The sequence below is a fragment of the Leptidea sinapis genome, chromosome 35 (genome assembly GCF_905404315.1).
Source record: "Leptidea sinapis chromosome 35, ilLepSina1.1, whole genome shotgun sequence".
Lineage (NCBI taxonomy): Eukaryota > Metazoa > Arthropoda > Insecta > Lepidoptera > Pieridae > Leptidea > Leptidea sinapis.
Window position 1 is genome coordinate 9,847,648 of NC_066299.1, and position 72,089 is coordinate 9,919,736.

Consider the following 72,089-nt stretch of genomic DNA (forward strand, 5'->3'; position numbering starts at 1 on the left):
CCCCGGATGTAACAAAAGTCCACATAAAGCGTGGAGCGGGGTGCCGTCGTGTTGCTGCCCTGTTTGTCCTGTGACATACGCGGTACTGTGCCCTCCCCAGAATACGAGGGGCAGCCCGAGCGCGAATGCTCGGGGAGGGATTCTCCGGCTCTACAAGAGCCGGTACCCTCCTGGGGTAATTTCTCTTTAAATACCGCTCTCATATTTTGTTGGGGGGGAGGGGAAGGACGGGGGGGAATGGCCCCCGGTCCTCGACACTAACCTATGCGAAACATAGCGGCACTAGGCCGCTACTTCACGCCGGTATTCTGTGCGAGTGTGGTAATTAACCCGGACGAGTCTGGCCCGATTGTGCTGACGTCAAAAGACGGCTGCGTGACTCTCCCGCTTCTAAATAAAACATCGAAACTATTTACAAAAAAATTGTGTACTTTATAACGTTGATTCTTAACGTTAACGGAGAATGACAGTGATAGCATTGTCCGTCTTTCCGTTCAAATGCCGTATTGTTCAGTAAAATGGTATGGAAAGTGTAGTACTACTTCTAGTCTCGAACGATGGCACCACGTTTCACAGTTAAACCATTATTCCATCATTAATCATTGATATATTTTATTTTCCAAAAACAAAATATAAGAGAGAACAGGTTGATTTCCCTTTTTACACCTTTCTTTTCCATTGCATTGTGTCACATTATGGAATTTTGGTATGGAGAAAGCAGCTTATATAAAAACAATATTTGTTTAGCAAAAAAGGACGATTAGGGCCATCCATAATCTGAATTCTGGAGAATCCCTTAGAAATCACTTTAAACACAGAGGAATTCTAACAATAGCTTCCCAATTCATTTATATTATATGTACCTTGGTAACACAGAAAATGTTTAGAAAATGAAAAACGGCTTAATATAGGAAGTTACCAATACTTTTTTTGTATTCCGAAGTAATCTCCATTCCTCTTGGATTGCATTGTTGTTGCATTCGATGGAACCACTGAAAAAAGCAGTGGGCCCATTCTTCCTTCTTCTATGGCATTTTCGTACGCTTTACCGCATCTTCAGGGCTCGTAAAGCGAATACCTTGAATTTTACCTTAGTTCATGGGAATAAATAAAAGTCGCAGGGCGCCAGGTCAGGATTGTATGGCGGATGACTCATTATCTCGACACCTGCCATAGTCAAATATTCAACAGTCCGTTTTGCGGAGTGCGCTGAAGCATTGTCATGGTGAAGGAGGATCCTGCTTCGAGGGCGCTGCTGTTGAATTTTTTCCAAGACAACAGGCAAACAGCGTTCGACATACCAGTCTGCAGTAAATGTCCTTCCATCTCCTAGCACAACTGTCGCGAAATGACCTTTCCGATCAAAGAATGAGGCAATCATCTTTTTTCCTTGACTTCTTCCTTTCTTCACCTTAGTTGGCCAATCCTCGGAAGAAAACACCCACTGAGCTGATTGTATTTTGGTTTCGGGTTCGAAGAAATATATCCAGATTTCATCACCTGTGACGATGTCAAATACAGCATTTGAGTCACCGCAGTTGAACTTATCTAACATTTGGCGACACAAGTCCATGCAAAGGTGTTTCTGGTCGTCGGTTAAAGTATGGGGGTCAATCTGGTACAAAGCTTCCTGACGCCTAAATGTTCGTGTAATATTTTTTGAATTTGACTCATACCAGTACCTAGGCTTGCCATATCTGCTGATAGGTCACTCTCTTATCTTCCTCTTTCATGCGTCGCACAGCACTGATGTTATCTTCAGTAGTGGCTGTTAAAGGACGTCCCTGACGCAGATCATCATTGAGATTGCTACGTCCACGTTTAAACTCGTTAGACAAATTGTAAATAGTGGCACGAGATGGGGCTTCATAAAGAAATGCTAATCGCAGCCTATCATAGTTTTGTTGTTGAGTTAGCCCACAACGAAAGTAATAAATCATTGACTGAAAATTTTCAGGTTTTTACCGCTTTAGGTTCATTTTCAGGTGTAACAAGAGTTTTAGATTTGCCGCCAATTCACAAAAACAAGTGACAAATGAATCCAATATACTACATTAGGTTACCAAAGAGTTCTAAAATTGAAATTCAAAAAAAGTTTTCATCAGTAATGTTTCTAACTGGCCAGTTCTAAATATTTTCAGTGTTACCCACGTATAGTACATAATAGAAAAAATTAATATATTCAAAATATAGATAAACATATCATCAATACAAGAAAATAAAATAAAATCGCTATTCCAAAGGCGGGACTCAGTAAAATTTTAAAATTCATTTGTTTGGCTCAGTGTGCAGTTCTTTAATAAAATTCCAAATAGTATCACATGTCCAACACTGTCTTAATTCAAAAACTAATAACGAAGCGCCATATTCAAAAAACCTATACTATACGATTAAAGATTAAATAGAGGATAAAGAAGTATGGAAAATAGATGCTCCTGGTCCACCTAATAGTAATTCTTCATAATATTAAGATTGTAATCTGACAAATGTAACATGAATATTATTTCGTCATTGGAAAGGCAAAATTACTAAGGCGCCGAAAGTGCTTGGTTTTTTTTTAAATATGAATAAACGTATGAGCATCGGTGTCAACTCAGAAGCACACGTTCTAAGCATGATGAGAGAAATGCCATCCGGCCCGTTCCACTCCTGTCATTCAACGAAAACAGAGCTCACCGAACAGTTTTCTCTCTGATCTTTATTTCAGGCCTCTCTGAATGTAAAAATATAGCAATCTAATGCGGTTCAAAAATAATCAGGCTTGTTATGATTTTCAATTTACATTTTTGTGGTTCTTAGTGCTTAAAATGAAGGAAAAAAAAACATGACTGTGCTACAAACTTCAAAAATCCGAAGTGAGCGACTTGACCGAGCTAGTGACGTAATACCGTTCAGTTTTAAAGATTAAAAAACTGACGCCGTGACCGTGACATTTAATTTTATTCTCAACCTTTCCGCATCGGCGCTCTCCGCCGCAAAATGTACGCCTTAGTTCGGCAAGCGTTCGGCGCTCGCGCAGCGTTTTCCCCGTGCGTATTATTTTACGTGTAGTAATAAAATGCTTATAACTAGGGTGATTTGAGTGACTGTCACTGAAGGCTATTGAAACAAGCTATAAGACCATGTATTATTTATATTGTGTATTTATTTTATTTCACACAGACTATTCATTCGACAATAAGTATATTTTAAAATAAATGTTGATTTTCAATGTTAATTACTTGTTTTATTTATTTCCTTTTATGTTTTTGTAATGAACATTATATGTTCACTATAAAATAAAACCAAAATCTCCACAAAGAACAATCTTTGTGCAAAGTCTTGATGACGACCGCTCGCTGCGCCGCCCGGGAAAAAGTGAACACAAAAATGCTATGTCCGTAAAGCTTTGACGTCAAATCAAATTTGAATCGAAACGGATCGAAATGTGTATCGGACTTCACTCGTTCATAATTGCGTAGGCAAATAAACCATCTTGTACACCTAATAAGGGTGAAAACTGAGTGAGGTAAAAGAGTGCCTCGGGGCACTGCCGAACTCGGTGTGTTTGGAATTTTAAGTGCCTGCGGGCACGTCCGATGCGGAAAGGTGAGACTAAGTAAGCAACAGAACCTTTTTTTAGATGAAATCTCATACAGAACTCATTATCATCCCAGATGATGTCGTGGTGTGGTCTCTCTCTCACAACTGGTTTTTCTGTCCAGAGAATTCACAAAGTTGAGGATCTGGATTTTTTCTTCAATTGCGAGTCGTCAATTGTCTCAAAAATATTCGTTATATTATAATTAATACCATATCCAATAAAAACATAAATAACGTATGTACTCGTAGCAGTTATGAGCTGTGAGTTTGCTACAAATATAGCCTAATAACTTAAACACGTCATAAAGGTCGGAACGCATTACAGCGGCGCTGCGCTGCGCGTCGCTTCGCGTCGCTAGACGGTACATATCTCACTACAACTGCAGTAAGCGGCATCTCGCGTCATTTCTATAGCACTTCGCGTGCGACAAACATTACAAGATGAGCGATAGTGACGAAAATTTGGTCATTATTTCTTTATTGTGTGCAGAAGAAGAATTAATGAAAGACAAAAAAAAATTTCAAAGGTAAATAAACTTTATACAATTAGGCTTCAACTAAGCGCTTTTGATTCGTCACTATAAAATGTCCTTTTAAATAACTAAATCTACCATTATGTTCGAAAAAGTAGAGGTCTTGAAAAAAAACATACAAGAAATACAACGGCCAATTTTTTCAAACAATAGAGTATTTTACAATGACTGTAATATACAGAATAAGATAGTTTGAAAGGGTATGCATCCAATATATATGAATAAATAATAATTAAATTAAAGTAATAAAATTAATAATTAAATTATTTTTATTTGGTTATTAAAACTTATTAAATTATAAGGCAAAATTCTATAGACTTAAGGCCGGAACGCATGAGCGCGGCGCTGCGCAGCGCTGCACTGCGCAGCACTAAGCGTCATAATATTATTTCAACCATTTTTTATGAAACGTGTCGCACCAGAGCGGCGCTGCACTGCGCGTTGCTGCGCGTCGCGTCAGAGTTGCCTCCGAGAGAATATTTTGACGCGCAGCGCCGCGCCGCGCAGTTCAGCGACGCTCAGTGCGACACAGCAAGCGGCGCGTCGCTTCAGTGTACATACTGTGAATTGTTAAATTTATAGAATTTTGTCTTATAATTTAATTAATTTTAATAACTAAATAAAAAATTTCCATAAAAAAATAATTGCTCTGCTGGAGTGATGGTATCTCAATAATGTGTATTCTGCTTAGAAATGTATATTAGTGCAACTTTATGAAGCAAATTCTGGAAATTACTGGTGTCATTCCAACAATGTTTCTGAATTCACTTCTGTCTTCTATTCTTAAAGCACTTAATATGGCACGATCTAAAAGATGACCTGTCTTTTAGATAGGTATTGGTGTAGTCTCCTCAAAAATTATCGCGACCAGTACTTGCGTGTTTTTCTTGCATTTGCTTCATTTTGTATGATGCAGCTTCTTCAGTTTCCACTGTCAGTACCAGTAATCAATTGAGCTATATTCATTAAACTTCAGGACTGACGTGTCTTAATTCTACAAATTTAGTTACAAGCTCACAACAAGTATAAAACACGAGATCATATACATGTAGACAACTAGTAGTTGACAAACAATTTCATCAGACAAGTTTCATACAAATTTTGTGTAGGACAAGTTTTATATTTTGAAAACATTGCAAACAAGTTGTATTTGAAATTTGTATGAAACTTAGTAAATACATTTACCTTGGTGTAAACGAGGGGTTATAATATACTATTATTTGCCGATGGTAAAAATATTTTTTGTTGTTGCATTATTAAAAATACCATCATAAATGAAATCTTAAAACTCCTAATCGATCCGACACTTTTAAAAAACTTGACTTGGGGTCAAAGTTCACAAAAACGGATTTTTTCCGGTTATTCAGCAAAACGGTGACTTTTTTCATAATTTAAGCCCCGACAAATATTGTAGATCAGATAATTATCTATAAAAAATGTCGAAATACTCTTCAGCTGGATGCGAACTTTTGTAAATTTTCTCCTATCTTTGGTCTAATTTGACCGGACTAATTTATTTATTTATTTAGATTCCAGTAGTTATTATATATTACTTTTTATAATTATTTTGCTAAGTTACAAAAGTCTTATTACTAAATCAATTAGCTTTTAAGGTGTATAATGCGAAAATATGTGTGACATAGATAAATAAAATAAATATAAATTATAAAATAACCATTCTAATTGATAATATGGAATTTTTATTCATATAAATTGTATATAATATTATTATCTCGAAACAAATTAATAAGCTTATATCACATTTTTAGGAGTATTAATATCTAATTAATAACTTTATAGAGATGGGACCAAGATCGAGCTGAAATGTTTTTTGATGCGATGTTTTTATTCAGCCGTATATATTTCTCTCTGTTTTACTTTTTATATTTTTGTTTTTGTAAGTGCTACATTAATTCAAACAGTACAGCAGTTTTAACCTGCTGAATCAAATAGGCCGCAAACATAAGCCTAGTAGTATACAAATTCATGACAAAATATTTTCATTCCATACAGTTTTTAAAATTTAAATATGAATGGCTAAGTTTTGGAGGAGAAAATAGCCGAGACCAAAATGTAGATATTTGTTTTCTTTTACTCAGAGCATCAGAGCTGCAATAGCTGTCCTTATCGCACTTATTTTGTCTCACCACTAATTGGAATAAGCTTTTTATATTTCTATTTAAATTATTTTAAATTTATGTATTAAACTCACACACTGTAAAAGTAAAATATGTTATTTGCAACTGAATTTTTTTTTCTTTGTTTCACAATTTATGGCAAGACTTGGTATTTATGTGAAATACATAACAAGCATTATAAAGACTTCCTTAAGGGGTCGCCTGAAGAAGCAGTAGGAGTGGCTGGATAAATACTGTTAACGTAATATTCTATTTTCAGTATTAATACACATTCAGAAGTACAAACGAAACTGAAAGGATTATTGAATGATGATCATGAAAGCTATATTTTCATTTTACAGTCTATAACGCTCTGTGAACAGCTCGATCACTTGGCGTTGCGTAGAGACGTTTCGCTTCATTGTGTGTCTTCTACCGCATTTATCACTGTGAGTGTTCCGAAGAGCTGTTTCACCTGATTCCTGCCGCCGAATTCCACCTGTGCATAACACGCCACAAGTTAGGATATCATCCTCAACATCTGGATGTGTGGCGGTCCTCCACAGTGCGGTTTTCAAGAAGCTTTCTTCCACGTACTACAAAACTGTGGAATAAGCTTCCTTGTACGGTTTTTCCGGGGCGTTTCAAAAAAGCGCGTACACCTTCCATAAAGGCCGACAACGCTCCAGTGATTCCTCTGGTGTTAGAAGGGAATGTGGGCGGCGGTGATCACTTAACACCAGGTACGCTCGTTTGTCCTTTTTTTCCACAAAAAAAATAATAAGTTCTGTTATTGACGTCATAGCACTATATCTAGCACTAGTTTTTAATAGCTGTATTGAACATGGCGTGTTTCCTGACTTTCTGAAGTATAGTAAAATTACACCAATATTTAAATCGGGACTCACTTCTGACCCGAATAACTATCGCCCTGTTTCGGTGTTGCCGACTCTTAGTAAAATTTTTGAAAAAAATATTTTAAGCCAAATGCTTACTCACTTTAACACTTATAAGTTACTTCATATAAAACAATTTATTTTAAAACAATTTTACTAGGGGACGCTCGACTACGGATGCAGGTGTTGAACTCATCAGGAATATTTTTGAGGCCTGGGAGGAATCACAGAATGCACTTGGTATCTTCTGTGATTTATCTAAGGCTTTTCATTGTGTTCAACATTCAGCGCTGGTCAGGAAGCTATGCCACTATGGTATAAGAGGATCTGCACTCGATCTTCTGATCTCATATTTAAATAATAGGATTCAGAGGGTCGAGGTGAATGGCAGGAGATCTCCTGGGACTCCTCTCGGTATGGGGGTACCACAAGGGTCTATTCTTGGACCCATCCTCTTCCTAATTTATATAAATGATCTACCTAACCTTGTGGAAAAAAAAACACAAGGTGGTATTGTTTGCGGATGACACTTCACTTATATTCAAAGTGAAACGGAGCCAAGTTTTGTATGACGAAGTAAACAATGCTCTATCTGACATCGTGTACTGGTTTAGCGCCAATAACTTATTGTTAAATAATCATAAAACCAAATATATTAAATTCACCGCGCCAAATGTCAAAAATGTAGATGCGAATATTTTATTAAATGGAGAGGTGGTAAAACCAGTGAAATCTGCTATATTTCTTGGCATTACTCTTGATTCCAAATTGCAGTGGGCCCCCATATTGAAGGATTGGCGAATAGGCTTAGTTCTGCAGCATATGCGGTTAAGAAAATTAGATGGTTAACTGACATAGATACGGTGAGATTAGTATACTTTAGTTATTTTCATAGTATTATGTCCTATGGTACGAGTATATTGTTATGGGGCAGTGCGGCCGATATTAACACTATATTTGTGCTGCAGAAGAGGACTATTCGCGCGATTTATAACCTAGGTCTTAAAGAATCATCAAGAGAAAAATTTAAAGAAATAAACATTTTGACTGTTGCTTCTCAATAAATTTTTGATAATGTTTTGTATGTTCATAAGCACATTGAGGAATTTTCTAGAAACTGTGACATTCATAATGTTAACACGAGGAATAAACATAAACTTGTTGTGCCTACTACTCGGTTGGGTCGAGTTAGTAAGTCTTTTGTTGGGCGATGTATATGCTTCTACAATATGATCCCAGAAATTGTACAAAACAAATGTGTTACAAAATTGAAAAGAATTGTTAAAAAACGTTTGTGTGGGAAAGATTATTATAGCATAAACGATTTTCTTAATGACACCACGGACTGGGAATAAAGCGAACATCCTCAGGCTCTTTAATTAGCGGGCGTGTCATGGAGCGAAGGCGATTCGCGACCGCGCTTCTTGCGACTGAGGGTGATGAAGCCGTCAATATCCGACGCAATGCTAGGCTCTCTCGACGGCAGAGCGGTATCCGGCTGGGCCGGTGAGGCACTGGAAGCCTGAGGGGCTGGAGTGGCGGGAGTGTCTATGGGGACCTTAGGGGTTAAAATATGCCTGTAGGAGAGGCGGACGAGCTGATCTTAAGATCATTTTCCTCGGTTTAACCGAGGCCGCTGAGCTCGCGTCGGAAAGGTTTCCGACGTCCATTTCAGATTCAGATTCATCCGAAGACTTGTCGGATGCCGAATTGCACCTTTTCGATTTTATGGCGGCCTCTACCGCCCTATCTATCTGGTCCGATTTGAGCAGTGGCAGTTGGGCCATGAAGGCCTTGAGGGAACCCTCGTCAAGAACCATGGTTCATATAATATTAGTTTGTAATAATTAAAAGGGCAACAACCGCCGCTGCCCGAGTCAGGCAGAGGGGGAATATAATAATTAAGTTGACAACTATAGTTTAGTTGTACATTAATAAAATATTATTAATAATAATAAAATATAGAAAAATTAAGAGAAATTAATAATAAAACTTCGGCCTAAGACTTAGATTTACGGGATGTAGACTGGCTGGGCCGGAACCCCGATGCACGCTGTGCAGGCCCCCGCGGAGAAGACACACACGGCACGAACTGCAACACACAAACACACGATTAGCGCGAAACACAAACACTGGTGCTAACTATCACGATCGTAAAACCGGGTAATTAACACTGATAATAACAGCTACGTTCTACGAAGGAACGTAGCTAGCTCTGCTCTAGCGATAACAATAGCTAGCTCAGGTAGCCTGGCAGGTAGCAGGTAATAAAATACTAAAATACTATGTACAAGTAACTATACTTCAAACTTAATACAATAACATTGTTGCACTAATATTACTTATATTTTATATATATTATTCTTTTTTTAAAACTTTTCTTATTGTTTCTTATATATGTATGATAATCCAAATAAAACTAATAACAATTAAGTTTAGTTAGGTAAATAATTCATAAGATTAAAATTTTAGATTAAATTAGAAAACTATCTTACTGGGAGAGTCACGCTGCTGTCTTATGACGTCAGCACAATCGGGCCAGACTCGTCCGGGTTACTTACCACACTCGCACAGAATACCGGCGTGAAGTAGCGGCCTAGTGCCGCTATGTTTCGCATAGGTTAGTGTCGAGGACCGGAGGCCATTCCCCCCCGTCCTTTCCCCCCCCCCCCCAACAAAATATGAGAGCGGTCCTAAAAAAGAAATTACCCCAGGAGGGTACCGGCTCTTGTAGAGCCGGAGAATCCCTCCCCGAGCATTCGCGCTCGGGCTGCCCCTCGTATTCTGGGGAGGGCACAGTACCGCGTATGTCACAGGACAAACAGGGCAGCAACACCACGGCACCCCGCTCCACGCTTAATGTGGACTTTTGTAACATCCGGGGAATTCACTCCAACTTAAACGCCGTCCACCACCACCTTGAGACGGCGCAGCCGGCCTTGTGTTTCCTTACGGAGACGCAGATATCTCGACCTAGCGATACGTCATATTTAACGTACCCCGGGTACAAAATTGAGCATAATTTCATGCCTCATGCCGGGGTATGTGTGTACGTTAGGGAGGATATCTGCTGTCGCCGTCTCGGCAATTTTGAGGGTAGGGGCCTGTCTACTCTCTGGCTCCGCGTAGATTTAGAGGACCGCGTCCGCATCTATGCGTGTGTCTACAGGTCCCATAGTGGTAACGCAGAAACGGATCACCTCATGGGCTGCGTTCAAGCGGCATTTGATGACGTGCTTGCTCAGATCCCCTCCGCTGAAATCGTAGTCTTGGGTGATTTCAACGGGCACAATACCGAATGGCTTGGATCACGTACCACAGACTACGCAGGGCGATCTGTGCATAATTTTGCATTGGCGTATGTTCTGTCCCAATTGGTTGAGTCGCCGACGCGGCTCACGGATGTGGATAGCCACATGCCGTCCTTATTAGATCTTCTGCTGACTACACATCCCGATTGTTACCAGGTCTCTGTCGACGCCCCTCTCGGAACGTCCGACCATTGCCTGGTCAGGAGTGTAGTGCCTATCCGACGCCAACGTCGCAGACCACCAGCGACCCGCCGCGTTTGGCACTACAAGTCAGCAGATTGGGATAGGATGCGTTCCTTTTTTGCATCCTACCCTTGGGGCAGGGTTTGTTTCCCTTCGGATGATCCTAGTGCCTGTGCCGTTGCAGTAGCCGATGTGATACTGCAGGGCATGGATATTTTTATACCAAGCTCTGTAGTACCGATCGGTGGCAGATCACAGCCCTGGTTCGATGCGTCAGTTAAAGCAGCATCTGACTGCAAAAAACAGGCGTATCGAACTTGGGTTTCGGCGCTGGGCTCAAAGGATCCGAACTGCAAAGTTCTGAAGAGGAAATATAACCGTGCCTCCAGATTTTTTAAGCGGCAAATCGCCCGTGCGAAATTAAAGCACGTCGTCAAAATTGGCGAGCAGCTTTCCAGTTACCCGACCGGAACACGCAAGTTCTGGTCGTTGTCGAAAGCTGCTCTTGGTAACTTCAACCAGCCGTCCATGCCGCCGTTGCAGATGAGGAATGACACCCCATACGGCAAAAGAGAAAGCCGATCTCCTGTGCACTCTTTTTGCCTCCAACTCGACTCTTGACGACAACGGAAAAACACCGCCGACCATCCCGCGGTGTCAGAGCTCCATGCCTGAAGTACAGTTCCGACAGAAAACTGTTAGGCGAGCTCTGTTTTCGTTGGACGTCAGGAAGTCGAGCGGGCCGGATGGCATTTCTCCAATCGTGCTTAGAATGTGTGCCCCTGAGTTGACGCCGGTGCTAACGCGTTTATTCCGGCACTCTTATTCAAAAGGCGTAGTCCCTGATTGATGGAAGTCAGCCCTTGTCCATCCGATCCCAAAAAAAGGAGACAGTTCGGATCCGGCAAACTACAGGCCTATTGCTATTACCTCCCTACTCTCCAAAATCATGGAGAGCATAATTAACCGCCAGCTCTTGGTATACCTTGAGGGTCACCAGTTGATCAACGACCGGCAGTACGGCTTTCGCCATGGTCGGTCGACTGGCGATCTTCTGGTATACCTAACACATAGATGGGCGGCGGCTATTGAAAGCAAGGGGGAAGGCCTGGCAGTTGGTCTGGATATAGCGAAGGCCTTTGATCGTGTATAGCACAAGGCGCTCCTCGCAAAACTTCCATCATTTGGGCTTCCCGAGAGCTTATGCAAGTGGACCTCCAGCTTCCTCACTGGGCGCAGCGTACAGGTCTTTATCGACGGTTATTCTCGAATCCCAAGCCCGTGAACGCTGGAGTGCCCCAAGGCTGTGTGCTATCTCCCACGCTGTTTCTTCTGCATATCAATGATATGTTGGACACCGCCAACATGCATTGCTATGCAGACGACAGCACTGGTGATGCCGTATACACGGGCCATGCAGGTCTCACTCGGGAAAACGTCGACCAGTGCCGGGAGAAACTTGTGTCTTCTATCGAGTCCTCTCTCGAGAAGGTCGCGGAATGGGGTAAGTTGAACCTTGTCCAATTTAACCCCCAGAAGACTCAAGTTTGCGCGTTTACCACTAAATAAATCCCATTTGCCGTATCACCGCTCTTCGAGAACACTTCCCTTTAAGCCTCGCCTAGTATCGGAATACTGGGTCTCGAAATCTCGAGCAATTGCCGATTCCGTGGCAATCTGGAGGGCAAAGCCAAACTGGCTTCAAAGAAACTGGGCGTCATAAATAGAGCACGGCAATACTTCAAGCCGGCCCACATTCTAGCGCTCTACAAAGCGCAGGTCCGACCTCACATGGAGTATTGCTGTCATCTCTGGTCTGGCGCACCCCAGTATCAGCTCGATCCATTTGACCGCGTGCAACGCAGAGCAGCTCGAATTAATTGACATTAGTCAGAGGTTTCATGTTGTTCACGGCTTCCACCTTTTGTGAGTCGGGCTCAATGCCACGAGAAGAAACAACATGCCCTTGGTAACTAACCCTATCTCTTCTAATAATTTCTTTCTTGGTTGGCGAAACACGGTATAGAGGGCTAGTAACTGGCGCCGCATCCGTTGTGTCAATACCGTGCATAGCAAAAGAAGTCGGTCCTCCCCCTGGAGCAAAAATATGTTCATAGACATTCAGAGGATCGGAGCGCCACAGTTGCTGCCCTGGGCTAAGGTGAGAACCTTCGTCATCGCGAAGTCTTAAAGCAGAGCAATTAATAGACGGCGAAGACTTACACTCATATTCAATGGGCTCGGGCGTCTGATCGCCTCTCAAAAACCAAATACCGCGTTGAAAATCTAAAACCATGCCAATGTCTTGAATAAAATTTATACCTAATAAACTTTCCATCGCGTTAGGAAGCATAATAAAATCAACACCCAATGTTAACTCTCGCAATGTTACGCGGACGTGAGCCACTTCAACATTTTCTGCACATGCACGACCATCAGCATATCTAAGTTCAGTCAAAACAGTATCTAACTTATGTCTATTCTTAACTAAAAGGGCTCTTAAGGTAACACGTCCTACACAATGTCTTGCACCAGTCTCTACTAAAACTTTACCACTAGCGCCATATATACCGATACTAATCACTGGGCGCATACACGAATCCCTTATGTGACGAATACAAGCAAGCGCATGCCGCGTTGATTCGCAATACCACGAAAGAGAAGTTCTGCCGTATATTATATACTAAGCCTAATTATTTATCTACAGACTTGGAAAGGAAGAAAAATATACAGTCTTACGTTTATATATATATTTATTTACGTTTATATATATATTTATATAACAGAATATCAAGAAGAAATGATTAAATTTGAAGAATTCAATACATTTAATAATTTACTAAGGGTAATAGTATACTGCAAGAGATTTTTGAACATGAAAAGAGACCCAGAGAAACTAGAACAAAACATGACAGCACAAGAATTACATTAGCAATTAGCTTAAAATATATGTATTAAGAGAGTACAGGAAAAAGAATTCTCAGAAGAGATAAAAAACCTGAAAGAATATAAATTAGTTAGAAAATCTAGTATTTTAAAGTCACTTAACCCATTCATGGACGACGATCAAATTCTCAGGGTGGGCGGCAGACTCAGAAATGCAGATGCTGATGACAACCTGAAACACCCAGTGATATTGGGTAAAAGAAACGACCTTGTGCCCCTTGTGTCACTTCGAGCTTCAGCCAAAACAAGGGTCTCTTTTCATGTTCAAAAATCTCTTGAAGTGTACTATTACCCTTAGTAAATTATTAACTGTATTGAATTCTTCAAATTTAATCATTTCTTCTTGATATTCTGTTATATAAATATATATATATAAACGTAAATAAATATATGTATAAACGTGACTAACTAACTTTTGTTAGTATTTTTTTTTATCTAGACATTAATTTCATTATATTCAGATTAATCTTTGTTATAATTTTGTTTATTAAATGTACAATTCTTGCATAAATGCATTAAATAATTATTGTTCTCCTTCATTACAAGTAGATAGTTTATTAATAAATTTAGAAAAAGGCCTTAGCGTCCTTTTGGTGGGCGGTATGTGCGATCCGTTTTCAATAGCTACTTACAAGCGTTGTAACTTGTAATACTTTGTTTTTTAAATTAGTGTCCAATACAGCGTTGAATCAACTACACGTGTTTTCTTTAAAATCAATCACCTCAAACAAGTCTCGACCTTAACTCCACAACAGTATGTCCATATCGTTTACAATAGACACACTTATTTCTATTTATAACAGGAACCTTAGCAAGTTCGTTATACTCTGAGCAAGGAGAGTCAGGTGTAATACCCTGTGTTTGACTGTACGCAACATTTGATTTTCGACTTTGTGACGGATTAGGTCGAGAACTCTGAGAAAGACGTGAAAGAAGTTCGTGGTACTTTCTCTCGGATCCGTTTACTAAGAAGACCATACACCATATCCAATTGAACTTCATCAGTCAAATGCGACTGCGGCAATTGCGCAAATAAGGCTCTAATATTACATATAAATATGTCAGTTGGCTCCAGAGTTTGCTCTTTACTAAAAATCTTCCTATAAATTTTATGTGGTGGTAAATGAGGACCAAACGTTTGTTTAAGTAGCTCTATTGCCTCATACCAACTGTGTGTGTTAGGTTTAACACCTTGCCACCATGTTGCGGCAAGATCCGTTAACAGTATCCTATTGGAAGGCCTCGCAAAGCCATATTATCCTCCATATTAACACACTCTTTATATGTTTCTATTGCATCTATAAAAGCGAGTTCGTCACTGCCTTTTCCGCCATCGAAGCGCGAAGAACAAGAAGCAAAGTTACCTGACATTTCGGGTACCAATGGTGGAGTAGTCGGCGCGCGCAGCAATCCTAAATCTGCGCCAGCTGTTGATCAGACATTACCACTGGGTTACCGGGTACATGTGTGTGTGATGCCGCCCCCGCGGACGGTGACTGCGCATACGGCGAACTGGAGCAGGCCTCGTCCAGGCCAGGAAGCGGAGACGGCGGCGCATCTGACGCCGCTGGCGAGAGAGCTCTGCGCTCTCCAGGGTTAAGCTGTTGTGTCCGCCGAGTCTCATTACTATTTGCTCGCGATCGTGTAAGCACCATCATGCGTTTGTCTTATTGTAATAATATTAATATAATATAAGTAATATTATTACAATAAGACAAACTAATATCTTCAAAGTTAAGCCAAACGGACTTAATTTATTATAGTTTAAATTTTAATATAACAGAACTAAAATCTATTTACCAGCGTACCTATATTATATACACAAATACCTACCAATAAATTTTTAAAGAGATTTGCACTAGAGTAACCAGCACCTCTAAAAGCTGTATTGATAATATTTTTACTAATTATAAACCTATTTCTCAATCAATAATTAATAAACTGAGCTCAGACCACTTTGGTCAATTAGCCTCTTTTAATATTGAAGGGAACAAATGTACTTCAACTAAAAAGTTTATGTTTGTTCCGGTAAACAATAGGCGAATGGAGAAATATAGAGGCAATGTTTCAGAAAAACTCTCAAACTTGTATTTGAATTATAACAGTACTCCAAATGAGATGTATGGTAAGTTATTTAAAATAATTAAAACAGAGTTTGCTTCTATATTTACTTCAAAGACAGTCAACTCAGGTGGTCTCTTGTCATTTAACAACTGGGCAACAGCTGGTATTCATAGGAGCAGACAACGGTTATATGAACTATATAGTGAGAGATCATCATGTAATCATGATGCATCTTTCCTTGTATATGTGAAAAATTATTTAAAATTATTTAAGAAAGTATGTACTATTGCTAAGTCAATGCATATTAGAGAAATAATTAAAAATGCTTCAAATAAAATAAAAATGACTTGGAAAGTTATTAACTGGGAATCTGGGAGAGCGAAAGACTGCAAGTTTGAATATAATCTAATAATAAACAATACAAAAATCCACTCTGAGCAAGAAGTAGCTTCTGCTTTTGAGAATTTTTTTTCTGACATTCCAGTTTCCATCTCAAGCACCCTTGTCTGCTCCACCAGTGTTGCCGAGTCACTTCTTTTGGAAAATGTTAAGGAATGTAAACAAAATTTCAAATTCAGTGTTGTTAGCCCAGCAGAAATAATTAAAACTTTCAGATCCTTAGAAATGAAAAAAACTGCTGATATATGGGGCAAATCTGTAAAAATAATAAGTTCTGTTATTGACGTCATAGCACCATACCAGTATAGTAAAATTACACCAATATTTAAATCGGGACTCACTTCTGACCCGAATAACTATCGCCCTGTTTCGGTGTTGCCGAACCTTAGTAAAATTTTTGAAAAAAATATTTTAAGCCAAATGCTTACTCACTTTAACACTTATAAATTACTTCATATAAAACAATTTGGCTTTACTAGGGGACGCTCGACTACGGATGCAGGTGTTGAACTCATCAGGACTATTTTTGAGGCCTGGGAGGAATCACAGAATGCACTTGGTATCTTCTGTGATTTATCTAAGGCTTTTGATTGTGTTCAACATTCAACGCTGGTCAGGAAGCTATGCCACTATGGTATAAGAGGATCTGCACTCGATCTTCTGATCTCATATTTAAATAATAGGATTCAGAGGGTCGAGGTGAATGGCAGGAGGTCTCCTGGGACTCCTCTCGGTATGGGTGTACCACAAGGGTCTTTTCTTGGACCCTTCCTCTTCCTAATTTATATAAATGATCTACCTAACCTTGTAGAAAAAAAACACAAGGTGGTATTGTTTGCGGATGACACTTCACAATATAAGTATATTCAAAGTGAAACGAAGCCAAGTTTTATATGACGAAGTAAACAATGCTCTATCTGACATCGTGTACTGGTTTAGCGCCAATAACATATTGTTAAATAATCATAAAACCAAATATATTAAATTCACCGCGCCAAATGTCAAAAATGGCGAGGTGGTAAAACCAGTGGAATCTGCGATATTTCTTGGCATTACTCTTGATTCCAAATTGCAGTGGGGCCCCCATATTGAAGGATTGGCGAATAGGCTTAGTTCTGCAGCATATGCGGTTAAGAGAATCAGACGGTTAACTGACATAGATACGGCGAGATTAGTATACTTTAGTTATTTTCATAGTATTATGTCCTATGGTATATTGTTATGGGGCAGTGCGGCCGATATTAATACTATCTTTGTGCTGCAGAAGAGTGCTATTCGCGCGATTTATAACCTAGGTCCTAAAGAATCATTAAGAGAAAAATTTAAAGAAATAAACATTTTGACTGTTGCTTCTCAATAAATTTTTGATAATGTTTTGTATGTTCATAAGCACATTGAGGAATTTTCTAGAAACTGTGACATTCATAATGTTAACACGAGGAACAAACATAAACTTGTTATGCCTACTACTCGGTTGGGTCAAGCTAGTAAGTCTTTTGTTGGGCGATGTATATGCTTCTACAATATGATCCCAGAAAATGTACAAAACAAATATGTTACGAAATTTAAAAGAATTGTTAAAAAACGTTTATGTGGGAAAGGTTATTATAGCATAAACGATTTTCTTAATGACACCACGGACTGGGATTAAAGCGAACACCCTCAGGCTCTTTAATTATTAATGTTTATTGTACGATATTACATTGTAATCCATATTTTATATAAAAAAAAAGCCCGCTGAGTTTCTTGCGCCCATTCTTCTCAGGTCTGAGGCAGTCTCTTTTGAATCCTATTTTGAATAAAAATATTTGAATTTGAATATCACTATGATTTATAAAAATTGGTTAGGTGCCAGAACCAAATAGTAGGCGTTTCCCCCATTAACAAATTAGGGAGAGGGGAGGGTAGACTTTTATTTTGGTTTTTCTTGAAAACTGTGTATTACGTTGTAATAAGAGTGGTAGCACTATAATCGTTGACCAAAGCTCTATCAACTACAATTCATTAAAATTGGTTAGGTAAGGTTATGTTAGAACAGTTAAAACAACGCACGAGCCGAGCGTAGCGTGCCGCGGCAGCGGCCGGCGAGCGTCAGAAACGAATTCTAGGCGTTTCCCTTTCTTTCCTCCCCATAAAAATGTCCAACCATTAAAAATGTCATAAATTGTGGTTAGGTTATAATGCTTTTTTACTTTTTTAAATTACCTTGTAATTAGAGTGGAAGCATTACAACCGTGGACTAAAGCTCTATCAATTAAAATATTTAATACCTCATAATTCGTGGTACGGGATACTAAGTTTTAACCCAAATTTCATTCAATGATGTCTTTTTTCTCTCTAATCCGGTAATCGGACGACTAATTAAATTCATTCGTCTAGTTGCCGGACGAATATCAACATCCTAATAATAAATTGTTTGTCCAGTACCCGTATTAATAATTGTAAATTGTTCGTACGGTAACCGTATTAATAATTATAAATTGTTCGTACAGTACCCGTATTAATAGACTCAGCCAATAAATTAAAGATTACGATTTACCTTAGGTACGCGTACGATTGTAATGTCATGTTTGCTTGACCACTTAATTTAATCAACAGTATTCAGTAACGAATGTTGCGCGACGCACACGAATTTTATTGTATTATTTATTGCAATTTCATAAATACATTCTTTAAATATAACATTTAAAAAACAATATTAAATAAAAGTATTGAATGATGATAGCCATACTCTTATCAACTGTGTTTGCCATTTTATCGTTCATATCCTGGATATATCTCAAGAAGGACTGCAGTACTTATAACATTTCCGGACCTACACCCTTACCTCTGGTCGGCAATGGACATCTATTTTTAACAAGAGCAACAGGTGAGGCTGCCAAGCTATTCCATAAAATATAATAAATAAATAATTCCGTGAGAATAATATAAATACCGATTATCAATAAAATAATAAAAACAATCGCTTATAATTTGAAGCTAAAAACATAAATGCTACTAACTTAAATTACTTAATGTATATTTATTATATAATACTAATTATTTACATCTCTTTATCGTTAACTATAATAATAAAAACGGTATTGCAGTGATATAAGGGTGTGATCAAAGGGGTGGACCTCTGACCCCGAAACTAGTTAAAACTGTAGGGGTAAATCTTCGGGGTCACAAAAATTGAGCATAACAGGTTTGACAATTACACATATTTTCATTTCATTGAAACCGATAATTAAATCAACTTGCATTATTATAGTGAAACTGCAATGCTCAGAATGCTAGTCAATAAGTTCAAAAAAGTATTATTTTTTAAAGCTCCTATTAAAATGAGGTTATTTCTGGTCAGATTCTTAAAAGTTATTATGTATATATATATATATAGGCGATTATAAATAATGTATATATTATTTATAATCGCCTATAAAATACTACCTTTATTTATTCACTGTGTGTGTGGATGATGCGACTACTGTACTCAATAACTTTTGTATTAATTTACATTTCGTTTTTTGGCTTACTCTTGTGAGGCATTGACTATATTTTGACGTTTGAGTAAGTTTACATCACTTTACATATTATATTATATTCGAATTGAAATGATTTGTAAATCGAAGAAAATGTAAATCATGATATAAAAGAGTGGCAATGAGTTTCTTGCTACTTCTTCTCAACCCTTTACGAAGCAGCGGTAGATTCAATAATAAAATAATTTTTTGACATTTATAAGTGTCATATCCGTGACCTACATGAATCAATTGATTTTGATTTGATTTATTCGATTCGGAATGGCGTCTAGGAAAATATATCGTACTACCTGATGCCCGCGACGTCGTCCGCGTGGACTGCTTGAAGCAGCAATATGTTTGTCGACCTTTTGTGAACATTTTTATTATGTACTAGCTGACCCGGCAGACTTCGTACTGCCTCAATGGATAAATAAAAGACCAACATTTTTGTATAAAATGAACTTAAAACAAACAAAAGGAATCTTTTTTACCGTGTTTTAAGGAAGTTTATTTTTTACCTCCCAAGAAAGTTTGAAAGTTATAAAAATTCTATATAGTTATTCATTTTAATTTTATTTAATTTCTGAACGACACGAACACATCAAAAAGAAAAATCAAAATTGATGTTTTTATTTAATTCCGAGTATTTTCATATTTATTCAACCTTTTAAACCTTCTCTGGACTTCCACAAATAATTCAAGACTAAAATTAGCCAAATCGGTCCCGCCGTTCTCGAGTTTAAGCGAGACTAACGAACAGAAATTCATTTTATATATATAGATTATCCACATGTACATATCTTATTCAACAAATAAATAAATGACATATTGATTGAACGCCCCGCTACTAAAGAAATGTAGGAAGGTTGTGTCTTTTGTTACATCGTATGCTCATGTTATTAGCGATCAGCACGGACTAGTAAAAAAATAATGACTCCGTGTCACCTTACATAACAGTTTAGCACCAAAACAAGCCGATTAACGTGTAAATACATAGCCCCACGCAAACACTTTTTTTTTATATGAGAGGGGGCAAACGGGCAAGAGGCTCACGGGATGGGGAGGGGTGAGGCAACCGCCAATGGACATCTGGAACAACAGATGTATCAAGAAATGCGTTGCCGGCCTTTAAGGTGGGAGTATGCTTTTTCTTGAAGGTCCCTAAGTCGTATCTGTTCGGGAAGACCGCCGCATGTAGTTGATTCCACAAAGTGGCTGTGCGAGGCAAGAAATTTTGAACAAAACGCGCGGTTGTGGAATGCCAGACGTCTTCGTGATGCGAATGGTACTTTGCACGTAATGTCCGGTGGTGGAATTCGGCCGCTGGAATCAACCCGATCAGTTCCTCTGAGCACTCCCCGTGATAAATGCGGTAGAAGATGCAGCGAGAACCCACATTTCTACGCAATGCTAAAGAACCAAGCCGATCGGAGATGACTTGATCGTCGATGATTCGAGCTGCTCTTCGTTGTATGCGGTCAAATGGAAGAAGCTGGTACTGGGGAGCACCTGCCCAGAGGTGAGAACCGTACTCCATGTGAGCTTTTAGTGATGTACTGTCTCGCCTTACTGAGTACACCAAACTTTTTAGAGGCCAGTTTGGCCTTCTCTTCCAAGTGACCAAGGAACTGAACGTCGCTCGATATATCGACACCAAGTATGCCAATACAGGCTGTGGCAGTTAGAGGAGTGATCTCGAATACGACAAAGGGAGACTTTTTAGTGGTGAACGCACAAACTTGTGTCTTCTTGGGGTTGAATTGGACTTAATTTTTTCGGCCCCATTCCGAGACTTTGCAAAGCATAGTCTCGATTTCAGACACAAGTTTGTTCCGGTTCTCATCGACGCTATCCCGGACATGTTGGCAGAGCCGGTTTAGGAAGCATACCCTGTGCTGTCGTCTGCATAGCAATGAATATTGCGGATTTGCAGCATATCATTAATATGCAGAAGAAACAGTGTAGGGGATAGCACGCAGCCTTGCGGGACACCAGCGTTTATGGGTTTTAAGTCGCAGCATGCACCGTTGATAACAAACTTGATGCTCCGATCGGCCAAATAGCTAGCGACCCATTTGCACAGCTTCTCGGGAAGCCCATAGGATGGCAGTTTCGATATAAGCGCTTAATGCCACACCTGATCGAAGGCCTTCGCTATGTCCAAACTCACCGCCAACGCCTCTCCCTTCGACTCAACCGCTTGCGCCCATTTATGGGTGAGTTATGCAAGAACTAGCTGAACGACCCTGACGTAAGCCGTACTGGGAGTCGCTGATCAGCTGGTGCCCCTTTAGGTATCCCAAGAGCTGGCGGTTGACGATCGACTCCATTACTTTGGAGAATGCAATGGAATGCATGCAATGGGGCGGTAGTTGGACGGATCTGAGCGTACACCTTTCTTAGGAATCGGGTGCACTAAAGCCGCCTTCCATAATTTCGGGACTACGCCTGATGAGTAGGAAAGCCGGAAAAGACGAGTAAGGACCGGCACCAGTTCCGGAGCACATGTCTGCAGCACTATCGGGGGAATGCCATCGGGCCCGCTCGATTTGTGAATTTCCAAGGTGAGAAGCGTCCTAAGCACTATCTGGAGCCCTACACCCCCCGTTCCAAATACAAATGGCAGCACGGACTAAAAATAGACTACTCCAGGACGGTACCAGGCTATGCAGTCCTGGAGAATCCGTCCCTGGGCGTCCACAATTAGGGCCTGTACCTAATAGTGGTTGCCCAGGCTGCCCCGCGTGTTATGGAGGGGGCAAATCTGCGCTGACTCGGGGCAAACAGAGCAGGAGGCTCAAACCACCTTCCTCCACACTCGCTGTGGACTTTTGCAACATCAGGGGGCTTCCCTCAAATTTAAATGCCACTCTCCACTTTCACCTGGAGACGGCGAAGCCGGCCCTGCTCTATTTAACCGTGACACAGATATCCTCCCTGGCTAATCCATCTTACCTTTCATATCCGCGGTATAATTTGGAACACTCCTTTATACCACGGGCTGGTGTGTGCGTTTACGTCAGGGAGGATGTCTGTTCTCTGAAATGTATAATTTATTCTTTAATAAGTTCTATAATTTAATAAATTCTATTTTCACTCCTAAATCGGTCCTCAAAACTGATGCAATAGTTTTTAGCGAGTAAGCAACAGTTGAATTACACAAAAACAGGCAATAATTGTACGATTGTATGCGGAGCGACAATATAATGTTGTTTACATGCCATCAATGTAGTGATGACTTCAAAAGATATGTTCAACAGTTTTCTAAAAATTTTAAAAAAGATTGTACTATTGCCAAGTCAAGGTATATACGAGATAAAATAATCAATAGTTCTAACGTGATAAAAACGACTTGGAAAATAATAAATGAAGGAGCCGGAAGGGTGACCCATAAAATATCCGACTTCAATTTAAACTTTGATAACAGGTCCGTAAAGTCGAATTGCGAAGTTGCAACAATTTTCGAAACATTCTTTACAGATATTCCTGTTGCCACTACAAATTCGTTGAACTCATCACTAGACTCTGCTCTTTCATTATTGAAAGACAACATTTTTGAATGTGATAAAATCTTTAAATTTGATCATGTTTCTGGCTCTGATGTCATAAAAGCTTTTAAATCTATTAAAAATAAGGCGACAAATGATCTTTGGGGCTTATCAGTTAAACTTGTCCAGTCTTTGATTGATATTATTGCGCCAGATTTAGCTATAATATTTAACAATTGTATAGGATATGGGGAATTTCCTGACCTAATGAAACATAGTAAAGTAGTTCAACTGTTTAAATCAGGTTGTACCAGTGACCCTACCATAGACCAATATCTGGACTACCCACTTTTAGTAAAATTTTTGAAAAGTTAATTTTAAATCAATTGCTTCGTCATTTTTTCCATAATAATTTATTGCACTCCAAACAGTTTGGGTTCACCCAGGGTCGTTCAACTACCAATGCTGGTATTGACTTGATACATAATATATTTGAAGCCTGGGAGGAGTCTCGTGATGCACTTGGCGTCTTTTGTGACTTATCCAAGGCGTTCGATTGTGTTGAACACGGAACATTAGTTAGAAAACTTCACCATTACGGTATAAAAAATAAAGCATTGGACTTAATGACATCCTATTTAAATTGTAGAATACAAAAGGTGGATATCAATGGAAAGAGGTCCTCTGGATCAACAGTTAAAATGGGGGTTCCACAGGGCTCGATTTTAGGACCTTTTCTATTCCTTATTTATATAAATGATCTTCCTTATATTGCAAAGGATAAATATCAAATTGTGTTGTTTGCTGATGATACATCACTCATGTTTAAAATACACCGTTGCATACCTCATTTTGATGTTGTTAACAATGCTTTAACTAAAGTTGTGCATTGGTTTGAAGCTAATAACTTGTTACTTAATACTAATAAAACGAAATGCATTAAATTTACTTTACCTAATGTTAAGCAAGTGTCAATCGATATACAGCTTAAAAACGAGAAATTAGATATAGTTGATACCGCTGTTTTTCTTGGAATAACGCTAGATGCCAAACTCCAATGGGGCCCTCATATAGAAAATTTATCAAGTAGATTAAGTTCTGCTGCATACGCAGTAAAAAAGATTGGTTCCTTTACAGACATTGAAACTGCAAGATTGGTTTATTTTAGTTACTTTCACAGCATTGTGTTATATGGTATATTATTATGGGGTAATGCTGCTGATATTGATTCTATTTTCTATGCTGCAGAAAAGAGCTGTTCGAGCAATTTATGGTATGGAGTAAGAGAGTCGCTTAGATCTAAATTTAAAGATTTTAAAATTATGACTGTTTCTAACCAATATATATATGAAAATTTAGTGTATGTTCATAAAATTGGCAATTAATTTCAAAAGGTATATGAAAAAAATAATATTAATACTAGAAACAAAAATAAACTGTTAATGCCCACTTCTAGGCTTAGTAAACTCGACAAGTCATTCATCGGTAATTGCGTTAGATTTTATAATAAGCTTCCTGAGAATATAATGGAAATGTCCCTCAACAAGCTCAAAGCCTATATTAAACATACACTTATGGAAAAATCATATTACAATTTAAAGGATTATTTAGATTATAAGAAAGCATGGGTATGAATTGCTCTAAAAGATTTGAGCTTTAGTTACCCTTAATTAAATAAAATAGTATTTATAATTATGAATAATTTTTGAAAAATTGATAATTTATACTAAAAGCTTATACTAAACTTTATACTAAATGGTCAAATTATAAGTAGAGGTGTTTAGTGAGTGTTATTGAATATAGTTTAGATGAACATTCTTGTTTTTTGTTATTTGGTTGAGTTCCTGTGACAATTTTAATCGTGCTCGCTTAAATGTCACTGCTTGTGGCGGCGACGTGGGACGGGTCGTTCCCTTCCCTAAAATATGGTCGATGGATGTCTCGGTTTCAGATTCTTTAAAGTTATTGTGTATATACATATATATGTATGGATATATACATGTTTATTTATTTATAATCGTTTATACAATGCTCACAGAATACCATTTATTGATTTATGGTGTTAAGAAAAATATTTTATTTTTTTGACATTCATAAGTGTAATTTTCGTGACCTACTTAAATAAACTGATTTGAGTTTTCTTGAAGGACAGGACCTATCCATCATCTGGCTGCGTGTAGACTGCGATGACCATCCGCGAATCTACGCATGCCTGTATAGGTCCCATAGCGGTAATGCAGAGACTGCCAGGCTCCTCGAACACATCCAAATGGCTACAGATTCCGTTTCAGAGCAGATCCCCACTGCAGAGATCGTGTTTCTTGGCGATTTTTTTTTATTTATTTATTCAGCAACAAAACAGTCTTTTACAATAGTGAGTTACAAATATACATAAACTAGAAGACAAAACAGTTCCATAAATTAAATACTAATTATGTTTACAATGGACAATAATGAAAAACAAAAAACAACAAAGATATTCTAAACCAAAAGTAAAAACTACAAAATTACAATATACAAAACGAAAATTTAAACAGTTATAAGAGTATAGTTAAGAACAGGACACAACACCAATGATTTTATTATTTAGAGTTACTAATTTTTAAATTGAGTATAATATCACCTACTATTTTCTTATATTTTTGTATATTTAATGAAAATATATCAATTTCAGTAAGATGTATATTGTAAAAACTACAAGAGCGCCTCACAAATGTATTTCCTGCATAATTGCTTTTATAAGGTGATACATAAAATGTAATCTTAGAACGAGAGGAAATTCGCGGTGTTATAAATTAAATTAGATTTAACAAGGATGCTGAGTGAAGCTTACTGTTAATAATTTTAAATAGAAAAATTTGATCGACATAGTTTCTTCTATTTATTAGTGGGGATATTCTGTGCCTTTGTAACGTAGTGGCATAATCGATAAAAATATGCCAAGTCCGGTATTCCAATGATCTTAAGAACTTATTTTGCATACCTTCAATACGAGTGATATGAACCTCGAACTGAGGGTTCCAAATAACGCAAGCAAACTCGAGCATACTGCGGATGAAGGCGTAGTAAAGAATTTTGAGTGTATTTGGTTGCCTGAATGATTTTGACAGACGTAATACCATTCCTAATTGCTTATAAGCCTTAGAGGAAATGTCGTCGATATGAAGATTGAAGTTTAATTGAGAATCAAGGGTTACACCTAGGTCCTTAATACTGTTGACTCGTTGTAGTTTCTTACTAGAAATAAAGTAGTCAAAAACAATTAAATTACGTTTCCGTTTTACGCAAATGTTATTGAATAACATTTATCAGGATTTATAAACAGTTGGTCATCTGATTGTAACTGAACGCAATCTTCTCGAGATTTGATTATTTTATATATCTTTGTATCATCTACATAGAGCAAATGGTGAGAGTTCCTAAAACACTTCTCTATATCATAAACGTACAGTATAAACATAAAAGGCCCTAAATGTGAGCCCTGTGGTATACCCGAAGAGATTTCAAGGTACCTAGATGTATAACCCTTTAGTTTAGCTACGATTGGAAATATAAGAAATCAACCAACGAAGTAAGTCCCCGTGTATACCGAATTTCGACAATTTATTAATTAGCGTGGTATGGTTTAATTTATCGAAAGCTTTGGAGAAATCCGTATACACCGCATCAACTTGATATCCTGAATCCATAGCATTAAGTATATAATCTGTATATAATACAAGATTGGTATCAACACTTCTTCCCCGGTAGAAGCCAGGGATATTTGTTGGGAGATCAACGCCGACAACTCGTTCGTTACAATTTTCTCCAATATTTTACCTAATATACATAATTTGGAGATTGGCCTATACTGTCGTATATCGTGCTTATCACCTCCTTTATTGATGGGAGTAATAAGAGCCTTTTTCCAAATTGAAGGAAAACATCCTTCTGATAATGATTTTTTAAAAATTATAAATATAGGTGTAGATAATTCTTTCGAAAGTTTAGATATAAAGAGAGGATGTATTCCGTCAGCACCCGCGCTTTAAGGATTAATGTTAATCGCTTCGTAAATAAATCCACTATTTCTAGTAAAAAGTAAAGGATAAAAAATTGTAATACTAGGATATCCCTAAGAGGTAGACATATATCTTTTTAAGACGTACAATACTGTAGTACATTAGCGGCCGTCTTCAATAACCTATCTATCCTTAGTTTTACTTACTAGAGCTAGACAAATCTATCCTTTTACGCTTACTTTTATTTCAATAACCTATCGACATAAAGCATTGGACTATAACTATATTAGACATAACTATGGATAGATAAGATCTTGTCATTAAACGGTGACAGCAATGTATTCGTAACTAGATATACGTTATTGAAAACGGACAAAACACTTTCTTATTGTATTTATTGTTATATTTAAGTATATAGTAGCATACCGTACGTATACGTAGCTTCCTGCATACCAAATTTTATCTAAATTGGTCAAGCCGCTTGCGCGTGAAGAAGTAACAAACATATATACACACACACAAACTTTTGCTTTTATATCTAACATTGGTGTGATAAACAATTACATTGTTATAATTTTTGTGCCGCACGCATGAATTCCTCGCAGATTGCAGATTTTTTCCTACTTACTGACACTTATCGTATTATTTTAGATAATTCTCACTATATCATTAATAAATGCTTATGTGTTATTCTGATGTATAAGCTATATTTTCTTAATGACACCACGGACTGGGAATAAAGCGAACACCCTCAGGCTCTTTAATTATAAATGTTTATTCATTATTGTACGATATCACATTGTAATCCATATTTTATATTAAAAAAAAAGCCCGCTGAGTTTCTTGCGCCCATTCTTCTCAGGTCTGAGGCAGTCTCTTTTGAATGGGTGGTAGTTTTTGACGTTCAATAAGTGATTTTAAATCCTATTTTGAATAAAATATTTGAATTTGAATTTTTAATTTGAATATAATTGTAAGGTTTCATTAAAATCCATTCAGGAGTTTTTGCGTGCAGGAGTAACAAACATACATCCATACATTACTTACAAACTTTCGCATTTATAATGTTAGTAGGAAGTATGTATTAGCACCTTAGATAAATAATTTTGTTCATCGGTGATTAGCATATAGAAAATTGCAATTGTTACATTTTAACATATTAAGATGAAAAATATAGCTACTAGTTTTTGATTAATAATTCAAAAACTATCAAAATATTATAAGGAATTTATTATACGAAAGATCCTTAAAGAGGAGGAAAATCCAATAAGAATATTCTGACTTCCAGTACTCTAACTATATTATTTATATATATATATATATTTATCGCGCACCCACCACGCTCATCCTGATGAAGGACCTCAGAATGGTCCGAAACAAGTCGGTACCAACACCGACAAAAACGTGAGTAAAGCCATATTAATAAATAAATAATTATATTATTTACAATTTTAATTCAACGTCGAAAACAGGTTATTAGTATAAGTTATAAATATAATAATGTATGTAATTAAGAGCGATCTCGTCCACACGGATAAACCTTACATGGTTTCTTGTGGGTGACTTTATATGTATTTTCTCTGTAATACGTTTTTATTGTGAACAATAAAGTAAATCCTACTACTCCACAGCTATCCAAGTGATCCGACAGCCTGGCAGACTAGATGATGATTATTTTATAGCAATAGCAATGACAATACAATATTGTATATTTGATAAAAAAGAGCGCAAAAAAAATGGTGAGAGAGTTTCTTGCGCCGCTTCTTCTTTCTCAGAGTGCTATTTGTTTCCGAAGCGGTAGTAGTGTCTAGTACATTAGAAATGACATCCAAAAGAAAAGAACGACATAGACACTACAACTACAAAACCTCTTGAAACTGTTCTGTGTACAAAACAGTACCACCATTAAAATATTTTAGTAATAAATGTCAATTTAAAAATTGGAATAAATTATGCTTCGACAATTTATACGTCTAGATATAGTCCCTTGCTGTTAGACTATCGATAAAAACAGGCCAGGAATATTAGTTTAGTGTGCGTGACAAGCTACGTCTTATACTCGCGATGTAGAGGTTAGTTCTAAAGTCAATTTTTTTACGTTTTAGGGTTCCGTAACCAAATGGCAAAAAACGGAACCCTTATAGATTCGTCATGTCTGTCTGTTTGTCCGTGTATGTCACAGCCAGTTTTTTCCGAAACTATAAGAACTATAATGCTTAAACTTAGTAAGTAGATGTATTCTGTGAACCGCATTAAGATTTTCACACAAAAATACCAAAAAACAATAAATTTTGGGGGTTCTCCATACTACGAACTAAAAACACAAAATTAATTTTTCATTAAATCCATACGTGTGGATAAGTCTTCAAAAAAGGATTGTGTGGTTTCATGACACCAAGGTAAAAGTGAAACTTTTTTTCACATTATAGACATTTAACTAAAAATTTTTGGAATAATAATACATTAAGGGTATAAAAATCGCTTTAGCAATCTTAATTTTATGTTTGGTAAATTGGAATGATAATGGGAAATAATAAAAGTAGACTAAGTCTCCAACTAATATTTTTATTGAACTGTGTGCCCTGGTTAAAAATATTGATTGAAAAGGATTAAAAATGATGAAATTTGAATACTTTTGAATACTTTCAATTCTTTTTCATGTATATATAGATATACAGTTTACGTCGGGTGACTGATTTCCAATACTTTTCAATCAATATTTTTAAATGAGGGAGAAAACGACATACATAATACTTAACAATCATTTAGATTAAGCAAATAAAAGTTTCACTTTAATAAATAGCAACATGTACATTAAACACTGACATAAACAAACAAAATAGGCGTGGAGCACTGGCACAAATGAGTAATAGTCTATAGCTATACACTACACGGTCAGCTGCTGCAAACTATAGGCGCCGCCCGACCGTCACGCGACATGCAACACGTTTGAGACGATCAAATAAAAGTTTCACTTTAAAATGATATTGAGGTTTCTAATATAAAATTTTATAAACTGAATAGTTTGCGCGAGAGTCACTTCCAAAGTGATGAAATATGTGTGTGTGTGTGTGTCCTCTGTAATTTCTAAAATAACAGAATGATTAAACTAAAAAAAAATATGATGTACATTACCATTATATCACCAATTAAGTAAGTAATTATCAATAACTTAATTGAAAAAAATACACTAGGTATTATTAAAACATCAATCAAAGTTACAACGAACTACAAGAACTTTTATACTCTGTTACTTGCTGCTACGGAACCCTTCATGGGCGAGTCTGACTCGCACTTGGCCGCTTTTTTTACAACTGTCATAGTCTATCTGGACGTATAAATGATTTTAGAAATTACGGTATCATCCAGGCACTTGAAAAAATAAATCCTTGTTGAAAAAAAAATTAAAGTCAATTTTTTAAAAAGTTATACCACAGTAAGTATATCTTATATCTTTAAACGAGCAATTCTTGTATATATATATATATATAATCTGAATCTCGGAAACGGCTCCAACGATTTTCATAAAATTAAGTATGCAGGGGATTTCGGGGGTGATAAATCGATCTAGCTAGGTTTCAATTAAAAAAAAATGGTTTTATCCATGTTTGAATGAGAAACAGCTACAATAACATACAAATAATACATACAAAGGTAAATTTCGCCACTATATACAAGACTATTATAGCTCAGATGGGACATTGGGTGATCTGGAAAGCAGAAGACCCCGGTTCGAAACCAGATGTCCTATTAGTTTTTTTTTTGTTCAAGTTTTGTACATTCTTAAAAATCCGAGCAAGGCTCGGTCGTCCGGATATTATATATAATACTAGCTGACCCAGCAAACGTTGTATTGCCGATATTAAAATCGCGATACAAAAGTACTGTTGATCGTAGATGGGTGAAAATTTGAAGTTGTATGTATTTTTTAATGTTGACTCATAATCAAACAAATTTTTAAAAAATGTCACAAAAATTAAAAAAAAAAATCGTGTGGACCACCCTTATCATTTAGAAGGATGAAAAATAGATGTTGTCCGATTCTCAGACCTATATGTATATGATATGCAATCAAAATTTCATGAAAATTGGTCAAGCCGTTTCGGAGGAGTTCAATGTTTAACACCATGACACGAGAATTTTATATTTTAGATTATGTACACTGTGGTTATGCTTTTGTTAATTAAGTAACTATTTTTTTTCCAATCTGTGTTAACATAACTACATGTATAAAAGCAGATTATTATCAATAATTTTTGCTCGTGGAGTTTCTTATACATACATAAATTATATATTTTTAATACATAATAAATACCTTTCGAAGGTCGAAGGTTTTATTGTATAAAATATTACTATATAATTGTGTTAAAGTGGAAAATTTAAGCCGGAGGAATAATTATTAAACAAGAAAATTTTAATAATTCATGTTTTTTGCACATTATTATTACCATATTATAATTTAGCAATCTAATTATACGGTTCAAAGATAATCAGGCTTATTAAAATTTTTTTTCGGTATTTGGTTAAATAATTATTATTATACGTCTAGATAGAGCCTCTTGCTGCTTGACAATCGATGATAACAGGCCAGGTTTATTACTTAAGTGTGCGTGACAAGGTACGTCTTACACTCGCGATTTGTAAATCACTTTGTGTTAGTGTTCATGCATTGATCTTAATAAACGTTAACTCAATCAAACTCTTTTCGATGTTTCCACAGCTGTCACAGTCTATCTATAAATAATATATGATCTAAGGGTATTTGATAAGTTTCAGTTATTTTAACTTCAAATAAATTAGACATGTTCTTCTTAATGTAGTAACATTCTCTTCTCTTCACAAAAATAATCCGAAAATCGTTCTCTGCACCCTCGAGAACCTCGGATAGGATACCCATATTGTTGAAATCATAATTTTGTGCGGCGGCCATCTCGGATTTAAAAAAACTTGAAAATGACAGGGTTGTCAGCTGTTGTCAGTACCTACTGTTGCACATAAACAACATGGCGCGTAACCGAAAATCGTGACGATTCGCTATCAAATTTGTCTCATACGTCGATATAGAAGTTTCACTTCAATAATAATAAATAATAAACACTTTCTAAATAAATAATAATAATATATTTATTTGAAAAAAAACATACTGTCACTGGACACTAAACTTTTTACACGTCATTAAAGTAAAAAATACATAAAAATATCACAGCATTTTGTACTCTTGCGTAACTGTAAGTTTTAAAAAATATAACGCAGTCCTTCCGGGGTGGAAGTCGTTGACCCGCATCGCTCGGTTCGTGTCTCAGCCATGGCGCGTCGATGTGTACCTATCTAATGATACGATAAACGTTCGATCGCCTTGCGAGTTGCCTAAAGTGTTGGGAATAGCTCGCCTTATGGCTTTTTAAACAAATTACTAGAATAAAGTAAGAGTGACCTCAGTATCACTGCGGTCAATAGCCGATAATCATCAGCAAACAATACAATCTCATGGCTATCATCTACCACATACGGTAGATCGTTAATATATATAATAAACAAGAAAGGACCGAGAATAGAACCCTGTGGAACACCTATTCCCACAGGTTTACCCGAAGACCGTTTGCCATTTACATCGACTATCTATATATTGTATGTAAATTATTAATAATATAATTGAGAAACATAATTTTAACTTGTAATGCTATTATTTATTGTAATATTTGGGTAATGAAGCTATTATTATTATTAACAATTTCTAAATATTGTGGTTTCCAGCTTACATCCTGATCCATCCAAGTTACCAGTGGGAGGCTCCTTTGCTCAGGATGCCGGCTAGATTATGGGTACCACAACGGCGCTTATTTCTGCCGTGAAGCAGTAATGTGTAAACATTACTGTGTTTCTGTCTAAAGGACGCCGTAGCTAGTGAAATTACTGGGCAAATGAGACTGAACATCTTATGTCTCAAGGTGACGAACGCAATTGTAGTGCCGCTCAGATTTTTTGTGTCAAGAATCCTGAGTGGCACTGCATTGTAATGGGTAGGGCGTATCAATTACCATCAACTAAACGTCCTGCTCAACTCGTCTCTTATTTTCAAAAAAAAAAGTTATTAAGTTGGATCACTAGGTAAATTTTTTGTATCTTGATAGGTGATTACTGCAAGAACTGATTTCCTTATTTACGTTGAATATTTTTATTATTCAAATATTTTATTAATTCCAAATTGTATTAACATTTTTTGCAGTAAATTACATTATCCAATGGCTTTTTTGTTCCAGGATTTCTACCTCTTCTACATCGTCTACTTAAAACTTATGGCGACGCAGTTCGGTTTCACTTCTTTCATCAGCCATATGTACTTCTATGTAATCCTAAACATATAGAGGTCTAGTATTGTTTTAAATTTAGTTTTAATAATTAACCGTTTGCTCGATTGTTTGATAAAGGATGCCCCATAATTTGACTGTCACGTACCTAGTGAAGCATGTGTTTAAACTTGCCATACCAGATATATCCTTAACTTCCCGCTAAGAAATTGGGGAAATTCTTGGTTTTACCCCGTTTTTCGAAAATCGAATATGAATTAAAATTCAACAATTCTTTATATAGCTCAAAAAACTGCGTGGAACCGCGTGAAAATCGGTTCATACATACAAAAATTGTTGCCATTTTAAAATTCAAAAAATAGTGTTTTATTACACTTTTGTTATATATAATTTTGAGAGTGATTTTTTCAAAACTACGTAATTTAATATCTGATCAATTGCATGTTCTAAGTTCTTGTATAAGGAGCTCAAAAACATAGAACACGTAACTCTTAGAGCTCGAAGAGCTGAAAATAAAACAAATTATATTATAAGCTCTTCGAGATCGAAGAGCTGAAAATAAAACAAATTATATTATAAGCTCTTCGAGCTCAAAATCTTCATAAATACAATTTGAATCGTTTAGGAATTAGCGAAAACTTGCAGGGAGGGTCAACCGTTTTCCTAATTTTTTTGATAAAAGTTATGAATTGTACAAGTAAGATAAGACACAAGAAAGAAAAAGACTGCAAATAATTATAATCAGTAAGACTTAGTGAAGACGCATAGGTGAAGGTTATTGACAGTTTTTTATGCAATATTAGTTAAATAAAATCGTTTATGTTAAATGTATATAGCTTCGATTAAGAAGGCATTTAAAGAATTTGCAACAAAGATAATAGCTACAGTAATAAGATTTGCAATTTTAAGGGAGAAAATAACGATCTATTGATGGATCAAACTATTTCGAATATAGGATATTGCCCAAATACGTACCAATTGTTCAATCTTTCAATATTCAAGCGTATGAGCCATTTGTTCTAACGTAGTTGTCCCTATAACCAACAACGATTTTAGTATATCGTTATGAAAAAGTAATAAGAACTGATGATTTATGGCAAACTGACATTACACCTATATCTATTATTGCAAGCATTGTATTTATTAAATTTAAAAAATTCAGAATCGTATGGCAGGACACCGTATTTTTTATGAATTTTTTTAAAACTCATTTTGAGATTAAATTTTAGAATATTATTTTTGGTTAAAATTTAGTATCGTGTCGCATGCGGTTGAAAGGGGAAGGGGGGAAGGAGGGAGATGTCCTCTCTCCCCCCTTCCCCTAGTAGCATACAAAGGTAGTAGCATGCAAGCAGGATGGCATACAAATTTCGTTCTGATCTTATGATCAGAACGAAATTTGTATGCCATCCTGCTCTCACAGTAATATTGCATTCATTTTTCTATTTTTTATCCGTTTTGAGGTTAAAATAGTTTTTTATTATTTTCTCGAAAACAGTGCCTTTTAACGCCAGTGATGTTGTTGTGAGACCAAACCTCTACAAATACAAAACATTTCTCCCAAAGTCCTGCCAAACAATTGCGAATCGAACCCTGATTAAATATTCATTTCCAAATGGTATTGTTAATTAATCAAAAAAATAATAATTTTTCAGCCTTTAATGACGGATCCAGATTTAACCACGAAAGGCGTCTCCTATGATTACCTTGTTCCTTGGTTGGGAGACGGTCTTCTTACTGCAACAGGTTATTGTTTCTTTATTAAGTTATGTTTTTCTTATAAGTCGGAGGCTTATTTACCATTGGTAGGCTTCTTTCAGAAGATGCCATCTAGATCAGCCTCGAATTTTCGTGCCATCGTACATTAGACTGCAGATACTATTTATGTTTCGGTTTGAAGGACGCTAGATAATGATATTACTGGGCTAGTCAGACTTAAGGTTATGTCTCAGATTTAGGGGATTTTTCAAAACTTCTGAGCTGCTATACCGTCAGGTAAACGACATTCTCATCCAATTACTTTTTCTCAACTCTGAGGTACTTTAAATTTATAATGAAAACTAAATGGTTGGAACTGCTTAAAATGACAGGTAGTGCGTCCGGGATTAGAGCAAAACTATGCCTATGCGTCTAATAGGCAGAGTTTTCGTTCAGTTGTGTTACGACCCCGCTTTGAATACAACGCCACGCAATGACAAAGTGCTATGTGAAAAAGTGTAAATAACAGACTTAAAAAGGATGGAGTGTCGTATTTCAGCTAAGTGCCTTTAAATTAACAAAATTCTGTAAATAACTTGACGTTTTTAATTATTTTGCTAAATAATTCCATTTCATTTGCTAAAAAAATGTTATTGTCTCATATTCGCGTCCGAGCCTCTAATGAGCGTTTACAATAAACTTTGAACATTATTGCGACGAAATAAGGTGTTAATTTTAATGAATGTTTTAATGTTATATGTATAAGTTAATGTATACGTATATACAACACAGATTGGACATTTTTTGACGACCTTTTAATAGGCAATCAGGAGTCTATTTGTACTTCAATGCAGTTTATATACAATTAATTTTTAATTTTTTGGAACATGAGAACGATATTTCTGGTCACTTAATTATAAATGATCACAACCGCCCATACTTTCTTGCAACACCAGAGGTATTACAGGAGCGTTGTTGTTGGCGTTGTATGCGATTTTTAAAAGTACCCTAAAGTCCTAGAAACATCGTCACCGACCGGTCAGACTGACACAGAAAGATGGTCGGTAGTGTCTTTCCATTGTCGTTACGAGTCGAGTTCGAGGCAAGGAGAGTGCCCAGAAGATCGGCATTCTCTTTACGTGCATTATAAACCGCAGTTAACTTTTGTGAAGCAACACGGTAACATAAGGTAACTATCTGTAACTTTAGCCGCTAGTTCTTACTATTAATTAATTAAAACAGCCTGAATAAAATTTGATATAAGCCCACTGTCACGACTGTCAACACAATAATACAAGTCATAACAGCACAAACTGTACACCACTGGACGTAGTGAAAGAACTATGTACCTTGGTCTAATTATAGACAATAAATTTACGTGGCGTCCACACATAGAATTTGTATGTAATAAAGTCAATACTTTCTAGATTATCAATACTTAAGTACAAAATGAACTACAACACCTTGAGACTACTATATCTTGCTCTGGCTGACTCTGTTGTTGGATACGGGTTATGCTGTTATGGCAGAACGTATAAAACATACCTAGAAAAAATACATAACTTAAAGTAGGATTATTTAAAACCTTTGTGCCTAATCATGTTAAATATAATTTTACTAATAACTACCAAGAATTATTTTCCTATTGCAATGTCATGACGATACACTCTAAAATAAGATTCGATATTTTAGTTGTAGAATTTAATAACACATATTGTACTCTTAAGAAATATGAAAGAAAACAAAATATGAGGAAATCAAATCAAATCATCTTTATTTGCAAGATAAGGTAATAATAAGATGTTGTTGGCTTATAATTAACAGGTGCTCTTATCCTAACCCATAAGGCATGCAAACTTATAGTGGAATACTTAGTCAGTTCACGTTTTAATTTCTGTATCAATTATAATATACTGTACTATACTAAAAAAAGATATATTTTTTACTAAGTAAGAATTGAGTGACTTTTTAAAGTAGAATTTATTAATGGATTAATGTTGACAGTAAATATGGCAGTACTATCGTCTGCAAATAGGACCATTGGATCCTTTATAGTTTGAGGAAGGTCATTTATATAAATAAGAAAAAGCAGTGGTCCTTTGAATACTGCCTTGGGGCACGCCAAATGTTGTTTTCCGGGGGTCTGATAAATATTTCACTTTGGTTTTAGTTATAAGATTTATTTTAGTTATTTCTGTTAATTCTTGTCTACCAGATAAATATGACTTAATTAAATTAAGAGCATTGTTTCTTAAGCCATACGTTTCTAATTTATTGATCAGTATTAAATGGTCGACATAGTCAAAAGCTCTGGTCATGTCCATAAATATTGCTGTCACTCGTTTTTTATTTTCTTAACTAGTCATTACCGTTTCCAAAAAATTATAAATTGCTTCATTGATAGACTTATTTTTCCTAAAGCCTACTTGCTCCTTAGTCAAAATATTAAATGTTTCAAAGTAAGAATACATGTTTTTGTGTATAATTTTTCCAAAAACTTTTGATAAGATTGGAATCAAGGCGATAGGCCTGTAAAATTGCATATCCAGTTTGTCTTCTTTTTTAAAAATATGTTTTATTATCGTAAGTTTCATTTTATCTGGGTATATACCATATTCGATACACTGATTCATAATGTAACCTAATACTGGGATATTATGGTAGCGACATATTTTATTACTGTTGTAGTTAGATTATCGTATCCGTTGCTATTTGTGTTTTTTAATGACTTTATTGCATCCAGAATGTCATAGGGGGAATGTTGGGTTAAAAAAAGTGAGTTGGGTTGATGGTGTCTAGTGATGTATTTGGGGTTATCATTATAACCTCTTTTTTTGCAATCGTTGTTAATTTCATCTATAAAGAAATCGTTGAATGCCTGCGCTATCATTTGAGGATCAGTGACAATTTTTGAGCCAAAAAAACCAGCCTACCTTAATAAGCTTTGTCTACCTAAATATAACAATGTATATGGTAAAAGAGCCTGTAACTATAGGATATTAAATACACTACCTGATTCTCTTATAGATATTTATCTACAAATGAAAAATTTCAAAGCAAAGCTAAAAAACTACTATCTAGAAGCTAATAACCAGGAATACCTATGATGTATATTTTAATATTACTACTATATGTTATATTAAGTCTTAAGTAATGAAAAAAATATTGTAATGCGAACTTACCGCTCGCACATAAACCTTAGCCGCTTTATTACAAAAAACTTTATAGATACGGGTTTAAACCAGAACTAAATAAAGCAGCTTTGTTACGGTTCTAAAATTAGTACTGGGTTAAAATCGTGTCATTATTACAAAACGTAGACCTACTATGGACGAACTAGTACCAGAGATAGTCATGGGTTCAAAAAATATGTACAGATTAAAAATAAAATAACCATAAACAAAGACTGAAAGAGTGAACGACAGTTCACAGTTTCAGATCACTTATTCGGGCAAGTTCCGTTTCATTTAACGATAATATTTTATTTAAAAACCAAAATAACAAAAAATTACCTTCTACTTATGATTAAATACCACAATTCACCTATAATTTAATTAAAATTAAATTATTACTTTAAAATAGTGTACAGATTAATTTAAAGAATTTTGTTAGCGTGCTTTTGACGTGGCGACGTTTTAAACCGACTCGTAAACGTACAAAGGAATAATAATGTCGAGCGCGCGAATTTTGAGCATTCAAGTACCTACATTGAAAATCAATGTTTGGAGAGTTAGTGAGTCCTACATGTCAAAACTGGAGATTTGAATCTTCAGTCTTTTATGCTCAACTTTATTTGACGTCCTACATAATATTATATTGTAACATTTAATAATAATAATTTAATATTTTATTATTTAAGGAAATTTTAAGTCAACTTATTACTGAGTCGGCACATATTAGGTATTGAATGATAGTGATAATAATTATTGAGGTAAATCAAGAGTCAAGTATCATAGCTAACAAGATTTATCTTACCTATTCTATTTGAATATTTTTTAATTAAAATATACAAACAGTTAAATAAAGAAATAAAGTAATATTTTTTTAATAAATCTATATCAATTTATTCACTTTTTGCAACATAATAATTTATTCATTGATCACATTTATTTGTTATAGATCATAGATACATCCAAAAATAATCCACTATCCATAGATCTTGTTTTACAACTCTTAAGATAATTGGGAAATTATCAATCAAGTGGATTTCTGGAGACCCTTTTGTAGAAAAGACAAAATATTAACTTTGTACTAACCTAAGCACTAGTTTCAGCAAACCTTCACTGCATATGACAATATATTTTTAATAATGACCCAAATTCTATCAAAAATAACCTCCCTTACTAAGCTACTTTAAATATATTAATTATTTGACCAATAATTAGGACTGAGACATTACAACAAGTAAATAAATAAACAAACAAAGAAAAAGTAATTTATTCAATATTTTAAATATTTTACCATTTATAACCATTTTGTAAAAGTCAGCTTTAATGAATTGGCAAGAAACTTATTGCCACTCTTACAAATAAACATTGACAACTTCAACATTTTACATTTTATTTATGCAATATGATATTCAAACTGATGCAAAAAATACTTGAAAGTTTTGACTTGCGAGAGTTTAAAATGGAACCAGAAAAATAATGTAAAGAAATAAAGCTAAATTGTGAACATTTTACCGCCTATGAAATAAATTACAAACAAATATATCAGTTTACTACAGAAACTAGGAAATTTATAAGTTTATTAATAAATTGCCTTCTCCTAATATTGCCTTTTAATGTACTTGTAAAGACTTTACTGTCTATATTTCCATACATGCTTCTAGACAAACTTTTGCTTCCAGAGACCAAAACATCATTCCACTGTATTTCGGGTACGGAAATGGCATCTGTATCACAAACTACACACATTATATTATGGTTTCTTTTGGTTATCATTTACTTATGTTTTTTTACAAAGTAAGAAATTATCCATAGCGACCTCTATTAGGTTACCAAGATGACTCCAGCATCTCCAAATCTTCTAAATCAATTAGGTAATTCTATTAGATTCATGTCTATTTTTATAGAATTAGTATCCTCAAAATAAAATTCAATGAAGTTTGACGTATGTTAAAAAGTTAGACGTTCATTTAAACTAGGGGTTTAACTATAGTACCAAAGGTGATGTATGGTTTAGTCTTAAAAGACTAAACCATACATACATAAGAGTTTATTACAAAACGAGTTTTGTAATAAAAATCAACTAAGTCCATGGTCTAAAGCTGTTTTAAACCCAGTACTATCTTTAGTCTACGTTTTGTAATAAGATGCGAGTATGTCTATATTATTATATATATTAAGATAATTTTGTTCATTGAATAAATAAAATAAAGTATTGATTGTTAATCATCGCGTCCAAACCGTCACAAACATAAATTAACAAAATATAACATAGAATAACTTTCGGCAACAATCAAGTAGCACGGTCGTACCTTCCTTCTGCCACGTTTATGCGATGCATTTATGCTATTTTATGTTGCCGTGTTGAGAATGTTACCTCAACCTCAAACAATCACAATGACAAGACACTGCGGACCGACAAGAAGTTGGAGGAACTGGAGGAAGCTGTGAGCAGATTACGATGGGATGTCATGGGGTTATCTGAGTTCCGAAGACAGGGTGAGGATTCGATAATCCTAAATTCCGGACATGTGTCCACTCTACTTCCCGGAAGGCAACCAACTGCCCCAGGGTGACGTCGGCTTCCTCGTTCACAAGTCTCTCGTCAACAATGTAACTGAGGTCGGGAGCGTGTCGACTAGGGTAGCATACCTAATACTCAAGCTTGACGACTTCCAGCTTCCCGAACAAGTCGGATTCAGAAAAAACTTTAGCACCATAGACCACACACATACGCTTTGGCAGGTTATACAGAAAACAGAAGAGTATAACCAGCCACTTGGCTGGCGATTATTGATATATCGAAGCGTTCAAGTGTTTGTATAGAAACGCCACTATATCAGTCCGTCTCAAGGATCAGATCTTGAAGCCTATCCAAATGCAGCGGGGAGTCAGACAAGGCGATGTCATATCGCCCAAGCTGTTCACCGCTGCGTTGGAAAATGTCTTTAAGCTTCGGGACTGGAACGGACTGGGCATCAACATCAACGGCGAATATATCACTCATCTTCGATTCGCAGACGATATCGTAATCATGGCTGAGACCATGGAAGACTAAAGCCATATGCTCGATAGCCTCAATACAGCTTCCAAAGGAGTAGGTCTCAAAATGAACATGGACAAGACGAAGATCATGTCAAATGTCCATGTCGCATCTACTCCCATAACAATTGGGAACTGTACTCTCGAAATTGTCGACGAGTATGTCTACCTCGGACAAACTATCCAGTTAGGTAGGTCCAATTTCGAGAAAGAGGTCGCTCGTCGAATCCAACTCGGATAGGCAGCGTTCGGGAAGCTCCGTAAAATCTCGTCGTCCCAAATACCAAAGTGTCTGAAGACGAAAGTTTTTAACCAGTGTGTGTGCCAGTGATAACTTACGGTACGCAGGAGTGGTCGCTAACTATGGACCTTATGAAAGCTCATGGTCGCTCAGAAGGCAATGGAGAGGGCTATTCTCAGAGTTTCCCTGCGAAATCGAATCAGAAATGAGGAGATCCGTAGGAGAACCAAAGCTACCGACATAGTGCAAATGATTGCGAAACTGAAGTGCCCACTGAGCATGGCACATAGTTCGACGGACAGATGGCTGTTGGGGCAGTAAAATTCTCGAATGGTGACCACGTACCGGAAGACGCAGTGTTGGTAGGCACCCCACAAGATGGACCGACGATCTGGTCAAGATCGCCGGAATACGTTGGATGAGGGCAGCGCAGGATCGATCGTCGTGGAAATCTTTGGAGGAGGCCCTTGTCCAGCAGTGGACGTCTTCCGGCTGATGATGAACAATGTTATCGATTGTTAGAGATTTTTGAGTGTTTTAGCCAACGATGATTAACATATACTAATACAGCAACATATATTAACAATAAATGACTTTTTGCTGTCGGATGTTGCTGAGTAACACTTGGAAACGTAGTAACTGTAGTGTGGATGCACGGTTTGGCCGTGTGAGCGTGGATGTAATTCACCCAGCAGCGGCTGTTTGATGTTACCAACCGTGGGAGGCTCTTTTGCATAGGATGCCTATTTCTGCCGTGAAGCAGTAATGTGTAACCATTACTGTGTTTCGGTCTGAAAGGCGCCGGAGCTAGTGAAATTACTGGGCAAATGAGACTTAACATCTTACGTCTCAAGGTGACGAGCGCAATTGGAATGCCTCCCAGAATTTTTGGGTTTTTCAAGAATCCTGAGCAATTGGCAGGGCGTTTCAATTACAATCAGCTGAACGTTCTGATCTCGTCTCTCTCTCTGTCTCGTCCCTTATTTTCATTAAAAAAAAGACGGGCAGCTTTCGACAGTGACTGATGGGTGTAGTGAAGGCAGCTCACCTATTTTAACGATTATACATTTTTCTTTTTATCACATTTTAGGTGCAAAATGGCGTCTTCATAGAAAATTCTTAACTCCAGCATTCCATTTTAACATATTGCAAAATTTCCTGCCCGTTTTCGTGAAGAATCAGAAGATACTAGAAGATAAGTTGCAGTGGAAACACAGCGATGGAAAAGAGTTTGATTTGTTTCCAGTTATTGCACTAACCGCCCTTGATAATGTTACTGGTATGTTCATAAAGGCATAATGATTACGCTTCATGTTAACACTCTAATGCTCTAGTTCTAGCCATTCGATAGCTTATACGAGTAGATAGGAGGGACCTTTTACCTTGTTCTACCCTACTATAGTACCTACATAAAAAAACTACGTTTAAAAAAACCGACCTCAAAAACTGAAAAGTATCATACACTCACGCCTTGTTACCGTAGGGGTAGGCAGAGACAATAGAATGCCACTTGCTTCTATCTTTACAAACTTCACGCGATTCCTCTAAATTCATTACTCTTTTCATACATGCTCGCCGGTTGCGGGTGCTCCGGAACTTTCCTTTTCTCAAAACGTCCCCAAATTTATTTACCTCTATTATTTGGTCGACGAATGTTCTACGACGTCTCCCACGACCGACTTGCCCTTACTTGTAAGTACAAGTGGAATTTCCGTAGGGCGTGGTAAATGCTGTTCTGCATAGTCTTGTCAAAGGCCCCTTCTATATATATAAAGGCAGCCAGTGTGGAAGCTTTGGTTGTGATAGCCGTTTCTATTTTGTGCACCACCGAGTGAAGTGCTGACTCTGTTGATCTGCCTTTCCTGTATGCATTGGTTGGGGTGTAGTTTTATGTTTTTGAGCGTTCCGTCCCTTAGGTATCTATCTACGAGGCTTTCTAGTGTTTTTAACAAGAACGATGTTACACTGATGGGCCTGAAGGATTTGGCGTGTGTGTAGTCCTCTTTGCCTGGTTTTAGTAAGAAAATTACTTTCGCCTCCCTCCATTGCTTCGCGATGTATTTAAACTGTTGCTATTGTAATAGTGGTGGAAAAATTCCATCCAACCCTGCGGATTTGAAAGGTCTGAAACTTTTCAGGGCCCATTCTATTCTATCCGCAGTTATCATTTTGTTTGCTATTTCCCATTCTTGGGTTGTTGGTGCGCTGTGATGCTCGTTTGTCGTAAGGTTGGTTCCGGACCTTTGTTTAGTAGTAATACTCAAGCTTGGCTGGAAGTCAACGTTCTGGAAATTAACAGAAATGAAGACTTGCCCTCGTCCAGCCCAGATCTGAGCCCCTTAGACAAAACTTATGGTCAGTGTTGGCTGCTCTAGATGAAACTCTGATATCGACTCGCTTAAGGAATGTCTAGAATAATCAGTGACAAAATTTCCCATGGCAACAGTGCATAAATCCATAGATTCGTTACCAGACAGATGTTATCATTAAAGCGAAAGGTGGTAGTTTCGAATAGAATGAATTTAAGTATGATATTTATATACATTACGGCATACAAAGTATAATTCATTTTAAATAAATTAAAGACAGTCAATCATATTACTGCACTGCCTAATACGTATTCATCACTACTACTTTTTCCAGAGGCCGTTATGGGAATATCCTACAATTCTCAGCAGGATGCCAGTTCCAAATATGTTAAAAGTATTGAAACGTGAGTACATTTTATACTACCTAAACTACAAATCATGTGCTTCAGTGATGGATCAGATACGTGAGACATTCCATATTGGTTAACAGCTGTCCGCGTGACAAGCGCTGTCATGGGAGTCGTATCGGTGTTTATGGCTGTATGAGTTCGAACCCTTTGCCTGTCCTTATAATGGATGAAGAAACAAAAAAAAACGTATCGGTGTACACCACGCCTTACCTTGTTTTCTCGTGATATTATCACTGTTAAGGCCGGAACGCATTACAGCGGCGCTGCGCTGCGCATCGCTTCATGTCGCTAGACGGTGCCTTTCGCACTACAACTGCAGTAAGCGGCAGCTCGCGTCATTTCTATTCAGTTTGCGTGCGAGCAACATTACAAGATGAGCGATAGTGGCGAGGATTAGGTGATTATTTCTTTATTGTGTGCCGAAGAAGAACCTATTAACGAATGAGAAAAAAAAGTTTCAAAGTCAAAAAAGCTTTTTTCAATTAGGCTTAAACTCAGCGCTTTTGAATCATCACTATAAATATTTCTTTTAAGCTACTGAATCTACCATAATGTTTTGGAAAAAGTAGGGCTCTTGAAAAGAACATACAAGGAACACAACGGCCACTCTTTTCAATCAAAAGAGTATTTTACAATGGCTGGAATATACAAAATAAATTAGTTTGCAAGGGTATGCATCCAAAATAAATGAATATAATAAAATTATTAATATATTAAATTAAACTTATAAAATTAATAATCAAATTATTTTTATTTAGTTATTAAAATTAATTAAATAACGTGACAAAATTCTATAAATTTAACAATTAACAATATGCATACTGAAGCGACGCGCCGCCTGCTGTGGCGCACTGAGCGTCGCTGCACTGCGCGTCACTTCACGGTACCTATCGCACTACAACTGCAGTCAGCGGCAGCTCGCGACATTTTTGTAGCACTTCGCGTGCGAGCTACATTACAAGATGAGCGATAGTGACGAGAATTTGGTCATTATTTCTTTATTGTGTGCAGAAGAGGAAATTATTAAAGAAAGACAAAAAAAATTCAAAGTAAAATACACTTTAATCAATTAAGCTTCAACTAAGCATTTTTTTAAGTCATTTCTATTCAGTTTGCGTGCGAGCAACATTACAAGATGAGCGATAGTGGCGAGGATTAGGTGATTATTTCTTTATTGTGTGCCGAAGAAGAACCTATTAACGAATGAGAAAAAAAAGTTTCAAAGTCAAAAAAGCTTTTTTCAATTAGGCTTAAACTCAGCGCTTTTGAATCATCACTATAAATATTTCTTTTAAGCTACTGAATCTACCATAATGTTTTGGAAAAAGTAGGGCTCTTGAAAAGAACATACAAGGAACACAACGGCCACTCTTTTCAATCAAAAGAGTATTTTACAATGGCTGGAATATACAAAATAAATTAGTTTGCAAGGGTATGCATCCAAAATAAATGAATATAATAAAATTATTAATATATTAAATTAAACTTATAAAATTAATAATCAAATTATTTTTATTTAGTTATTAAAATTAATTAAATAACGTGACAAAATTCTATAAATTTAACAATTAACAATATGCATACTGAAGCGACGCGCCGCCTGCTGTGGCGCACTGAGCGTCGCTGCACTGCGCGTCACTTCACGGTACCTATCGCACTACAACTGCAGTCAGCGGCAGCTCGCGACATTTTTGTAGCACTTCGCGTGCGAGCTACATTACAAGATGAGCGATAGTGACGAGAATTTGGTCATTATTTCTTTATTGTGTGCAGAAGAGGAAATTATTAAAGAAAGACAAAAAAAATTCAAAGTAAAATACACTTTAATCAATTAAGCTTCAACTAAGCACCTATGAATCGTCACTTTAAATTATTGTTCTTTTACATTACTGAATCTAACATAATGTTCGGAAAAAGTAGAGCTCTTGAAAAGACAAGAAATACAACGGCCAATTTTTTCAATCAATAGCGTATTTTACAATGGCTGTAATAAACAGCCATTAATTAGTTTGTAAGGGTATGCATCGAATATATATGAATATAATAAAATTTTAAATTAAACTAATAAAATAAATAATTAAATTCTTTTTATTTAGTTATTAAAATTAATTAAATTATTAGACAAAATTCTATAGACTTAACAATTAACTATACGCATACTGAAGCGACGCGCCGCTTGCTATGTCGCACTGAGCGTCGCGGCGCTGCGCGTCAAAATATTCTCTCGGCAACACAGCCGCGAGGCGCAGCGACGTGCAGTGCAGCCACGCTCTAGTGCGACATGTTCCATACAAAATGGTTGAAATAATATTATGACGCTTAGTGCCGCGCAGTGCAGCGCCGCGCTAATGCGTTCCGGCCTTTATTGGCAGAATATAATGCCTGTCATCTACGTCGTTGCGTTACATACTTACATATTCGCCTAAAAATGTTTCTCAATATTTTACCATTATTTTAGTAACGTCAATTAAGTCAATATTATAAATAAAAGCATAGTAAAAATTCTACAAGCTCTTGTATAGTTACTGAAATATGAAACTAGTCAACCGTCCAGTTGAACCCGCGACCTCTAGCGTTCCGTGCGAGCGCTCTTTCCAACTGAGCCAACCGTTCGAGTGTCGTATCGTTGATAAAATCTAGTATGCTCTGTTTAACTCTCTGATTCTGGCTTCAACGCGAGAGGCCGCGGGTTTCGTTCATAAAATTTTGTTTTCATTTTATATTTGTGTAATTAATCCCAGAAGTGTGGGTAATCACTTTAAAACATAACAAATTGTTTTGAATAGAAAGATAGGAAAATTAAATATAATAACCTGCTTTGCGCTGCTATACTAGCAAAGTTTTGCCAATCAACAATACAACCTATGATTTATTTTTCTGTTGCTTTTGTACATGTATTATTTTATTTAAAACGAAACCTCATTACTTTAAATTAAAAGTCACTAACTTTAACATTGAATGCATTGATTTAAAAAATAGGCAATGAATTTTTTGCCACTTACTCTCATTAAAACTTGACTTTTGACGGAGCACATTTTAGTACAGACGGCATAATAAGGGAAACGTCTTTTCTTTTCCTTAAAAAATTCTTAAGTATGATTTTCTCTACAACATTTTGAAATTGGAGAATTTCCGTTATCACCATTATAAATCATAATTTATTTAAGACAAACATTGATTGCATTCCTTGTTTAGACTAAAAATTGTTGTTCTTAATACATAACAAAATTGCAGATTAGCTAAACTAGTGGCATTAAAGATGCGAAATCCTATAGTGGCCCATGACGCTATTTTTAATCTGACACATTACAAAAAGGCCCACGACGAAGCTATCAATGTATTACACAGTCATACAAAGGAAGTAATCAATATGAGACGGAAGGAGTTAGAGCAGCAAAATATAACCAGCCTTGCCGGTAGTTCAGAAACGGGTAAAGTTATTTCTCTATTTTTAGTAATAAATGACCAAGTGAATAGAGTTACTTTAAAAATTTTAGAAAATAGGACCTTTGAAGAAAATCCTTTTGTATCAAATCCCCGATTGCGTCACTAATATCTAGGTATACAAACATCACCAATGAAAACTTACATCAGCCTAGCGAAACTCTAAGAAAAAAAGCAATTCACTCGATTTTATGAAACGTGCAGTCATTGATAGTTTGACAGATGACAGGAGGCTATAATCTTGTAAAAAACGGAGATAGCCGAAATCCACTACGTTGTAAGCAATTGTTCGCTTTCAAACTTAGTCGGATTACTTATCACCATTATACATTAGTTAAAAATGAACGTACGAACGCACATACAGCGAAATCGTAGTAATCGTGGTATGAATCCCTAAAAAAGTTATTTCAGAATATTATGGGCCGCGACCTCAGCTATGCAAGAAATACCTTGGAATTGAATATAAATGACCCGAAATTTCACTAAAATACAGCTAGATTTTGTGTTATTTTTTTTAATGTTGAAATATATCAAGGCGGCATATGCAATGATTTAAATTTTGGAGTTAATTTGTATTCAGTTGCCACTGTCAATAAGTCAATGATTGAATTTGAACACGACAAATAGGACAAATATCAAACAAATCTTAGAATTCTTCTTAGAAGTGTTAATATTCTATGAAACAAATAAAAATCATCAGTTTTGTTCGGAATCTCATGCTAAATCTAGTAAAAGTACAAAGATGTGGCCCATTTTGGAACAACTTCTTTAAAAACTAACTGATTATGTGTCTCTTCCAGGAATCAAAAATAAACATGCATTTCTTGATCTGTTACTTCTGTCTGAGATTAATGGCACAAGGATTGAAGATGAGCATATCCGTGAAGAAGTTGATACATTTATGTTTGCGGTAAGACATATTGTATTATACAGCTAATAATTAAAAAAGAAAAAATGTAAAGTATTGACTGTCATAGCCTCTGAAACTGAATGAGGTGAAATTGAAAAATATTTCACCAATAGTAATCGAACCTTTCAGGATATTAGTAACTCTAGCGGTCTACAAATCGCAGATCCGGCCACATATGGAGTATGGCTATCATATCTGCTCTGACAAACCCCAGTATCAGCTCGAACCATTTGACCGCGTGCAACGCAGAGCTGCTGACTTGTCGGGGACCTAGTGCTTTGTGAACGGCTAGATCATTATATTAGTCTTCATTTTGTATATTCTACCCGCTACCCCAATTATCACGGGATGTGTACCGAAGAGCTGTTGCACCTGATTCCTGCCGCCGAATTCCACCTTCGCTCGTCACGCCACAAATTAGGATATCACACCTCCTCTTCCATGAAAAAAAACTCCTGTTACTCCCTATACTAAGTTTTGTTTATTATAAATTTTAATTCTGCATAATATGTAAGCAGATCATAATGAAAATGCATTGTGCAAGGAAAGAAAACATACTTTGCAAACACATCAAAAAAGTCTAAGCAACATGCATGGTATTACAAATTTACCATTTTTATTATTAATTTCTAAGTCTTTATTCACTCAAAGTGCATAGGTATGTAAAACTTTTTGTTATTGATGACATTTTATTATTTATTTTATTTTATTTGGGAAACTTACAGCCATTTTTACAAATTTTGCACAACAAATAGATTAATAAATGCTAATTACAAGCTTCCACATTTGTTTTTAAATTGCTCAGATTAATATTATAACACAAACAATACTGTAACACAAAATAGGTTGTAACTTATGAGATTAAGTGCTTCTTTTTTTATGTTAGACTTACATCGACACTGTATTTGGTAAGCACATTCTTAGCTACACGAGGACTACAAGTAAAGAGGTCAAAACGGTCATCATGGTTAAGCTTGTTGAACTGCCGCATGCAACGAGGAAAAAAGCAATTTTTCCGGTAGTTAGTGTGGCTGGAATCGATGCTAAACAAAGCCGGTTTCCTAAGACTACGAGTAGGAACATTAAGATTAATTTTGCTAAGAAGCTCCGGACTATCAATGTTATTTTGGGCTAATTCAGTAAAAACGCGATGTCAGACATGTTTCGCCTCTGATATAATGGAAGTATATGGAACATCAAGCTTCGCTGTGGATATTCTGACATTGGTATATTAAATTTATATGACAGGTAACGCGTGAATTTCCTTTTGATTCTCTCGATGTTGCCTGAGTATATTTTATAACAGGGATTCCAAATTTGAGACCCATACTCTAGATGACTACGTACGTAGGCGCAATAGATAATTTTTATAGTTTTCATTCTTTTAAAATTCTGTGAAGCACGAATAATAAATCCAAGTGCCTGATAGGCTCTATTTACTACAGCATTAACATGGTCATCGAACATTAATTTATTGTCATGAATTACACCTAGATCTTTAATATTTTTTGTAACAGCCAAATTTTGATTTTTAATCTTATAGTTATATTCAAAAACGTTTCGTTTACGTGAAAAGTTTATAAAAAAGCATTTAGAGACATTCAAATCTAACTTGTTGAGTGTGAAATAGTTATCCAGCCTGTTCAAGTCATCATGGAGAAGTAAAGCATCATGAAGATTGTTAACAGTCTTGAAGATTTTCATGTCGTCAGCAAATAATAAAAACTCTGAATTTGAAAAGCATGAGCTGATATCGTTAGTAAATATAACAAATAGCAGGGGTCCCAACAATGATCCCTGAGGAACGCCTGACGGAATATTAACCCACGCCGAGGTATAACCATTCAGAACAACCGCTTGAGACCTATTTAGAACGTAGGAAGAAAACCATCTATACAAATCACCATGGATGCCTAGAGAATATAATTTTGACAGTAGTATACTATGTTCAATACGGTCAAAAGCCTTGCTGTAGTCAGTATACACAGTGTCAACCTGAGAACCTTTATTCATATGAAATGTTGAGTAATCATTAAAAGTAATTGAATTTGTCACAGTTGACCTTCCTCTCAAGAAACCGTGCTGTTGAGGGATAAAAGTTGATTTAATGTTATTGTATAGCTGGTTGTACACAATACGCTCTAAGATTTTTGCTAACAAACATAACTTACTAATAGGCCTGTAGCTGTTATCTTTTTGATTTTTAGAACCTTTCTTGTGAATTCGTGATATTAATGCTGATTTCCATATAGCTGGCATAATTCCCTCAGTAACGGAACGACGAAAGAGTATTGTCACTGGTTTATACAGTTCGTTGGCGCAATTAACTAGAAGTAGTGCTGGTATGGTGTCGGGACCAGCTGACTTACTAAGATCTAGATGATTCAAGAATCGTCGAACCTCCTCTGCAGACACTTCAATAGAGGAAATACTGCAAGACGTGTTTTGTAAATTTGGAAAAGACGAAACATTGTCAGGTTGAGTGTCAGGAGCCAAAAAAGTCGATCGAAAGTATGAAGAGAATAGATCGCAGATTCCTGGACCAGTGTCACTGTTAGTACCAGAATAAGTCATTGTTGCAGGATATACACTACTAACCCTTTTACTCTTCATATAAGACCAAAACTTCGAAGGGTTGGCAGCATTGTTATTTTCTATTTTGATTATGTATTCTTTATAACAATTATCTTCGGTTGCTTTAACTCTATTTCTAAGTAGCCTAAAGTTGTGTTCGTATGATCTATTATGCTCTTGGTCTGTTAAAAATAGTCTCTTACTCAATCCAGTTAAGACTAAATACATGATTTTTGGTAGCAAGTACCAACTGTTAAAATTATCGCCCTCCGTTTGTGTAACACTTAAGAATGACCCTATAGAACGTGTGTATGAAGCACGTAACCTAGGACTGCACATGGATTGTGATCTTCGCTTTGAAAAGCACATATCTAATTCAATCAGGAGCTGTTTTTATAAATTAAAAATTTTGTACAAAATGCGACCATACCTTAAAGAAAGCTTGCGTGTTCAATTGGTTGAGTCACTTGTGTTATCAAAACTAAACTATATGGATTCAGTGTTCGGTCCACGTTTACTCGCAAAAACACAAAAATTAATACAAAGAGTTCAGAATGCGTGCGCCCATTTCTGTTTTAATATCCCTTTGAGAGCCCATGTAACACCTTACTTAAATAGACACTCAATCCTTAAAATGAGACACAGGCGCAAATTCCATCTCGCTTGTCTTCTCTTTGATGTCATTAAGTATAAAGCTCCTTCATATTTGTATGATAAGTTGTCATGGGCATCAAGTCGTCGTTGTCTAGGCACACGGCAATGCGCAACGCAGCTTTTGACGCAGAGTCATGCCACAGCTACTTATTCAGAGGAAGTTTCCGATTTGCGTCAGCCAAAATATGGAATAATATCCCCCCTAAGAAAAGTACAGGAAACTCTTTTACTTGACACTAGTGCTATTTAAAAATAAATTGACCTGTTATTGTCATTTCTTTTTAGAGAGATTCTTATTAATATCAGCAGAATTAGCACCCAATTAATCACGCAATTATACTCACTTGTTATTATTATTATTATTTGCTTTTAGTGTTCTTATTTATATTACTAATTATTGAATTAGGTCATGAAATTTTATGTAATTTTTGTTTTGTGTTAGTACTTTTTTTATTGTAATATTATTATTATTATAGTTGTAGTAGTTTAGTTGTAGTAATTGTAACCCTTCATATAATATGTATAACCTTTAAGTAGTTTGATAATCCGCTAGACCACCTGGGGTTCTCCGGAAGACCAGCGCTGATCATATTACCTGTGGGTATGATGAGTATTATGCTGAGGTGAACTCCAATTCTGCATGTTGATGTAAATTAATAATTAAGTTTACTTGTATACTAGGTTTAAGTTGCAGAATAAATGATTTCTTTCTTCTTTCTATTACCATAAATTTTGAATTTCTTGAGGTACTTAAATTTCTCTTTTATCATTTTTATTAATGGAGTATTATACCATGGCGGATACTGTCTATCTTTGTAGTACGCATCGGAATAAATTGTTCCCTAAGTTTATAAAGGATTGAATAAAAGTAATTAACCGCATCGTCAACACTGCCTAAAGCAAGGCTATTATCCCAGACAATTTGCGATAAATGTAAACGTATTTTGTCGTAGTCACCTTGTATGTAAGAATAAGCAGTGCGTTTTGGTATGTCAAGTGCACATAGTTCGATAAATAAGGGTTGAATAATTAGGCTCGGGTGCAGTGCATCCTCAGGGGTAAGGGGGTCGGAGCAAGGCGCAACCGAAACGAAGTCTTTACAGAAAACTAAATCCAAAATGCCACCTATATAAATATTAATAAATTCTTGTTTTCGGGGATTCGTAGGAATAGAAGGTATATAGCCAACATCAGACTGAAGTCATAAAATGTCACTCATGTTGAAGTCTCCAACAACAAGAAATTTCTGTGACAGATTACAATCAACTATGTCACTAAGATTCCGACAAAAGCTATCTAATTGTTGAAAGAAATTCAAACCTCCTTTTTTATCGCATAAATATAAGACACATATATTCAATGTAATTACCGTCCTCCGAGAGTTACGCAGTTTGACAGAAACCCACAAATCCTCTACGCTCGATAACCAATCCACATTACACAAAGATGAATATCGACGGTGAACTGCTATAGCCACACCGTCACCCTTTTTCTGACCTGTAAGAACATAATTTCTGTCACGCCTGTAAACTAAGTACCTCTCACCGAATAACTCGTTATCAAAAAGCAACCAAGTCTCAGTTAACAGAATAATGCCATAATTATTTATTGCGACATTACGGTAAAAAGATAATGTTTTAGTCCGAAGCCCACGACAATTTTGATAATAAATTGATAGGTTAGCCATTTGAAACCGGTATAATACTTCTTAATTGTTTATAAAAATGAAAATAAAAAATTGAAATCATTGTTTTGCATCGAATTCCAGCACAGATAAGTGAATAACTAGCTTATTTTGTTAAATAATAAAGCATATGATATGAGTATATAAGGTTCAAACAAGCTTGGCTGTACCGCATTAAAATATGTAGGTACACCTCAGTAAAATAGAATAACACAAAACACACAATACGTCGCTCATTAGCAGCTAATGACATACCTCGAAGCGGGAAATACTTAGTGATAAAGTTATTAATGCTATGAATTAAATTATAAACAACACTTATAAATATAATAAAACAAACTGAGTTATTATAACAAATAGACCTCACTGCATTTTTAACAAGTCTTTCTCGCTCTTGATAGTTATTATTTTGGATTCCGGGTTTTTTCTTGCGAATATTTTGCAGTTTTTTACCCAGACGAAATCAAAGTTCTTTTCTTCCTTCAATTGTTTAGTTTTCTTAAGAAGGATCTTATTTTCCACAGTTAAATGGTCATTAATAAATATTGGCGAGGTACCTGGCAAGTCAATGTCCGCAGCAATCAACTTCTTGAATGAACGTGCAGAGGCAACAAAATCCTCTTTCACATATCTATTTAAAAATGAAACTATAATCGGCTTGGCCCTGTCGGCTAGGCCATCTCTCGAAGGCACTCTCGCCAAAAAAAATTATATTTTGTTTTGTGATGGGATATTGAATATTATTTCCAATTTTGTTTATAATTTCAAACAGGTTATCACGGTCCTTCATGGGAACACCTTTGATCTCCACATTATTGAGCCGCATCCACTGATTTTTGTCATTCAGGCCACTTTCCATAGTAAGAATACGGTCACTTAGCTTCAGAACCTCAGCTTGGGCTTATTCTATAACATGGATCCTTTCTTCTAGACCTTGAAATTTTAATGTGAATTGACCCATTGAGGTTTTCAACTCGCTGACGTCACTTTTAATGCTGTCGATACCCGAAACAATGTTTGACACCGAATCCACTGTGCGTTTGATATTTCTGACCTCTTGCATGACTTGATCCAATGTCACTGGCTTGGGTAATAAGCCGCTTTCTCATGAAATTATACGAGGTGAAACAGCTGATCCTCCAGATTTGCAGGAAGGACATCTCCAGGCTGCCTTCCTTTTTATGCCAAGTTTACGGTACCCGGCCTCGGTAATACCTGAGCATTGGTAGTCAAAATTCCTAGAACATGAACTGCATTGAACACAGTCTCTTGCTTCCTGACCAAAACTTCCACAGTTAACCATAATTGTGTAAATTATTTAAAGCAAACCAAAAAACAACGCGAGAGGTTTAAGAAATACTAGTCGTGGCTAGACGCGTGCGCCACCAGTGCGATCGTGCCGAGTACTGACATACTGGCTGGTTGTAAAAAAAAATTGACTATGTTTTGTTTTTTTTTTTCATAAAATTAAATCAAAGGATTTTTTTTAATTTAAGTGCGTTTTTATTGCTACGTTTAGTCTTGATTTTATAATTTTACCAACCATTTAAATAAAGTCAGCGACAAAATTGAATTGTTAGATATTCTTTACGTCACGTAGCGACTTCATTTGACGGCAAACGATATGCAAAGAGCTGTAGGGATGTTGCAAGCGGGAAGTAATCAATCTCAGGTATCTCGGCATTTTGGCATTCATAGAAGTGTTATTTGTCGTCTTTGGCAGCGCTATAATAATACAAGGGAACCCGCCGAACAGCATTCAGGCCGTAAAAGGAGTACAACCACTCGGCAAGACCGGTACTGACTGCAAGACGCCAGCCGATGTTAACCGCTTGAGAGATAAGTTTGAGGATACAAAATTCAAGTGGTGTTGATGTAAGTCCCCAAAATGTGCGAAATCGACTGCATTAGTACGGCCTACGAGCTCGACGCCCAATTAGGTACCCACCGATACGTCACGGGAATCACGCTCGTCGAAATGAATGGTGTAAAGAACGCAGAACATGGACCCAGGAGCAATGGGGTAAAATTATGTTTTCCCATGAGTCGCGATTCGGGTTTAGGTCTGGTACAAAAAGGGTCCGAGTGTACCGTCGGCCCGGAAATACTGCTCAGGTGCATTCAGGAAGTTCACCCATTACAGCGATCAACAGTAATTATGGTATGGGCGGGTATTATACCGGAACAGCCGAACTGAGCTCGTTTTTGTAAATGGAAACATGAACGCTGAAAATTACGTTGAGGATATTCTCAGACCTTATGTCCATTCATTTCCACAAACCTTTGGCTCCGATTTTACTTTAATGCATGACAATGCGCGTTCACATACAGCTCGGCGAACCAGCCAATACTTGGCAACGGAGAACGTCCGGGTATTGCCCTGGCCTGCACAATCGCCAGACCTCATCCCCATCGAGCACGCATGGGACATGCTCCAGAGACGTGTTTTGGAGGAGTTGGACGGAGTGACAACAGCCCAACAGCTGAAAGATTTGATACAATTCCATTGGGAGCGAATACCGCAAGATGACATAAACAGTCTCATTAATTCAATGACTAATCGTTGCCGACAAGTTCTGAATAGCAGAGGAGCCCATACTTTGTATTAAATTATCCTATTCTTTCACAATAAATTCAGTCTCTTTAGAAATTTCATTTTGTTAAAAAGATGTTTAGTTGCTTATGTACCTTAGTTTCTGCACTATATTCTAAATTGTTAATTTCTGTTATTAAAAGAACTTATAAAGACAACAGCTGTTGTTTTTACATCATAGGCCCCTAAAAATATTATTTTAAAAATAAAATACAACGCTATAACGTGAAAAACCAACCTAAATTTTAAATTAGTACATGTTGCTTAGACTTTTTTGATGTGTGTATATATGGGGTCATTAAAATACACATTTATATCAAAATACACATTGCTTGGGCACGGGGAAGAGCGCTGGTGTGGGACGCGACTTGGGTCGACATTCTGGTTCCTTATCATGTCCAAGTTACGTCAGCTGGTGCTGGGGCTACTACTTCGACTGCCGAAGACAGCAAACCTCACAAATATGTCGGTGTCTGCAAGTCTTACATCTTTGTGCCGTTTGGTGTTGAGACACTTAACCCATGCGGCCCAGAGGTGTGGAGAATGTATAAAGTATTATCTTCTCGCTTCAATAGGGCTACTGGCAACCCAAGCACTGGCAGCTATTTCGGTCAACGGATCAGCCTAGATATCCAACGTGGAAATGCTGCCAGTATTCTTGGTACGCTTCCCCGTAATGATAGTTTTAATTTAATGTAATCGAATGTAAATGTAAATATAGGTATAAGATTTGTTTTGTTTGGATAAATTTATTTCTTGTCTGTAAAATACACATTATCACTTATGTTCCGTTGGTTTTAGGGTCACGATACTACCACAGCTGGCGTAGTATACGCTTTGTTCTGTTTATCAAAAGAACAATCAATCCAAGAAAAAATATTTGAAGAACAGATAGCAATATTAACTGACCTTAGTAAGGATCCATCTTATAAGTAAATATTTTATTACTTACCTACTTCTGTTAGCTTTGCATTATGTAATATAACATGTTCTAATAATTGATTATAACATGTTCTAGCGATTTACAACAGATGAAATATTTAGAGATGGTTATAAAAGAATCCTTACGATTGTTTCCGCCAGTGCCCGTAATAGGAAGATTAACAACAAAAGATGCTGGTATGTAATATGTAATTTATATAATTAATACAAAACCATTTTTTTTCCGAGTTGTACGTAAGGAATTAGGACTTCTGATATGTACCGGTGTGAATTCAAAGTGCAGTTTTGTATGAAGACTAACTTCTGACGGCCCAATACATTAATCGCATACCAAAACATAACTGAGCCTCCACTATAATAGTACTTAACTTACTTACTTCTTCAAAGCAACCTTCTGCGAAACGCCGTCTTGCCCTCGCAGTACTTGCCTACGGTCCTCACCCTAATATAGTGATATTCTGGCTTCATACGAAAATAATTCTCTACCCCACTCCTCTTGAGTCCTCGTTGCACAATTTCGTAATTTAGGACCACCGGCTGGACGGCGACTTCATATATTGGCAGCGAGAAGCCAGCCTGACAGTCCATAAGGTGTTTTGCACACCTCTAAAATACAATAGAGGGAGTGAGCTCTAGAGTATTTTTGTGTTCGACGTAAGATTTGCGATTTCTCAATGCTTGATTCACCAGGAAGCGGTCATCTCGAGCTTCTGTGCGTGGTTTTCTTCCAGACCCAGGCCTTCTACTGAAGGAACCAGTCTCTTGAAGTCGTTGCCAAGTCTTCTGGATAGGCGAAGGATTCACATTTAGCCTCTGGGACACATAACATTGCCTTCACCGTTTTAGAGACCGCTAAATAATGGTATCGAGACTTAAAAATATCAAGGAAATAAGACAATCTGACAATAATTATCTAAAAATGATTTAGAGTTAATACGAAGTTTTGTTAAAGACCAACTATGTCTTAAGTTTTAATTTGGAATAATCATTTTTATGCACCACAAGTGTTCATAAATGTGCGAGTAATAGTCTCAAATGATTAAAATCTCTTTGGTATTGAATTTTCTAAACGGACGGTTAGCATTAAGACCACCCGTTATTTTGCATAGAATGTATAATACTGACTTCTAATCCTAATATATATCCTGCTACTACATCGGCAATCTAGGTATATATACGTATATTGTTGCCGAATGATGGTTACATAGGTGGCACGGATCAGACATTACCAGGCATCTACAAATGTGGCGCCTGTTTCTGTCGCCAAGCATGAGCTTGTTCACCAACTTTTAATTTTTTATTTGTTTGAATTATGTCGTAGCTAATGAAATTACTGTGCTACTGAGATTTACGATCTTTTCTCTGAAAGGTGACGAGTTCGAGCGCGACGTCGCTAGCAGCTCAGGATTCTTGGATACCAGTAATTTATAGGAATTTCAGGTTTGAATGATAGCATTGTATGTGGGGCGTATAATGTGTATATTTTAGCCGTGTCACTATTTCTAATGTATCATGAAAAATCAGTTTCTGAATTCAGAGAACCACAGTCGGAAAAGTTGAGCTCATATTAGAAGATGCGACAAGAAACATATTGCCATATTCGCGTATATGTAAGCAATGAATTTTGTATTAATCAAGGTGTTATTTCAGATCTAGGTGGATTGAAAATTAGGAAAGGAACAGCACTGATGGTAGATATTATTCATATGCAAAGAAGCCCAGATTTATACGACGATCCCTTGTCATTCAGACCTGAGAGATTTGATTCATCAGCTTCTAAAACTTCAAACAATGCTTTTTCGTGGCTAGCGTTCAGTGCTGGGCAAAGAAATTGCATTGGTAAGAAGACTCATTCGATGTAACCTTACAACTTAAATTTAAACATTCGTACCTTACAGTATTTCCATCGAAATAAGTACTTACACATTTAATAATTTTTATTAAAAATTCTTTAAAATACTTAGTAGACACCGTTTTTCTTACAACAGCTGCGAAAAGAAGTGAATTATTATAATATCATATTTGCCATTGGAAGCATTTTAATCGATCTAAATCTATCGAAAAATCATATTCAGTGTTCAAAATGTCCTCTTAATTGGATGTAGTTCCTGAAAAACGTTCCAAGCCACAAACATCACATTTTAAGGAACTCGTCTTTAAAGTACCTATATTAAAATATATTTGTGTATTCCATACATGTGGGTTGGGCTACTAAGACATGATGTCATTTAAAGAGTGACAGTAGGGTTGCCATTTTTTGTCAGTCCGATAATATGAATCACGTGACCAGTTTTTTGTTTTTAACTCAATTTCGACATGATTGTGGTTTAGTACGTTTTTCTGGAATTACGTACAATTATGTTCACTTGTGTTTCCATATTACATTCTCAAGTAGTCGTCACTTACTTACTAAAGCCTTACTTTTTAACCTGAGCCGTCATAAGTTCCTTAACTGCAAAGAGCTGTTCATACATACTTTCTATTTCTCGACCAACAATACAACTACATTCAGTACTAATTTGGTAGTAGTTAATTAATAATTATAGAAATATATTATGTTACTTGTAGCACTTATCCTAATAACCATATTGAATTTGCAGGTCAAAGATTTGCCATGATGGAATTAAAAGTGATTTTGTCAGGGATCGTGAAAAAATTTAAAGTGCTGCCCGTTGATATGGAGCCTCAACTTTGCGCTGAACTTATACTAAGATCTGAAAATGGTGTGAAGATTAAGCTATTGCCAAGAAATTAATTACAAAGAAATCTATATGTTACTCTGTTTAAATAATATGGGTATATTATTAGGGTACAATTAAAACAATTTAAACTTATTTAACAATTTGTTTCCTTAGTTTTCTTCACCTGATATTGTGGAAAACTGATTGTTACGAACTCTCTTGTTCCTTGCAGAAGCTATTAAGGACTTCTGTGACCTTTTTTATGACTAATATGAGACGAGCATGACGTTCAGCTATTGGTAATTGATACGCTACCTATACAACCTACGAGCTACCCATAACAATGCAGTGCCGCTCAGGATTCTTGAAAATCCCCTAAAAGTCTGAGCTGAACTACAATCGCGCTCGTCAGCTTGAGACATAAGAAGGTAATGTCTAATTTGCCCAGTAATTTAACTGGCTACGGTGCCATTCAAACGGAAACAATAATGCTTACACATTACTGCTTCACGGCAGAAAAGGGCGCCGTTGTGATACCCATTATCTAGCCGGCATCCAGTGCAAAGCAGCCTCCCGACTGGTAAAACCTGACCTGTTGTCATTATTATTATATGTATATTGTTTAATAACTGGCGATAACTTTTCCGCCGTAATCACTCGTATGAGATGCTGTTTTTATATCTTACCCGAGTTATGTATCGGGCGTCGATCAGCACTACGTCGGGGTACGGGGTTGCAACGTATGCAGGTTTAGCCGTTTTGGGCCTGCGTAACTCCCGTGGAGGCAAATTTGTTATTCGCTAGACGATCCAGACAGCAGCTCTGTTGCTGATCGCTCATCCCCAGCTGGTACTGTGTAAAGTGCCGTCGATAGATACTATGGCACATAGAGAAGAGAAGAGAGAAGATCTCATATCAAGAGGAAACGACAGAGGGAGTCGGAGTGGGAGGCACCTTTGCACAGGATGCCGGCTAGATTATGGGTACCACAACGGCGCCTATTTCTAACATGAAGCAGTAATGTGTAAACATTACTGTGTTTCGGTCTGAAGGGCGCCATAGCTAGTGAAATTACTGGGCAAATGAGACTTAACATCTTATGTTTCAAGGTGACGAGCGCAACAGTAGTGCCGCTCAGAATTTTTGGGTTTTTCAAAAATCCTGAGCAGCACCTCATTGTAATGGGCATCGCGTATCAATTACCATCAGCTGAACGTCCTGCTCGTCTCATCCCTTATTTTCATAAAAAATAACTATCTCTAATGCGTTCTCAACATACTTTCAAACAACATTCCTTAACTCCACATAACAATAGAACCATATCCCCTTATTCTTCAGAAAACGGTGAATTGACTCTTTGTGTGCATTTAAATATTAATTCTGATATTCAAATAATTATTGTGCATGAAATAAAATTATAACTTGAAAAGGGGTGCACTTAGGGGTAGATATATATTGGTTTTATGGTAAAAGTATTTGTTCGATCTTTGCATTGTATATTGTTTGGTAAAGTGCCAGTTAATTTCAACTGTGGAGATCGAACTTGCTAAGGTGCCATCTATCGCTACTGTACTTCAACCCTATGTTGAAACCGGTAGCAAGCGGTGGCGCTAGTCGCGACAATCGCGTGACGTATGTGTGGGCGCAACTCAGAAGCCTACACAAGCTCTCTTCCGCTTCGACCGCCGTACGAGAAGGTTCCGTCCGAGACGTTCTGGGCCGCCCTTCGAGCCCCGAACCACGTTGGTTCCTGTAGTGCCGTGCACCGGTGCATGCTGTGTGGCGAGGAGCAGTGAAGGTAGGTGGTACATGCATTGTTCCTTTTTTCACGGTTGCTTTATTGCGCCTACCAAATAATCTACAGTCCATTCTTAACATCGTACATTTTGGTCAATCGAGCCAAATTTTTTCATTAAACGTGTGTGAATGTGACGCTTGCTACTAATTGATATTAGTTTATTAGGGGCTGGTTGTGTGTGGTGAAATGAAAATTGTTTTTTTATAATAAAAGTATTTAGTAGATATGTAAAAAAAAAGAAGGCGTTGCCGCGGCCGCGGGACGGTTCGCGCCAGTATGTTCGAAATAAATCCATCGAACAGCATTATATTACAAATATTGCTTAGTAGACCATTGATCACCCGCGTACGGCCTTACTAAAGGCAACACATGGTTTTATTAACATTAAATTTTATCTACTAAGCAATATTTGTAATATAATGCTGTTCGATGCATTTCCTTCGAACATAAGCATTTTAACCAATGAATAGTAGAAATCCGCGTACAGACACATAGAACCATTAATTATAGTTATTTACCAAGTGTCATACATTAATTTAGTACCTTAAGTAAATAAATATTTTTACCATAAATCCAATATATATATCTACCCCTAAGTGCACCCCTTTTCATGGTCCTTCGAGCCGGATATGAACCAGTGACCTATGGATACAGTACACAGCTCTACCAACTGAGCTATCGAAGGTAGTTTTATCTAAGTATGTTTAGTACATTCGCTTTCTTTTACATTATTAGTATTATTGTTGTTTAGCATTGGCAATGATAGCTTTATAATTTAGAGATATTTTGATAACCTGTTATTATTTTTTCTTTGTGCTTGGGAGTATGTTCGAAGTAAATCCATCGAACAGCATTATATTTTAGCCTTTAGTTAGGCAGTACGCGGGTGACCATTGATCGGGCCGGTCCTGGTTACCATTGACCATTACAAGACCGGCCCAAGTAACCATTTTAACCATTATTACTTATTACCAATGCATAGTAGAGATGCAGTACGCGAGTAACCATTGATCGGTCCGGTTCAAGTTACCATTAACCATTTGTCTATAACCATTACAGGACTGGTATCATAGATACGTTTAGTACCTTAAGTAAATAAATACTTTTACTATAAAACCAATATATAAATCTACCCCTAAGTGCACCCCTTTTCACATATTCAGTACTAGGACGAACACAACTAAAACGCAAGGCGGTCTGTAGCACACTGTTTAATCATTGATACTTTATGTCGTTACTTGTTAGGTTACACGTGTGTGCGTCGTAGGCACACATGCACAACATTCCTCCCCCAATAGTCTCTTATAATATTATTATATACTTTTGAAATTATTATGTTAGATACACCAAAGATATATAAACAATATGTCATAGTACAAGTACTAATTTTATAATGCGCTACTTATTTTACCTAATACAACTTTTAAAAGAACATCTTATAATCAATCTTAGGACGGATGCGTTTCTTTCTTGTCTCGGCTGACGGAAGTTCCGTAGGTCCTTCTTTAGGTTCCTCGTCCTCGTTATCTGAGAAGTTGGGCCGACGCACTCCTCGCTCGACGGTGACATAGCTCGGTGACGGCGACTGTACCTCTGCTTGAACACTGGAGGTTGGTGACAGCGGTGGCGTTCGCTGTACTCCTCCACTTTCCTCCCATTCGTTGGCACTGACATCCTGCTGTTGAGGCTCTGCGAATGATGTGCTCGGGTTGTTAATATCACCGATATCGCTGTCCCAAGATTGAATAGTGTTATGACTGCATTTAATTATTTGATTGCTATGCTTTTTAAAACGGTTTAATGACAAACTATCACTTATTATGTAAACATTTTTACAATTTCTTTTTCTATAATGCCTTTACACCATATGTATTTATTATTACTAGTATTTTTCTTATTACACGCTTCCTGGAGCCGACTGTGGATCTGACCACCAACTTTTGATCTCTAAAATAAAGCTGAAACTAAGAGCAGCTCGAAAAACATCCAATCAAAGGCGATTAACAGTAGACAATGTCTCAAAATTTTCAGCTGTATTAGAGCAAAACTGGAGTCAATGGACGGAGTTGAATCCCCATACATAGAGCTCAGACATACTTTGGGATCAGGCGAAAGCTCTCATATCCAAAGCTGTCAAGGAATCAAAAACACCTGCGGGGATACGTAAACAACAGCACTGGATGAGTGACAGTACTTTAACCCTTGTTGAAGAAAGAAGGTTGATGAAGGCTTCAGGAGCTAACGTGAGGGACCTTAACGCAAAGTCAGCACGTATTCAGGAGGCATGCAGGAGAGATAAGAACACTCATCTTCAAAAAATATGTACCGAATTAGAAGCTCATGCTGATAAGCACGAATCCAGAGACCTCCACCACAAGATCAAGTCCATCACGAAAACCCTCTCTTCCAAAACGAAACGGTAACAGAACTGGACGTTATTTCCGAGACCTGGAGGGCCTCGAAAATAACGTCCTCTCGAAGAGGTTCTATCCAACAGTTTCCACCCCAGTGCAGGAGTCCGACAAGGATGTATAATTTCTCCATTACTGTAGTAGTACCTCTTCGCAAGTAGCATCCCTCATATGGAAGAGCTACAACACAGGCTGGAAAACGTTAGTCTTGATTTTGGCCTCAGAATTATCGGCAAATGAATCGGCAAGACCAAAGTAATGATTGTCGACCGTGCTAAGAACAACTCGCCAGAGGTTAAGAAAGTAGCAAATTGCGAGGTAGTGCCTACTTACATAATATACCTGGGGGCACTGATTTCAAATAATGGCGGCTGCATAGATGAAATCAAACGACGCATGGCAATCTCCAGATCGGCTTTTTTTTTATAGAATAGGAGGACAAACGAGCGTACGGGTCACCTGGTGTTAAGTGATCACCGCCGCCCACATTCTCTTGCAACACCAGAGGAATCACAAGAGCGTTGCCGGCCTTTAAGGAAGGTGTACGCGCTTTTTTTGAAGGTACCCATGTCGTATCGTCCCGGAAACACCGCACAAGGAAGCTCATTCCACAGCTTTGTAGTACGAGGGAGAAAGCTTCTTGAAAACCGCACTGTGGAGGACCACCACACATCCAGATGGTGGGGATGATATCCTAACTTGTGGCGTGTCGTGCGATGGTGAAATTCGGCGGCAGGAATCAGGTTAAACAGCTCTTCGGAACACTCCCCGTGATAAATGCGGTAGAAGACACACAATGAAGCGACGTCTCTACGCAACGCCAAGTGATCCAGCCGTTCACAGAGCACCGAGTCCCTGACAATTCGAGCTGCTCTACGTTGCACGCGGTCAAATGGATCGAGCAGATACAGGGGTGCACCAGACCAGAGATGACAGCAATACTCCATGTGTGGCCGGACCTGCGCTTTGTAGAGCGCTAGAATGTGGGCCGGCTTGAAGTATTGTCGTGCTCTATTGATGACGCCCAGCTTCTTCAAAGCCAATTTGGCTTTGCCCTCCAGATGGCCACGGAATTGGCAATCGCTCGAGATTTCGAGACCCAGTATTCCGATACTAGGCGCGGCTTTAAGAGAAGTGTTCTCGAAGAGCGGTGATACGACAAATGGGGTTTTTTTAGTGGCAAACGCGCAAACTTGAGTCTTTGGAATAAAAGTGCCGGAATAAACGCGTTAGCACCGGCGTCAACTCAGGGGCACACGTTCTAAGCACGATTGGAGAAATGCCATCCAGCCCGCTCGACTTCCTGACGTCCAACGAAAACAGAGCTCGCCTAACAGTTTTCTGTCTGAACTGTACTTCAGGCATAGAGTTTTTCCGTTGTCGTCAAGAGTCGAGTTGGAGGCGAAAAGAGCGCACAGGAGCTCGGCTTTCTCTTTTGCCGTATGGGCCAGGGTGTCATTCCTCATGTGCAACGGCGGCGTGGACGGCTGGTTGAAGTTACCAAGAGCAGCTTTCGAAAACGACCAGAACTTGCGTGTTCCGGTCGGGTAACTGGAAAGCTGCTCGCCGATTTTGTCGACGTGCTTAGACTTCGCACGGGCGATTTGCCGCTTAAAAAATCTGGAGGCACGGTTATATTTCCTCTTAAGAACTTTGCAGTTCGGAACCTTTGTGCCCAGCGACGCAACCCAGGTTCGATACGCCTGTTTATTGCAGTCAGATGCTGCTTTAACTGACGCATCGAACCAGGGCTGTAATCTGCCACCGATCGGTACTACAGAGCTTGGTATAAAAATATCCATGCCCTGCAGTATCACATCGCCTACTGCAATGGCGCAGGCACTAGGATCATCCGAAGGGAAACAAACCTTGCCCCAAGGGTAGGATGCAAAAAAGGAACGCATCCTATCCCAATCTGCTGACTTGTAGTGCCAAACGCGGCGAGTCGCTGGTAGTCTGCGACGTTGGCGTCGGATAGGCACTACACTTCTGACCAGGCAATGGTCGGACGTTCCGAGAGGGGCGTCGACAAAGACCTGCTAACCATCGGGATGTGTAGTCAGCAGAAGATCTAATAAGGAAGGCATGTGGCTATCCACATCCGGGAGCCGCGTTGGCGACTCAACCAATTGGGACAGACCATACGCCAATGCAAAATTATGCACAGATCGCCCTGCGTAGTCTGTGGTACGTGATCTAAGCCATTCGGCATTGTGCCCGTTGAAATCACCCAAGACCACGATTTCAGCGGAGGGGATCTTTTTTTATTTTTATTACAACTATGGGACCTGTAGACACACGCATAGATACGGACGCGGTCGTCTAAATCTACGCGGAGCCAGAGAGTAGACAGGTCCCTACCCTCAAAATTGCCGAGACGGCGACAGCAGATATCCTCCCTAACGTACACACATACCCCGGCATGAGGCAAAAAGTTGTGCTCAATTTTGTACCCGGGGTACGTTAAATATGACGTATCGCTAGTCGAGATATCTGCGTCTCCGCAAGGAAACACAAGGCCGGCTGCGCCGTCTCAAGGTGGTGGTGGACGGCGATTAAATTGGAGTGAATTCCCCTGATATTGCAAAAGTCCACGTTGAGCGTGGAGCGGGGTGCCGTGGTGTTACTGCCTCGTTTGTCCTTGGTCATGCGCGGTTCTGTGCCCACCCCAGAATACGAAGGGCGGCCCGAGCGAGAGTGCTCGGGGAGGGATTCTCCGGCTCTGGCAGAGCCGGTACCCTCCTGGTGTAATATCTTTTTACGGACCGCTCTCATAATTTGTGGGGGGGGGGGGGAAGGGATGGCCTCCGGTCCTCGACACTAACCTATGCGAAACATAGCGGCACTAGGCCGCTACTTCACGCCGGTATTCTGTGCGAGTGTGGTAATTAACCCGGACGAGTCTGGCCCGATTGTGCTGACGTCATAAGACGGCAGCGTGACTCTCCCACTTCTAAAAAGCCCTTAGTCGCCTCTTACGACACCCATGGGCCTGGGACTCCCCTATTCTTTTTACGCCCCGGGGAAAGTACAGGGCGGCTATGGATAAATTGAGGAAAATATGGAAGGATCGCAATATCACTAAAACCACAAAAATACGACTTGTAAGGGCTCTCATATTCCCCATATTCCTCTACGCTGCTGAGACATGGACCCTACGAGAAAGTGAGAAGAAAAAGATCAATGCTCTTGTGATGTGGTGCTGGAGAAGAATGCTCGGTATATCGTGGACCGAATTCCGAACCAATGAGTCCATTCTTCGGGAGCTCGGCATCGAACAGAGACTGTCCACTACCGTACAAGCTCGCATTCTGACTTTCTTCGGGCATGTATCGCGACGTGGAAGCGACTCCATAGAACGCTTAATAGTGCAGGGTAAAGTCGAGGGCACTAGACCAAGAGGCAGGTCCCCGATGAGGTGGACAGACTAAGTGAGGCAAGCTGTCGACGGTACTCTGCATGAATGCACGAGAAGAGCGGCAGTTCGCGACGAGTGGCGTCGCATTGTGAAACAGGCCACTAACCTCGACATGACGACCACGACCACTCTGACAAGAGTGTAAAAGAAGAAGAAGAATTTTTCTTATAATATATCGATTGTCCAACAGCAAAATCTCTTATAAGACCGCCTTTGTCAATTAGCGAGCACTGTTTCGATTGAACATGGTTAGGTTAGTTACTCCTTGGGAGTTAGACGAGGGCGGTGACGGTGCCGGGTTCATTATATTTAGCCGTGACCTTAACTTATGACCGAACACTAATTGAGCCGGTGATTTTCCTGTGGTTGTGTGTAATGAGTTTCTATAGTCAAACATATATTTGTATAGTTTAAGCTTATTATCGCGAGCTTTACGGCTGCTCATAAGGCACGACTTTATACCCTTCTTAACAATTTTCACAAACGACTCCGCCTGTCCATTACTCGCTGGGTGATAACCCGGTGAAGTAACATGAGCTATACCGTTTAATTTGCAAAAAGACAAAAACTCTTGTGAACAAAAATACGTCCCATTGTCTGTAACTATTGTATGCGGTAACCCGAACCTAGACATATATTCGTACAATTTATCTATGACTGCAGTGCTAGCCGTTGTTTTCATATCATATAACTCAACCCATTTCGAGTACGCATCAACTAGGTAGGTACGTCCGTTAACCGGTCCGAGGAAGTCAAGGTGTAAGGGGTGCGGGGGGAACTCCCACGGGGCAACGGGCGTCCGCGCCGGCGATGGTCGGAGATGGACGCAAACTTACTTATCATGTCTTCGAGCGCCTTATCTATACCTGGAAACCAACATCGTGAGCGAGCTTCAGCTTTTGTCTTCACGATGCCCATGCGTGAGGAATGCAACTCAGTGATAACACGATAACGCAACGATTCAGGAATGACCTTATGATCTCGCAAAATGCAATCATTCTCAATTGAAAGTTGTAATTTACATAGATAATACGGCTTAAGACTGACATCTTTAATTTTTTTAGGCCAACCTTTAGCAATAAATGCCTTGACTTTACATAAACTGCTGTCGGGTGCCATGCGTAGTTCGTCCGCTGTAATCGGAAGCGCACCTTCAATAACAAAACACACATAGGCCGCGTGATCACTTGAATCGACGTCGCCCCCGCGCGTCCCGCTGTCGTCCGCTGCTGTCGATCGAGATCCCGGGGAGACTCGCCCGAGATAAATAGTCAGCACTATTGTCTGCACTCTTTACATATTCTATTACATAATTATAACCGCTTAAAAATAATGCGTACCTTTGCAGTCTGTTGGCGGACACTTCCGGTATTCCTCGGTGTGGTCCGAATATTGAGAGGAGCGGTTTATGGTCGGTTCTTAATATAAATGGATCCGACTTACCATAGAGGTACTGATGAAACCTGCGAACACCAAATATAATTGCAGTAGCTTCTTTCTGTATTTGTGAGTATCTTTTCTCAGCGCTATTGAGCGTTCGCGAGGCGAAAGATATGGGTTTTTCTTCCCCCTTACCTCCAATTTGCGAAAGTATAGCCCCCAATCCGTTCGGAGATGCATCGACAGTCAAGATATGTTTAGCTTCCGGATTAAAGTGTGTCAATACTTGATTAGAGGATAATATTTTTTTTATTGTATTAAACGCTTCATTCTCTAATCGGGACCAACGTCACTTAGTTTGCTTTTTTAACAAATCATACAATGGACTCAAAATACTTGATGCGTTAGGCACGAAGCTTCTATAATAATTTACTAACCCTAAAAATGATTGAAGTTGACCAACATTAAAAGGCACTGGGCCTTTAAAATAGCATCAACTTTATCAGATGACTTCTTCAGCCCGTGCTTATTGATTATGTAACCTAAATAACAAAGGAGAATGGGACTTTTGGGCCTGTTAACAAGTTGAAATATACTTAAAAAAAAGGGTATATTTTTCTGATGTAAAATACAAAAAACTAACTCATTTTGCAATCTACAAACCGAAAAAAAATTAAAATAAATAAAATCGATAAAAATGTAATCGAATGAATATTTTAATCGAATAAAATAACATTAGGATCCAGTGGTTTTATTTCAATAATATTAGTTAGGTGCATAGTTTATGTTCGAATTACGATAATATTATAATCAAATATATTATTTTCTCAGGAAAAAACAGAACTGAGCAATTATTTTATTATCAATAAATCGATTTACATAAAAAATCGATACTAGTGAAATCCTTGTTCCTCAACGCTAACTTCACTTTGACAATGACAGTCTGACAGATCATTTCGTTTCTTCGTCATTGTCACTTCGTTTCTTGTTGTATTCGTTGAGTTACCGACTTGTTAACTACCCACCCAATTGAATTCCAAGGAAAGTTGTCTCTAGCAGTCTGTTTTACAGTTCATGTATATATTTTTTTTTATCAATGATCAATCTAAATTAAAAACAAGGTTGGTACCCATCTAATATAAGTATGTAATAAATCCTTAGCAGGTAAGCATTTAATAAACCTACTATAGATGAACTGTCAACATATAGTTTAAGACATAGCCTCATTTTTATATCTTCGATTACTCAGCTCCTAGATTGGCAAATCTTGCTAAATTTTCAACTATTGGAAAAACAAATCATTGACCGAAAATTTTCTCGCGTCAGGTTCATTTTCACGTGTAACAAGAGTTTTAAATTTGCCGCCAATTCACAAAAACAAATGAAAAATGTAGTACACATTAGGTTACCAAAGAGATCTAAAATTGAAATTCAAAAAAAATTTCACTAGCAATGTTTCTAACTGGCCAGTTCTAAACATTTTCACTGTTACCCACGTCCAACCAAAAGTGTCATTGATCATATTAATATGTTTCCACGTAAAGAATCGCAGTATCTCCGTAAACAAACACAAAGAGAATTTCTAGATGGAATGCATGGAATGGATGGATGGATGGATTAAGAATAACCCAGATTATGAAAATGTTACTCCAGCATCCTAGAGATGGTACTATAATATATTTACCACACAATTTAATATTGGCTTCTTCCAGCCAAAAAAAGATTTGTGCGAAACTTGCAGCTTGTAATATCAGCAGGCTGATTCTGAAAAAAAAGAACAGTGGAAAAAAGAATAAGAAAAGCACATTAAAAACAAGGAGCTTATAAGAAAAATTAAAAACCAAGAAAAAGAAGAATTCGATCCTAAAGAAAACGCTGTGGCTTGTTTTGATTTGGAAAAAGTATTAAACTTGCCGCAATCAGAAGTTGGAGTTTTCCATTATAAATTAAGTACCCAGTATATAATATCACAGTAATTAAAATATTGACAAAAAGGGGTCATTGTGTCATGACCAAATAGCAAAAAGAGGTGCCAATGAAATAGCCAGCTATCTATGGAAATATTCCGAAAGGAATCAAAGTAATTTCTTTTTATTTGGATAACTGCACTGGACAAAATCGTAATCGGTTTGTTTTTGCACTGTATATTCACGCATCTAAAGCATAAGGTATAAAAATTACGCACAGATTTTTACAGAAAGGTCATATCCAATATGAGGGTGACTCGATGCACTCCTGCATTGAAAAAAGCAAATAGAATCACGTACTCTATATTTCAGAAGAAATTCGAATTGCAAAAGTACAAGGTGAAAAATACAACGTCAAAGAAATGAGTCAAGACATTTTTTTCGATTTCAAAAAGCTTGTTGCCAATAATAAGAATCGGGAAACAGATGACTTCGGAAACAAAGTGAGTTGGAGTAAAGTTAAAGAGATTTCAGCAGATCCTCAATGTCCGGGGAATTGCAAATAAAATATGAATTCGATGACGAGACACCAATAATTGTAGACACAAATAGAAGCGGAAGAGTTATGAGGAAAAAAGACTTACAGACAGTGAGCCTTCTGAAACACATCAGGCATTAGTGCTATTATACGATGCGCCGCTACCGATATCCGAAAAATTAAACAAAGACTTGATGAGTCTATGTAAATATAATCACATACCATCACACTATCAGACGTTTTATAAGAGCTTAAGTACTCAATATGCTGCCACCTAGTCCGATTCCGAAGTTGAGGATAATGAAGGTTAATAAAAATAGAGAAAATATCACTATTCTGAACATCTCTTGATTAAGCTGATTATGGATGCGATAAACATTTCTTTAAAAATAATAAAAATTTAATAATAACCTGTTTGATTTCATTTTCTCTAAATTAGTTTGTCCCTATATTTATAGTTTTGACTTACATACCACGTAATAGACTATTTACTGTAAGAAATAGGTATTACATGATACAAATTAAATATTCGGTTACTTTTCGCATTATAAAAGCTATTTTTATAAATACACCAACTTAACAAAAATAAATAGCTCCCTAGAAATACGTAACTCTATGTACAAAAAAGGATTTTCCGTTAAATAACAACGTGATTATACTAACAACTCTAGATTATAATGAAATATGAGAGAGTATAAAGCCGTAAGTAGAGTTAAATTAGTTCATATATTTCAAAATACCCCTGCAAATATTCTTTGTTTCGTGGAATACAGAAGTAACCGTGTTTTTTTAGATTATCTCGAAGTACATCAAGCTGTTCCTAAATTAAATAACACGTATAGTTTAAGGCAACTGTTATCTACAATTTTCTCTTTGAAACTTATTTCTAGAACTCATAATAAAAATGTAGCACAGTTTTTTTAAGCTCCTGATAAGTTGGTGAAAATCACTTGCTTC

At 37.3% G+C, this 72,089-nt stretch overlaps 1 protein-coding gene across 2 annotated transcripts; it reads left to right on the top strand.

Moving 5' to 3' along the window:
• The first annotated feature begins 18,679 nt into the window (after window positions 1–18,679).
• LOC126975211 (cytochrome P450 4C1-like) lies at window positions 18,680–59,845 on the top strand. Of its 2 annotated transcripts, XM_050822998.1 has the most exons (11): window positions 18,701–18,900; window positions 33,284–33,390; window positions 34,987–35,077; window positions 42,570–42,758; window positions 44,123–44,192; window positions 47,433–47,629; window positions 48,443–48,552; window positions 56,859–56,989; window positions 57,076–57,176; window positions 58,650–58,838; window positions 59,600–59,845. In XM_050822998.1, the coding sequence occupies exons 1-11, from the start codon at window positions 18,747–18,749 to the stop codon at window positions 59,752–59,754; spliced, it is 1,494 nt and encodes a 497-aa protein (XP_050678955.1). In that variant the 5' UTR covers window positions 18,701–18,746; the 3' UTR covers window positions 59,755–59,845. The 2 variants fall into 2 exon arrangements, with proteins under 2 accessions (XP_050678956.1, XP_050678955.1); XM_050822999.1 differs by lacking the exon at window positions 59,600–59,845 and having other exon boundaries at window positions 18,680–18,900; window positions 56,859–56,970; window positions 58,650–58,795.
• The last annotated feature ends 12,244 nt before the right edge of the window (window positions 59,846–72,089 follow it).

Excerpts from the sequence above, each read along its gene's own strand:
- LOC126975211 (XM_050822998.1), top strand. The coding sequence starts at position 18,747 with ATGATGATAGCCATACTCTTATCAACTGTGTTTGCCATTTTATCGTTC. Across the intron at positions 42,759-44,122 it reads CGCCCTTGATAATGTTACTG|AGGCCGTTATGGGAATATCC; the intron begins GTATGTTCATAA and ends TACTTTTTCCAG. Across the intron at positions 44,193-47,432 it reads TATGTTAAAAGTATTGAAAC|ATTAGCTAAACTAGTGGCAT; the intron begins GTGAGTACATTT and ends ACAAAATTGCAG.